We start from the raw sequence: 72,089 nt of genomic DNA on the forward strand, positions 1-72,089 counted from the left end.
TAGAGGAATGTTGCCACATAAGGACCCATACTTGAGAATGGGTCATTACACATGGACAGGCCACATGTTAAATGTTCCTCTATCACCCTTACACCTGCCATGAGGCAGGGTTAAGGTTTTGATGCAATGGCGTCCTAGAAGTGGCACACTGAAATCCTATAGATTTCAATGCGCCACTTCTATGAGTCTTTGTTGCGAGGGAACATTGACACTGCATACATTAGGGCAGATTTACAAGAACTGGCACATCCCTGAAGATCAGCAGGGATGCGCCAGTTATTTTGCATGACGTTAGGAACCCCTTGCACCACCATGGATGCGCCGCATTTACAATGCGGCGCAACTTGGTGCAAGAAGAGACAGATGCGTGACGCATATGTCAGCGTATAGGTGATGCAGTGCTGGAGTCGTGTCGCAAGCGTGACGCAACTCCAGCACTGCTCAGGTGCGGCCCATACCCATAGTGCTGTGTCACTCCTTATGCTTGCTACAAGCAGGTGTAAGGTTTTGACACTACGGGGACGTAAAAGTGATTCAGTGAAATCTTGTAGATTTCACTGCGTCACTTTTACGGGGCTTCCTTGTGACGGAACGCCCACCCTGCATACATTATTCCTGACGCAGGTATAATGTAGCGCAGGGCTTTACAACATGACACCTCCCACTATACGTGTCACGTAGTAAATCTGTCGCATGGTGGCCCATTGTTTAAGACGCCGCTGCGTCACAGACGCAACAGTGTCGGAAAACTGTCGCAAGGGGCTTGTAAATGTACCCCATTATACCTAGTGCAGGTATTATGTGACGCAGGAGTTTACAAAGTGACGCATCTGCCTAGATGAGTCACTTTGTAAATTGGGTGCAATGGGGCGCATTTTGTACACCGCCTGTAAGTCTCAAAAAGTGATACAACGGCGGCGTAAAAGTGTTGCAGGTCTTCATAAATAAGGCCCCCGTGTGTGAATCCTCTTCTAGTCAGGCCCTCCGATACAGGAAGCACCCCTCAGTTTATAGCTTTCGAGTGAAAAAATGCATAATTGAGGGCTAAGTTTAGAATAATTGTCTTTCAGAGCTATCAGGTTTACTCACTCCTGTACAGGATCCGCTCTGAAATGAGGATACAGAGTACCCCATCTGTCTGGCACCGTCCCCCTCCATGGCCACCCACCTGGTCCTTTGACGGAACACAATGTGCAAACCCACTTTATCCACTTTCTTCAAACATTTCTATACATTTTTCTCATGTGGGGTGCATGATGGGGGAGGAAGAGTGACACAGCTCCATGGGTGGACACATCGTAATGTATGTTCTGGAAGTGGTCCAAGCCCCAGCGTTCACACAACTTCTGCCTGTTGCTAAATCTGCTTCGGAAAACAATGGAGTTTGAATGTTCTTCATTCTGTGCTGCTTCTCACGTCGATTCCCTTTTTTAATTGCTTGGCACGGCCCCCCAGGGAAACGTGGCACCGTAATTACTGTAAGCAATACGCATGCTGGCTCAAAGACATCACAATTAACGCTTTGGACCTGCACTTCGAAAAGGTTTCCTTCCCACACTCTCGTGGTGGGAGAAGACTCCTGCGCGGGGCTTCGGTGCCCACCTTTCAGAGGGAATGTGGCGTTAATCATGTTTTAATTATAAGCGCTGCAAAAGCTTCGAAGGTGTCTCCAGGCAGCTTGTTGGCTCAGTTCCAGAAGCCATTAGGAGCTGATCGGGTGGATGCCCAAGGGACGTAATACACCTGGCACAATCTTGGCAAGGTTTGAGGTGGACGTTCACAGCGCCTAGCACCAGAAGAAAGATGCGCTTGGAACCGGAAACGCAGTTATACCGTAGCATTTAATTTACGTAAGGTCCTTGACGTCAGAATTGTTTGCTTTGCTAGTATTTGTCAACATGACGCAGGCGTTATCCTCCGCTAAGGATACCTAACGTTATTGTCGTTTTCGTTTTCCTTCTTGCCTGGGTGCGTCCGGGCTGTCCAGTGCTGGGGGAAGTTGTTGAAGTGGGGGAAAAAAAGTAGGGGAACTGTGGACGGAGAATCAGAGGGCGGGAATAACCCAAGGATTGGATCAGTGGACGGAGCCATATGTGTGGCCAGAATGCGCAAACATCACAATTTTTTGTATTTGTTTGGCATTTCACTGCACAGTTTAATCAACCAATGGATACACATGATTATTTAAATGTGTAATGAGTTATTGACATTAAAACACATTCACAAAGTGGGTTATGCTTCTAATCACAGAATGTCCCAAATACGATAAAATGTGGAAGCACAAGCCATTTGTCGCCGAGCCATGGAGTTTCTGTCATCAGCCCTCCTCCCTTTTTCCACAACAGCAGTTCAAACATGAATGGCAAAATATCCTAGTTAGCAAATGTTTTCTATATAATTATGGCTCTGCCATATTTGCCCCATAATGCAAGATCTGCTGCATGATCTGACCATTCAAACGAATAAATTGCTTATTGCTTATAGCTAAAAAATGTGGCTTGTGTTGCTGCGGAGTGGATGGCCTATTGTAAAGGTTGACTGATCACCTTTCTCACTGCTGCATTTGTATGTTACACTGGTACTAATAAGGCAAAATCTTTCCAGAGGCTGTTCGCATGTGTACACATGTCCAAATAATTAAATATCAGAAAATATACTGCATTACGCTGCAGCGTTTTTTTTTATGCATAATTTAGTCAACACTGCTGCATAATTTTGTCCTCCTTTGCTGCATAATGAATTCCAGTGGCCAGCAGCAAATGTTAAAAGTGCTTGTGAATGACGCAGAGAGACTGTGAAGTTTGCAAACTTAGTTTAGTGTGCGTGCAAATCCTGCATTGCCAATCCCTTGTGAGTTGCAAATACTACTGCTGAAACAAAGCCAATGGAGGTCCCAATGGGTGAGGCAGACTGGCCTCAAGGGCAGGGCCGGCCTTAGCACTGGTGGTGTCCTGTGCATTAATGTTTGGTCTTGCCCCCCAATGACCACCTCTTCCATGGATTCCCTCACTACCACCCTTTAACAGTGCCCCTCAAGTCTCCAAAACCAAACACTCTCAGATGCATTTAATTTGATTTATAGCACCACTCATACCAGCGTAGGGTGTCAGAGCACTTTAAATCACACACATTACTCAGAGACAATCAATATGTGTGTAAATCACTGTATAGAAAATGTTACATAAAACTAAGGACTACAAGGTGTAGGAATCACATGACAACCATACTTGTAGGCCGTATAGTTTAATAGTGATTGGTCTGGAGAAACAGAAGCTCAGAATTTAAAGCGTAATACCATGGTTGGGGGTTCTTTTTAATAATCAACATTGATTTCTGTCCAAAAGAACACTTTTTGCAACATTAGGATAATCAAAGACTGGGGGGGGAAACAAAACTGTCTAAGTTATACCTTGCAGTTTGTCTGCAGCTCTTAGATGAAAGTTAACAGCTCACTGTTCTATGTTAGGATTTTAACTTATAAACTGCAAGTAACAAAAGGATCTCTCTGATAAAAGCAGTAGCCCACTGACCTATTTACATGATGTGCACTTTGTGATCTGCATGTTACATGTTCTTAGCAGCAGGCATATTAACTCTCTGAACTACCTTTCCATGAATCAAAACTTCCATTAGACAAAATGATCTCTCTCTAGGAAGAACATTAAACACCAGAGTCATCATGACATTTTTGTTGTTGCTGAAAATTGCTGGAGGCCAGGAAGGAGGCAGCAAGCACTTTTAAAACCTTAATATACTTGCAAATGTTAATGTTAAGGTTACTGAGACTTCTTTTTTTTTTTTGTTTGTTTTTTTAAAAACTTTTATTTAGCATTAAAGAATTACAATTACAGGCCTACAACCCCCTGGGCCGGCCAGTGACATATCAGAAAAGCAGTATAGCAGTACACAGCTCATCAGCCGACAACCAAGGGCCCGGCAACAATGGTGCACCATAGTGGTCGAATCTATAACGATAAGATACGGAAAGGTTTCATTTTTTAAAAACAAACAAACAAAAACATCTAAGAGAAAGAGGAAAACAAGGCTGCATCCTAAATTGTTGTGTCTGTTCCATACGATACAGGGAGAGGCAATCAAAGACATTATGGGAGGGCAGGAGGGCCTCCAGGAGATAAAGGAGGGGGCGGGGAGAGGGGGATCCAGAGCCAAAAACATATCAATAATATGGTACAGGAGGAAGCCGAAACGTACAGTCAAGGGGAACAAGGAGTGTCAGGGGGATCGCTAAAGGGGGGATCACATATCTCCCCACGATATGAGTTCTATTGGTCCCATATCCTACCCCATTTTTGGGGCCTGCCACGGGAGACATAAACAATCTTCTCTATGAACATGCACCAGTCCATATTTTCTTCCCATTTGGAGACTGATGGTGCCCTCGGAGAACCCCACAACTGTGCAATGTCCCGTTTCGCAACCATGTTCCCCAGCATAACCCACCGAGTCTGGGCAACGGTGCAATCATTCGGTTGCCATATATTCAATAGACAGTGTCTGGCTTCAGGTAGCAGCTCCACATTCGTCACCCCACTCATCACCGCATGCACTCTAGTCCAGAAAGACACAACTTCCGGACATTCCCACACGATGTGGAGGAAGGTAGCAATCATACCACAGCCACGCCGACACAGTCCATCCTCAGAAAAACCCATTCGCATCAGCCGCGGACCCGTGACATAGACACGGTGCAGAATCTTCAGCTGAACGAGTCGCAAACGCGCCGGAATCGCAACCTCTTTGGGAGAGGATATCGCAGCCTGCCAATCCTCATCATCCAGTTCCAGCCCATCGTCAGTCCAGGCACCACGAAGCTGAACAAGCAAGTCCGATCGAGCATTGATATGTTTTTTATAAATAAGGGAGATAGTGCTGTCTGGAATATGGCCGTCTAGCACCCTGTCTTCCAGGGGGGAGCTCTCCGGAATATCAGAACCGGCCGGAAAAACCGACCCAATTGCATGACGAACCTGGAAGTATCGAAAGTATTCCGAGTCATTCAAGCTGTATTCCTGTTTCAATTCAGCAAAGGTCTTGACTCTATCCTTAACCCAGAGGTCACCTACCTTGCTGATTCCGATGAAGTCCCACCTATCGAAACTCTTTGACGTCCACAATTCACCAAGCCTCTCCGCAGCAAAAAGAGGGGTCGCCCTGGTCAGCTTACCTACCCATCCAGTAGCCGGGGTCGCGCTGCCCCACACCCGCACAGCCACTTCAGTGGGTCCCGTCAAATTCTTCCTAGCGCCCCGAGAGTAGAGAGCCCTGTAGTAGTTTCCCCCGGGTAACAGCCACCGGTCCATCTCGAAGGCAGGATTCGGGACTGGACCGTACATGGCATGGTTCACAGCGCTCAGTTGAGATGCCCAGTAGTATCTTCTTATATCAGGTAACGCAATGCCCCCATCGTATCAGGGCAGCGTAAGCTTAGCCAACGCAATACGGGGTCGGCCAGCCCAAACTAGTTTTCTCTGGAGGCACTCGATTTCGCAAACGTAGCTAGCCAGCACTAGATCGAGTGCGTTTTGTACGGCATACAAAAAACGGGGGAGAGACATCATTTTAAACAGGGCCGCTTGTCCCAGGGGGGACAAGGGTAGACCACACCATGCAGTGAAGTCCGACCGAAGCCGGGCGAGTGGAGGCAACAAGTTACGCTCATAGCGCACCACCGGGTCAAGTGAAATATAGATCCCTAAATACTTAAAGCCAGCACTAGAAACCGGGATCGGGCATACTCGGGGCAGAGAAAGAGGATCACCGGTCAGCGGGAAGATACATGACTTGGACCAATTGATAACCAACCCAGAGTTACGTCCAAAGGAACTCAAAACATCAAAGAGTACTCCTAGTGACTTACGGGGGGACGTCAGGTACAATAAAATATCATCTGCATACAATGATATACGATCTTCGAAGTCGGGGGACCACCGAATACCCTTTAATGAAGGCTCCCAACGGAGCCAGGCGGCAAGGGGCTCTAACGCAAGTGCGAACAATAGCGGTGACAAAGGACATCCCTGCCTCGTGCCTCGTCCGAGAACAAAGGGCTCCGAGGCTCTACCATTAACCACAACCTGCGCCAACAGCTGCTCATACAGGAGTTTAACCCAAGCGATAAACTTTGGACCAAAACCAAATTTGGCCAGAGTAGCCCACAAATACGGCCACTCAACCGTATCAAAGGCCATCGAGGCATCGAGAGAAACCAAGATGGCCGGCTCGCTGAGAGACCCCGCCCTCGCGATGACGCTGTGAAGACGACGAAGATTGAGCGCAGTATTGCGTTGGGGGATAAAACCAGACTGATCAGGGTGAACCAACTCACTAATCACCGTGACCAGTCGGTTCGCCAAAAGTTTTGCCAGTATTTTGGGTTCAGCATTCAAAAGTGAGATCGGGCGATACGATGAACAACGCTCGCGGGGTTTGCCATCCTTATGGATAACCACAATAGAGGCCAGCCTCTGGTCCCGTGGAAGAAATCCAAGGTCTCGCGATGCCGCAAACATACGAAGCAGATACGGTGCCATTTTATCAGGGCAGAGCTTGTATAACTCAACCGGTATACCATTGGGACCAGAGGCCTTCCCCGAGCGAAGGGAGCGTATAGCGAGCGCAACCTCATCAATGGAAAAATCAGCCTCCATTAACACCCCATCCGACTCCGAGAGACTAGGCAACTCAAGATCACGAAGCAGCAAGTGCGAGTCCTCCTCCGGCATGTTCGAAACCGGCACGTACACAGCCCGAAAGTGCTGGGCAAACACCTCAACTATCTCAACCGGGTCCACCACTCGCGTTCCATCAACTTTCTCAACCACAGGCACAACACGATTCAGTCTGTCTCGCCTATCTAGCCAAGCGATCAACTTCCCCGCTTTATCAGGCACATCATACAGACGCCCCTGCCGCACACGATTCAGCGCCTCAGCCGAGTCTGTAACCAAGGCCCTATAATCAGATTGCTTAAGAGCCAAGACATGCAACTTCTCGGGCGTAACCCCATCTTCCAACCGTTCCTCCAATACAGCAATCTCAGACTCCAAGTTCACCACCTCCTCATTTTTACGCCACCTCTCGCCAGCAACCAAAGACAGGGTCTGACCACGGATCACAGTTTTATATGCCTCCCATTGGGAGACCGGGGAGGACACCGAACCCTCGTTTTCAGTAAAATAAAAGTTCATACACTTGATCACCTCAGATCTGATGGTGGGGTTCTGAAAATGCCATAGATTGATCGGGGCGAGCCGCCCCCCCGCCCCCAGATGTATATCGATGTGGAGCCATAGCGGGGAGTGATCCGAAATCCCTCTAGCCAAATGCTTGATTTCACGCACCGAGACCAACTGCACCACCGGCACGAGGATATAATCAAGTCTCGAGAGACTTCCATGGGCTCCTGAGTGGAAAGTATACTGAAGCCGGCCAGGGTGCAGTTGTCTCCAACAATCCGCCAACCCAAAGGCATCCAAGAATTTCCCCAACCATAGCTGCGACGTAGGGAGGAACCTGGGGGGGCTACGATCACTCTCCCCATTCACCACAGAATTAAAGTCCCCACCCACCACTAGCAAGCCATCGGGCAAACCCAGAAGCACCTCACCCAAGTCGGTGAAGGTAGTAGATTGCAGGCCAGGCGGAACATAAATAGACAGTATGGAAATCAACTTCCCTTCCCATCTCCCCACAATAGCTGCGTAACGGCCTCTATCGTCCAACACCGTGTCATCTATCTCCAGGGGAAGGGAGTTCCTAACCAAGATACCAACCCCCCTCGATCCAGAGGTGAAGCCGGAATGAGCCACCAGACGGTAACCTCGACTGTTCAGTGCATGACATGTATTGCCCACCAAGTGGGTCTCCTGGAGCAAGACCACATCTGGGGAACATCTCTTCAAGTATTGTAGTACAATCCCATGTTTTATCCTGTCCCCAAGACCATTAACATTCCAGTACCCTGCCCCCCATCCCAGAAGAGAACGGACCACTCTCCCCACCGCGAAACAGCCACATGATAGCAAATGCAAAACAAAGCACAGCCTAGAAACAAACAAAGAGAAAAGAGCCCCCCCACCACCCCCAGTGAACCCATCAAACTCAAACCCCCCTCCCTGAACCCCTGCGGTAGACCTAAAAGCCACCCCAACTTGCAGTGTGCCTGTCGCCCCATTAAACTAACCTACACTAAAGAGAGAAAAGTCCCCAGAGGAGGAAGATCCCCTAAACCCCCCCCACCCCCGGGCATTCACACCATAACAGAACATAGTCTCTGAGCCGCTGCCATAGAATCAGGCTCGCCGATGTAGACTCACTGCTCCTGGTCCTCAAAACCTCCCTCATCGCCTCTCGAGTTCTCCGGGCCCTCATGGCGCATCGATAAAGTGTCCAACCAGTCACTAACCACCTCGGGGCAGTCAAAGAAGAACGCACGCTCTTCATGCTCAATTCTCAGGCGGGCCGGGAAAAGCATAGCATATTTCAGTCCCAGTTCTCTGAGGCGCCTCTTCACGCCTGTGAAGCCCATTCGTTGTTTCTGGACTGCCTGTGTGAAGTCCGGGTAAAAACTGATCGATACGTTCTCAAATTTAGTGGGCCCATTCGTTCGTGAAACTTGCAGGATAGCATCCCTGTCACGGAAATTGAAGAGCCTGGCAATTATGGGCCGCGGAGCGGCTCCCAACTTCGGCTTACCACCCGGGACACGATGAGCTCGCTCCACAGCAAAGAATTTACTTAGGCCTTTTGGCGCCAGATGTTTCAGCACAAGTTCCTCCACCAGGATATCAACAGGCAAATCAGCAGAGTTCTCCGGGACGCCCACGATGCAGACGTTATTGCGTCTGGCCCGGCCCTCGAAATCTTCCAGCCGATTGGCGAACAGATCACAAGTAGTCCGAAGATTGCGGACTGTGGTCTGGAGATCCGAGACATCCGTGGTCAAACTAGCAGTCTTGATATCAAGGGATTTGACACGCTCGTTGGTTTTCCCCAGGTCCGCTCTGATGAGGGTGACATCGATCGCCACCGTATCTATCTTGGCCGCCAAGGTTTCATATTGCTGGCCCATGGTGGATTGGACACTCGCAATAGCGCCCATAATGTCCTTTAGAGTCGGCTCCTCGCTGTCAGGAGTACCATCACCAGTTTCCTCCAGGGCACCACTTGACCCGCCCGGGGAGCCCTTAGGTCGAGTAAATCGATCGATGGTCTGAGATTGGGCGATCCCCCCTCGGGACGGGCCTCTAGCGGCGCGCCTCTCGACGACCGTCCTGCCCGCCATGACGGGCAATGAGCTCCAACAGGATCTGTAGGGTTCAGCCAAAACGATCACCGTCTCGGCAGGCTCGGAACGGCGAGAGGATAGGGACACAGCGCTGGCTGAAGGTTGGCAGCGAAAACAGAGCTGGAGCGCCGAGCAGCGACTGGGCGTTCACAACAGCGACCAAAAACAAAACCGAAAGTACACCAAGGGCAGAGGGCGTGGCTCATCAGCCGTTGTTGTTCAATTGCCACCTTGGTACCTCGTAGACTCAAGCCCCCGGCTGGCATACGATGTAGGCCTCGAATTCCAGAGTGCAGTTAGTCCGGCATCCGGCGGCCAAATCGATTTTTGAAAAAGACGTGGACATCAGCAGGGCATCAACAAAAAGTACCCGTCGTCATAATCAGGATCATTAGCAGAATAATCGCGGGAGGCGGAAAGGGTCTCGGGAGCCCTTAGCTCACGCGTCCATCTTGGAATCGCGCGAAGCTCCTCCCCGTTACTGAGACTTCTAAAGCGCTATGTTACCCTGGGGTGTCCTGGTGCTGTGTGCTACCTACCAAGAGATAAATCGGATGGAAATATTCATGTAAATAGCCATGTTTTTAATTCTTTCCTGAAAGGGAGGAGCTCAGAAGAAAAGGCAGGCTGTTCCAAGCCTTTGTGGGACAGTGACGAATGCTCCTACCACCCCAACTGGCCTTGTTATAGCGAGGAAGGATCACTTGTTTAGCTTGCGAAGAGCGCAGAACTCTTCCATGAACAAACCATTGTATTGCATGTTTCAGGAAGTCAGGACCAACACCATTAAGGGCATTAAAAACAGTGCACAAAGCCTTAAACTGTGCCCGTTGCTTGACGGGGAGCCGGTGAAGAGTTCTAAGTCCCGTCCTCACCGAGACAAACCTGGGTGTACCTGTTAGCAGCCTGGCTGCCCCATTCTGTACGATCTGGAGTCTTACCAAATGTCTCTTCTGGATGTTGATATAGAGACTATTGCAGTAATCCAGATGTGACAGAATGAGCGCTTTGACTGCTATCTTCAGGCTGTCTTCCGGAAGAAGGAATTTGATTTTCCTCAGAATTCTGAGAATGTCAAAACAAGATGAGACAACCCTACTAATTTGGTCACCGAAGGAAGTTTCGAATCATGCATCACTCCCAGATTCTTCGCCTTTTCCACAGAGACTGGAAGCATGCCCATTGCAGTTGGCCACCAGTCAGGTGTCCAGAGGTTAGGGGTGTTCCCAAATTTAATCACCTCTGTTTTACCTGCAATGAGCTTAAGGCAGTTTGATGCCATCCAATCTGCGATCGCCTGCATACAATCATGGCATTTTGAACCGGTCTCAACCTCTGCCCCATTCTGAAGGGACAACACAATTTGCATGTCGTCCACGTAAGAGGTTAACTGGAACCCTAAGGATCTAATCAAGACTGCCAGTGGTGATACAAACACATTAAATAATGTAGGACTAAGAGAAGGCCCCTGCGGCACTCCACACAGGAGGGAGAAGGACCTAGATCTATCTCTACCAAGGTCCACAGTTTATGTTCTACTGGTCAGGAAAGATTTCAAAAGGTCCCAAGCCTTGCCTTGGACCCCGACTGTAGATAAACGGTCCATTAAAACTTCATGGTGGACCATATCAAAAGCGCCCGAAAGGTCCAGAATGATGAGTATAGTGGCACCTCCCTGGTCCAAGGCCTCTCTAATCTCCTCTGTGGATTTAATCAATGGCAACTCAGTGCTGTGTTCGGCACGGAAACCAAACTGTGTAGAATCTAGCAAAGAGTTAGTCTGAAAAAACAAGCTGAGTTGGCCATTCCTGGCCTTCTGAATCGTCTTTCCTGGAAAAGGGAGACGCGAGATGGGTCTGTAATTACTCGGGTCCTTTGGATCCAGATTGGATTTCTTTAATACAGGAAGGATTGATGTTGTTTTCCTAAGTCCGGGAAAATAACTGGTATTAAAAATGGAACCAAACAATGGTGTAAGGGCTTCACCAATGATTTCTGGAACCTGTTTCAGTACAGAGGCTGGACATGGGTCCAAAGGGGAGCCTGACTGAATTTCTGGATTACACACAGTGAGCGACCCAGAATACCCTTGAGGGCTTGGGAGATAATGATAGAAGGGTAGAGATGCCTTCAAGGGAATTTGTTTACAGCAACTTAAGTTATTTCAACCAAACTTGGAGGGATAAGTAAATAAACCCTATATGGATTAAATCTTTGTATGAATACTACAACTCACATAACATTAAACAAATCAAAAACCACATCAAAACACAAGGACTGACAAGGTGTATAGAAAAAAGGTATTTATCACAAAATAATTGAATCAATATATACAGTAAAACAAAGGTCTGAGGGTCTATAGATAATAAAAAAAATATGTAACACAACAGACCCTAAGAACACCTATCCAATACAGTACAATAAATGATACAAAAGGAAGAGGTGAAGGTCACCTCTTCCTTTTGTAGTAATAGTAGTATGTATGTATGTATGAATGTAGTATTCATACAAAGATTTAATCCATATAGGGTTTATTTACTTATCCCTCCAAGTTTGGTTGAAGTGACTGAATTTCTAGCATTAATTTAGTAACTCCATGTAGATCCAGCGATGTAAAATGATCTAGTATGGGAGTAGGCCTATTGTCCTTAAAGAGCCCTGTTATAGAGGCCTCATTGGCGACAGTGGGCATAAGGGTAAAGGATGAAAAGATGTTTTCAACCTTTTGTAGAATAAAAGCTGCCAGAGTCTCACATAGTTCAGGGTTACTTTCTATCTTGGGGCTATAGGGGGTAATAAGAGTGGAGATTGTTTTAAACAAAACTTTGGATGAGGTGCCAGCATTCCTAATTTGTTCTCCGAAATATATCTTTTTGGTTTCAGAGAGCAATTTTTATAGTTTGAAAGGCTTACGTTATAGGCCTCTCTATCTGAGTTTTTGTACCCTCTCCTCCAAGCTCGCTCTAACCTCTTACAGTCAAGTTTGTGTGTTTTTAGATTTCCTGTATATCAAGGGGCAGATGGCGATGCCCGCTTGGGAATGCACAGTTAGCCCGGCACTAATTTCCTACAGGCGGATTCAACCCATTCTGTGTAGGTGGCGGTAGCTTCCTCTACATTAGAGGATGGTGAGTGTAATGAGGCTTTCAAAAGATTTCCTAATATTAGGCTATCAATATTTTTCCAGGCCCTTGTAGTTGAAACGGCCTTAGAGAAAGGTTTATGTTGGTGGTGCTTAGCCTGTTTAAATTCAAATAAAATCGCTGCATGGTCAGTCCAAGTGAGTGGTAATGTTTCCGTATATATAAGATTAGGGTTATTGGAGAAAATACCGTCTAATGTATGCCCTGCAGAATGAGTGGGATCTACCACAAGCTGCTTGAGGTCGCCCCCACAGAAAATGTACTGCAGTCTTCCATTATCAGTATCAGTGAAATCTTCAAGGTGGAAATTAAAATCTCCCTTAACCGTAAAAACTTATCACACAGCCCTTCCTCTAAAAGTGTTCCAATGGAATCTAAAAACACACCCCTAGGACCCGGGGGTCAGTAGAGGAGTATAGCATTGAATGAGTCATGGTCAGATGTTTGAATAGTAATTGACGGTGCCTCACATGCCTGTTTAGAAGCCTTAACAAAAGAGGGCTTCAAAGAGTTATGATAAATAACTGCCAGCCCACCACCTCTCTTGATAGGTCTATCAAGCGTATAGCAAAAGAAGCCAGAGGGAGTGGCTTTAGTGAGGTCAGGTCCCGAAGCTTCATCAGACCAGGATTCTGTTATAAGGGCTAATTTAATATTATGTTCCTCAATATACAAGGCACATTCCCTGCTATGTTTGATCAAAGACCTAGCATTAAGAAGAAGACATTTAAGTGGTTCCTGAACGATTTGACTGGTCCTGTCCCCAGTTGTATTACCCTGCAGATTGATGGAATGTTTCGCAATGTGAGGTAAAGCAAGGTGACACTTAGGACAGCGCTCAGCCTGTGCTTCCATAGTTAATTTAGGGATGACCCTTGGGCAGCAGGCATTACCCCCCTCAGGATCCCAGCCCATAACACACATAGAGGAAAACGGATAGAAAGATCGGGCATTATGCAGAGACTTTAGATTGGACTAAGAACTCGACCCTGACTGACTGACCACTATACTCCAAATCGACCTGAGGAAGCCCCAGGCCGGATGGCCGTGTAAGCGGTGAAACACGTGTTGGCTGTTCACTTATCTCACCCCCTCTGGCCAACAGAGTGCGAATAAATATTCAAACACTTCAAATGAATTATTGGAATTTTTCCGGGAATAATCAAAGAGGAATATATCCTGCCCTAGCAAAAACCAGTTGCCTGATGCTCTCTAGAGTAAGACTGAAAATTTGATGTGAGAGGGCCGGGGATTCATGCCCTGAGACCGGTCCGAGCATGGACGGGCGCAGACCGGATTGCCTTAGGCGTGCCAGCGGCGCGCTGTCTCTTCAGTGTGGGGATTTATGAGATCAGGCTGGAGAAACCTAGAGCACTAACCGCCAAGATGGCGGTGTCCTGCCCCTGATTCCACTACTGGGAGCAGTTACTGTATCACATAACGAGTAAAGTGCCCAGTGCGTCTTAAAAATGAGGATAACACAAAGAAATCAGGTAACAATTTTAAATTAGCTGTTAAAATCCAATGAATGATTAAAAAGTACTACAAATGAAGTTAATCACCTGCCTGGTGAGCATTAAACACAGCTTCATCCCATGAGGTAGCGATGCGCGATCGCGTCAGCGTGGGGATTTATGAGATCAGGCTGGAGAAAACTAGAGCGCTAACCACCAAGGTGGCGGTGTCCTGCCCCTGATTCCACTACTCGGAGCAGTCACAGTATCACATAACGAATAAAGTGCCCAGTGCGTCTTAAAAATGAGGATAACTCAAAGAAATCAGGTAACAATTTTAAAATAGCTGTTAAAATCCAACAAATGATTAAAAAGTACTACAAATGATGTTAATCACCTGCCTGGCGAGCATTAAACACAGCCATCCCAGGAGGTAGCGCAAACATAATGCCTCCACCCAAAGTCGTACAAAAGCAGGTGGTGATGGACGGAGCATCTGAACCAATCAAACACTCACACCCAGTCAACAGATCTGGGTTTAATCCATCACCGTTCTTTAGCCCACTCTGCCACCCCAGTTCAGACATGGCCATATGCAAATCCGTCTGACCCTGTGCCTCATGGGAACAGTCCAGCCCGAACTGCCAAGCCAGGCCTTCCCTGGACCGGAAACAAGCTTCCGAGGACCGGTTTCTGGCATTTCAGCCGTCTTCAGCCCGGCATGCTTGAATCCAGTGGCAAAGTCAGCAAGGGACTCACGTCTGAGCATGCCCTGAAGACATGGCTTGGCAATTAGGGCTGAAATGTTCCCATGAGGCACAGGGTCAGACTGATTTGCATATGGCCATGTCTGAACTGGGGTGGCGGAGTGAGCTAAGGAATGATGATGGATTAAACCCATACCAGTTGACTGGGGTGAGTGCTTGCATTGTTCAACACTCCGTCCATCATCCCATTTGGTTTTGCTTTGTTCGCCCTAAGTTGGCAGGGTATGCCCAGACGTAGGTCCCTTGCTCACTTTGCCACTGGATTCAAGCTAGCCTGGCTGATGACAGCTGATTAGCCAGAAACCGGTCCCAGGATGCTTGTTTCTGGTCCAGGGAAGACATGGCTTGGCAGTTCGGGCTGGACTGTTCCCATGAGGCACAGGGTCAGACTGATTTGCATATGGCCATGTCTGAACTGGGGTGCTGGACTGAGCTAAAGAATGATGATGGATTAAACCCAGATCAGTTGACTGGGAGTGAGTGCTTGCATTGTTCAAGACTCCGTCCATCATCCCCTTTGGTTTTGCTTCCCTCAGGAGAGTGGTCTGGTGGACTGGTCATGAAGACTGACCTGGTTCCAAATATGGCAACTCTGACCACAGTTCCACATCCTCTCCCACACTGAACACCATACTGTCCCACTGAAAGCAACTCGCACTGCCTTCAAATACAACCCAATTGCGCCCGCTATAAACACCTGGATGCGACTCAATTCAAATTATGCACAAGACAAAAGCAATATGCGTCCTACAAAAAAAAAGTAACAATATCTGGAAAAAGCAAACTCTCATAGGGAATGCAAAATTTTGCAAACCATGTGAAATGTAAGCAGGAACAGCATGGTTACCATAACGCTTTTACACTTTGTAACAAGTTGAAGTCTTTAAGTTCAGTATATGAAACAGATTAGGTTTATTGAAGATAAGATTCAGGTCAGGTAGATAAAATAGAATAAAGTAGATCCAATAATAGAAACCCCACCAGGAGCAGATGGACTCCAGCTCAGCCTCAGATGTAACTGTCCCTGCTTTCAAGCATACACAATTGGAACACTAAGTGACATCATAGATGCCTGCTGAGCAAGTTATGACAAACACTAAAGAAGGACAGAGAAGAAATGAAAGCAGGATGCCACACACTCACTATTCAGAAATTAGGGAGTGCTTTTGCCTGAAAAGTTAAGGACATGACTACAGAGCCCAGAATGGATCCATTTAAATGTCCATTGCTTATATCATTACAAAACGTAAGCAGTATGGTAATAAGACCATATCCCTGGACGCAGAGCCGCAGTGCACATTTTGTTTTCCAATCCACACATTGCAGTACCTCCAGGATTGGTGCACTAGTTGCAAGCCCAGGGAAAACAAAGACAAGAAAAAAATAGCGCTTCACTGGCAAACTCTGTAAAAGTGGCGCTAATGTGTTTGGGTGTGAATAAAATCAATCTGGCCAGTGTGCCACCACTCTGTCTTACTTTATTTAGTTATTTTTCATATTTTTAGCCTTTTATTCCCGATGCTGCACTTTGGAATTAAAATGTCAGAAAAATACGGCATTTCCAGCAAAAGTGTTGTTCTTTTTTGGATCTATTTCACAGGGGAGCAAATGAAAGAAAGGAGAGGAAAGAGAGTGAGAACCCTTTCTTGAAGTCACAGTTTTCAGTAAAAGAAAAACTGCTAGACAGAAAGAGAGGGAATAAGGAGAGAGGGGTGGGGGGCAGCAGAAGTGGCAGAGCAGAAGTGAATACTGTATTTTTCTTCTCTGGGCAAGAAGTAAAAAACAGAGTCCCATTACTTCACTGCCGCCCGTCCTTGAACTCCAGGAACGCCGAGCTTTCTTTATAGGCGATGGCGATTTCTTGCGTTCTGGGACGCAATTTGAAAAAAAAAAGTAGGGGAGCGAATCCTTGGAATTGAAGAAGTAGGGGTACGCCGTGCCCTACCGATCCCGCCCACTTCGACCACTGGCTGGGGGCAGGGAATGAGTGTAAAGCACACTCTAAAGTGCGCATGACGGTTTGACCGGCCCGAGGACCTGTCAAACCATCATGAGCACTTTGCTTCTGCCCCTCCAGGATGCATTACACAGTGGTGTTATATTTGTACACCACCAGTCTAGGCCTCTTTTTGTAAATCGTTTGCATGTATGTTATATTGTTTTGTGTCCTGTAGCGAGACTGAGAATGTGCTGAAGGTTTCAAGGAGAACTGAAGAGGCAACTATATTGACATGAAAGTGGAAGAAAATGCAGCTGCTGGGCCTTCCAACTAAATAAAAAAAAATGAATAAAATATTATTATGGACGGAGTGTGGAAGCAGCAGAGGAGTTAGTGTGGAGACAAATCGGAGCAGGGGGACATTGATGGGCAGTGAGGAGGCGGGAGAGCAACAGAAGAGTTTAAGGCAGGCCAAAATAAAAAAAAAGTTTTAAAAAAATTGCTAGACAGGGAGGTGTTGGGGAATGAGCGCATGACCTGTGATAAGGATGAGGCTACAGGAAGTGTGTGTGGGGTGGGTATTTGAGGAGCAACCAAGAAAAAAACACAAACTCATGAAAGCGCTTTTCCCACTAATGTGAGATTTTAAACTCTTCTGAAGGGCAGCGATTATTGATAATCCCCTAAAGATTTTGTTGCTCCTCAAGTGGACCTGAACAACACGTTTCAATGTAAATTGCATTGTAAATCGTAAAGCGCATTACACTTTACAAAGAAAGCGAGATAAATATATATTTTTTAAATGAAGGTTTATAATGTTTTAAATCATTACAGAGATGGCTGGAAGTCAGTCAATTAGTATTTTAAATCCGATACTAGCATGTAGATCAGGATAGAATGCAAATAATAAAATAGTGGCGCAAAATATTGTTCAGCTCAAATAAAGTAAGTCATAAATCCGAGTTTAGACTGACATAGAGTCACAGCCTAAAGATCAGGGGAGAGTGAGCCCATCACCCTCAGGAAAGGGCTCCTTTCATAATACAAAATACAATTAGAAATAAACTTTCAATATATTTGTGTAAGCGTCCCATGATTTGAACAAATCAGGTTAAAGGAAGAACGATACAGTTTCTGATATCAAATTATTCAGCACTATCCTACAGAGTTAATAATGCAGTTTCCCTCCCTAAGGTCTTTCAGACTCCTCAATAGTTAGCACAAATGTCGCTACTTAATATACAAGGACACGTTCTCATTAAAAACCACCATGGTCCCAATAGGTGAGGCCTTGGGAACAATCATTCTCAATGAAACGACAGGACTCCAAAAGGAAAGAAACATAAGTCTATCCATGGGAAGGTGACTTTACATCTCTGATCAGTGTTTACAAAGTTGCTAATATATGAATCATCTGTGCAGAAGGTGAGGCAGAAACAAAAGAATTATATGCCGAAAGGTTGGCTGCATAGAGCACCAAACATTTTGAAATCAAGGCCTATATTAGTTGATGTTAGAATAAGGGCGGTTTGGCTCAATGTACTGTCTTTTTTAATGTTTCTTTATCCTGTTTATGCCATTGTGCATAAAATTAAAACTCTACTCCACTCACAAGGTGTACTAGAATAAAAAAGTGGTTTATTCAATGTGAGTAGTGGAAGGTTACAAGTCATCCAGATTAAACTGATGCTATACTATGTTCCAAAGGAGGGACAAACACCAACACCGAAAGACTTATTTTATGTTAATTAATTTATTTATTTAAGGAGTTTTATATAGTGCTAGCCAGACCCAGGGGTATCGGAGCTTTTTTACAACAGATTGCCACTGAATAAGAAGCAGGCAAATGGGAACGATAATGAGCCCAACGAATGGTAAGCAATGCAGCCCACTGAAAGTCTTCGTATTAGCCACAAAAGGGCTCTCATTTATGGGGATTTGGCGTAGGGCAGTGCAGCAGATCACCTTGCTGTGCTGCCCTACATCAAAGTGAAAGTGCAGGAATGCACCGTATTTATCCAGTATGATGCATTCCTGTCTTTTTGCCCTGCACTGTCGCAGTTTCAGCGGCCTAGAGCCAATGTAGACACCCATGCACCATGGTTAAATAGTGCCTATGTTGTCGGCAGGATTGTTTTCGTGCAGGAAAACAATCCTTAGTCGTGTTTTCCTCCTTTTATGTGTACTGTAAGGAGAGGAAAAAATGAGGACAAATAAAGATATTTCTCCTTATTACCGCTGCCCTGAGGAGGCATACGATGTTGATGCATTCCCAGGTTTACAAGTCCTTGTAAATCTGGGAATGTATAAAAAACCATGGGAGTTGCGTGGAAACACCCACTGCAACACCCAAGGAATGCCTCCCTTGCGCATAGTGAGGTGAAGCAGCGGTTTGCGCTGTATTGCTTTATTCAAGATGTATGAGACCACTCAAAGCAGCACAATTGGTGGCTTCATAAAACTGAGTGCATGGTAAAAATGTGATACAAAGCTCTCATAAATATGCCCCTAGGTCTTTAACTACTAACAGCTAAAAGGTGTCTATAAGTAAGACCAAAACAACAGTCTTAGACATTATGTTTACTAATCCCGTAAATGCACCTTAGGCTTAGGCAGTAGCCATGTCTAATACTGAAGTTTGGAGCCAGGACATAAAAAAAAGGGCCAGATATACCATCTACTATACTATACTATGTACTGATTGCAAAATACTGGTCTCTTTTTGCAAACAGAATTTTGAGAATCAATCTATGGACTAATAGGTCAAGTCTTAAAATTTACAAAAATAGTGGGTCTCAATCTGACTTACATCATGAATATTATTGAGAAAGGTGACAAATTCACACCACAGGGATGTGGGCTTGTTAAAATCAGCAGACCATCATGTTTGACAGAGCATTCTTAGACCTGGCCTTTGAGACAGCTTTAAGGGTCTCACTGGACTTTTGCTTAAAAAAAAAAAAATTATATATATATATATATATATATATATATATATATATATATATATATATATATATATATATATATATGTATATATATATATATATATATATATATATGAACAACCAATCCTGCTTCCTCAGAACCAACCAACAAAGTAGGCACGGACACGAGGCTGTAAGAATATGGCTTCTTTAATGGATCAGGTCACCCTCTACCCGGAGACACGAGAGACGCGTTTCACCTGCATAGCAGGCTTTGTCAATCTGATTAGCGCCCTCTAGCAGTAAGTATATATAGTGTGTTTCCCTCTAAGGACCATAGTAAATACTGAAAAAATACTTTCAAATTTAAATACATGAATGTATGCAAATGTACACAGTGTGCTGGTTTCGCGGCTAATATGGCAGGTAAAACAACATCTAACTGTATATGCTGGGCACAATGCTCAAATCACATAATGTGGTTCACCTCGACATTCAAAGCATAAGTGCAGACAAATGCAAAATTAAACTGCATGACATCGGCCTTTAAGGGAACATTCAACTATAGAAACCTGCGGCGCTAATCTCTTGTGATATAATGCCATTATATTCAATAGTCAATATGTAGTAAAAATTAAAAATGAACGACGCTGCTGCAAGACATAGCATTACTTTGGCTCGAATATTTCTTTTGCTCAGTTCATGAATGTGTCCCCGGTAATTGAACTCTGACCTCAGCTCCAAATAAAAGTTCGTGACTGCTTGCTTAAGATATCTGGAAATGCCTTGAAGCTACAGGAAACAGAACAATGGTGAAAGCGCCACCGAGACTGCATCATAGTTAATTGCCTTGAAATGCAAACCTCCCAGCGCATGCCTGTCTTCTGATCAGGACTGCCAATCCCATAATGCATCTTGGCCAAAATACATTTTGAGAAACAATTTTGAGAATCAATCTATGGACTAATAGGTCAAGTCTTAAAATTTACAAAAATTGGGTCTCAATCTGACTTATATCATGAATATTATTGAGAAAGGTGGCAAATTCACACCACAGGGATGGGGGCTTGTTAAAATCAGCAGACCATCATGTTTGACAGAGCATTCTTAGACTTGGCCTTTGAGACAGCTTTAAGGGTCTCACTGGACTTTTGCTTAAAAAAAAAAAATATATATATATATATATTATATATTACCTACTGGCGGTCGCCAGTAATTAGTTATAGTTAGGATCGTTTTCCATAGGAAATCCGCAACATTCTATTGGGAATAACTTTGGCGCCGAATGAGGGATCTGCCTGTAACTTCCCTTAACTTTGCCTCGCTGCGATCCGCTCCTTCCCTGAAAGTTTCGGGGGGATCCGTCGAGCGGGGGCCGAGATAAAAGGGGGTCCCAAAACGTGTTTTCCCCATCTTAATTTCCATTGGGCGGTTGGACTCACTTTTAGCCCGAACGGCTGAATGGATTTCCACCAAACTTGGCAAAATTGTAGGGACTGGTACCCCGATGTGCCTTTGCTATGTCTCAAGATATATGCTCCAGGGGTTTTTATGAAAATTAACTTTGAAAAAATATATATTGGGCTACATTGGGCTATATATATGTTAGAGCTCAAATGTAGCCCAATGTAGCCCAATGTAGCCCAAAGATGGCCACCAGAGACAAAAAAAAACAAATGTAGCCCAAATATCAGCCAGATGTAGCCCAACTGTAGCCCAATGACAGAATGTCCCAGAGTGTTCTAAAGAACAACTAGAGCGCTAACAGTCTTACTTATGACAAAAGTATGGCACACCTGAAGTCATCTTGATTGGAATAAAGTGTTAACACTTAAAACATTTAATTTGCAAAGGAACAAAATGAGGGGGTTCATTTTGCCATAGAAATTATGATTAGTGCTGAAGAAAGAAAAGAAAAATTAGGGCACATTTTGAGTGACTTCTCAAATCCTCTAATATTTCATTAAAAAAATTCTGATATGCAGTCTCCCAAGATGGCCACCAGAGACAAAAGAGCCCAAATGTAGCCCAAATATCAGCCAGATGTAGCCCAACTATAGCCCAATGACAGAATGTCCCAGAGTGTTCTAAAGAACAACTAGAACGCTAACAGGCTTACTTATGACAAAAGTATGGCACACCTGAAGTCATCTTGATTGGAATAAAGTGGTAACACTTAATACATTTAATTTGAAAAGGAACAAAATGAGGGGTTTCATTTTGCCATAGAAATTTTATATATATATATATATATATATATATATATATATATATATATATATATATATATATATTACCTACTGGCGGTCGGCAGTAGGTATATATAGTTAGGCTTTTTTCTCTATGGGATTTTTGAAAATTCTATGTCGAATAACTTTGGCGTTTGAGGACGGAATTGGCTGAAATTTTCAGGAAAATGGAACATTTTGTTTCTGAGCAGCCCCTGAAAATTTGGGGGGGGGTTTCGTCAAGGGGGGGCTGAGAAAAAAGGGGGGTCCCAAAACGTGTTTTTCCCATGCAATTTTCCATAGGGCGGTTGGCCTCACTTTTAGCTCGAACGGCTGAATGGATTTCCACGAAACTTGGCAAAATTGTAGGGACTGGTAGCCCGATGTGCCTTTGCTAGGTCTCAATATATGTGTTCCAGTGGATTTTGAGAAATTAACGTTAAAAAAAATATATATATCTGTAAGCGCGCTCCGGGCAGCGCCCCGGTTCGCGTACCTGACGCGTAACGGAACTTCGCGAAGCGAAGCTGATTGGCTCTCCGGTGTCTGTCAACATTCTAAACAGTCCGGAGCGGCCGCCATCTTGTCTCTTGGTAGGATCGAGAGACAAGCGGAGGCCAAAACAAAGGGGTAAATGACTATAAGGGGGCATAGCAGATCCTCCCTGACCCCCTAGGTTTGATGTGGAGGCTTTAAAAGGGCCCCGTGGGCGAAAAGAAAAAAAAAATCTTTTTTTTGCGTGGGGAGCGCCCGGTACGCGCACCGGGAAGCGGTCCGGGGAGCGTATTATAAGGAAAAAAGAATGATAGACTTTTTAAATATTGTATGTTTATTGATTGTTCATTTTGTTGCTTTTTTTTGTTTTTTTTTTATTTAAGTAGCAATATGTAGGTACCAATGCAGAGTCAAAAAATTAATATACACCGTCTCCTTTGTAGATATCTTGCATGTTGTTTCAGAAGTTATTGTGGAATATGCAATTCATACCATAGTGTGTCAGGAAAGCAGAAACAATATGGAGGCAGGAGATGATAAAGAGATGTTAAATGCACATTGGAGATAATATAAAGTTGCACAGTATACTATAAGTCTGACTTTACATTATAATCAATTTGGTACTAGTTTATGAATTAGATATAAAAATGATTAAAGACTCGAACAATTTTTGATTATTAAATATAAATTTCTTTTTCTGATTCTTTTTCAAAATTTAATAGAACGTCTAACATTTGACTGTCTGATATGTCTTCTTTTTGACTGAACATAACTTCCCACATTTGACCGTCCTGATAATGAAGTAAGAAATCCACAGATTCTACACATTGTAGAAGTTCATGGTCCCGTGATTCATCCATGAATTCCAAGTCAATGGGTTCAATGATTTCCTCATTGTTCATCTCTAGGACAATTTCAAAGGAAACGTTCTGTTCTCCTTCCATTTTTGTGCTGAAATTTGCATAAAAAATAAATATATCAGTAGAGATAGGGCACTGTTGGGTTTAAGTTCAGACAGGTACTTGTGAGTTTATAACAGAGAAGTCATCAATGGGCACTGTATGGTTTCAGGCGTGAAGTAGTACTATTAAAAAGTGCCTGTGAAAAAGCCTAAGTAAATTCATAATTATACCACAGAAACCTAAATCAATCCATAATTATAATGAACAAGCCTTTCTCAATGTCTAACTCTTACAGAGGGATAGTATATAACCATCTGAGAATGTTTTCCCAAATTAATTTAAAGTGCATAACATAGTTCTCCTGTCAAATTTATAAAATAACATCTTACCTTTTAAAAACAAGTTTAAGTTGACAGTGAAAATGCTCTTGCAATGTACTTCAGGAAGTAGTAGTCAAAATGGCTGTGTTTCTCTCTCTTTCTTTATATATATTCAGGTACATAACCAATCAAATGTCAGGTAAAAAAAGTAGAAAATGAAAGTAACATTTTAATTGGTTGTCAATTCCAACACTTCAGATGTGTTTTGTGAAGTAATTTACCTCAGGGTATTTAGAGAGGTCTACAGGCTAAATGGCTAAATGGAATTCCAACCAAATTTGTGAAAATGGTAGGGATTGGTATGTAGTATGAGCTAATCTATATTTGGTGAAAGTGTCTCCAGTGGTTTTTCTGTGAATTACTTTCCCACCTTTTTTGAGCGAGCGCTTCCCGGTGCGCGCCCCTGTACGCGAACCGGCAGCGTTACGGGAGTCCTCCATTTTGTGTTTCGGTAGAATTGAGATACAAGATGGAGGGCAAATAATGTTGAGAATGGGTAGAAGGGGGCACGGTAGACGTATCCTGACCCCCTAGGTTTTCTGAGGGTGGCTGAGGAGGCCCATATGTGCGAGAAAAAACCCATTTTTTTTCAAATTTTCGCGCGGATAGAGTCCGGTGCGCGTACCGGGTAGCGCTCTGGGGAGCGTACTTTGGTGAAAATTAGTGAAAAAAGTTAGAGTAAAATAATAATTGTGAGTGATCACATGTAGGGTAGCTCTGAAAAGAGCTTTTGGGTCCTGTGACTGATGTAGGTACCTACAAGTAGGTACCAATGCACAGTCTTAAATTGAGGATGAAAATTCTGTTCCCCTCATCTGAGAAGTGAACTCCATCTGCTCTGTAGATATCTTGCATGTAGTAACGCAAGTTATTGTTGTAGATGGAGCCCATTCCATGGTCTCTCATGTAAGCTAAAACAGACTTATTTACATGCTTCCTCGATTTCTCAATTTGTGGACAAAATTGGTTGGACCACCTCCATTTTTGTCTTTGGCATATATTTGAATATACCAAGGCAGTTTGAGGAAATAGTGCCATAAATTGCTCAAAGGTGTCCTTTAAAAGCATTTCCAGACCTACCCCAGTCAAAGTGCCCAAGTCATTTCCTCCACAGTGCACAATTAACAGGTCAGGTTTTGGCAAATGCAAAAAGGTTTTCACCAATGGTATCAATTGGTGACATCTTAATCCTCTGTGGCCAATCCAGTTTGATTTCCACATTTTAAAAATTGAGGTTGTGTACATTTCTGTTATTAGCATACCTTTGAGCCCAGTGGATATAACTATGTCCAACAATCCAGACAGAAAACATGGTGAGAGGAGGTTCTGCTGCAGTCAGATGAAGTGTGGTAATGAAATGGCAGTTGAAACAGTAGGAGTATGTAATGAAAAAAACGGTGGAGTTTCTGTAGTAATTAATCAGTAGCAGTGATTGGTGGATTTTGATTGCTGAAAACAGAAAGTTAGGGTGCATGGATGAGTTCTTTGAAAGATGTAATTTGAATGGTCAAGAAAAAATCATTTTATGAAAGATTGCACTGGATACGCAGGTGTACTGAGAGTTCAGAGTTCAATTGAAACATTGTTGTGTGAACTTGCAAACATGAGAGGTCTTTCAGGAGGTGGTTGCTATGGAAAAAAGGCAGAAAGAGCAGAGGGGGGAAGGGTGTTGATTTGAAAAAAGTGAGGGAAGAGTTTTGATTGGGTGACATGAGAGATATGTGTGATGAATTACAGCATTTCTGTGCCATTGTTGGTTGCAGCCTCTGGAGTGCATACCTTTTGCTCTGCTGAAGACAAATTGGTGTGTGTCTGAGACTGTTTTGAAACTCAAAAAGTATTTGCTAAGGTGAGAAAAGATTCATTTAATTTAAATAGAGAATAGTATGCTTTAAGGAGAAAATTATGAAGAAAGTTGTGTATTTAAAATGTTGCTTTATGTCAAGTGTTTTACAAATAGGTTTTGTTTCTTTGAGTTACATAGCCATGTTACATAGGCATGTTAAAAGTGACGCAAAAATGGTGCAAGGGCCTTAAAAAAATGCTTTCATGTGTCTTAGGGCATTTTAAGTCACTTCCCCATGAATGTAGGTATATAATTACTTTACATGATGTGTTTAAAAACGTTTTTTGAAATCAATTAGGTTTGTTGATATGTACTGCTAGAGTTTCATAGGTTGCTTGGGGCATATTTACAAGGCCTTTGAGTTCCTTTGATGTTATTTTTCCCATTTTAATTTAAGACATTTCCTTGTGGTGCAAGGTCCTTGTAAATACGCCCCCATGTGTGCTTGGCAAATTTAGATTTTGATTCTTTGAGTTACATAGCCATGTTAAAAGTGACGCAAAAATGGTGCAAGGGCCTTAAAAAACGCTTTCATGTGTCTTAGGGCATTTTAAGTCACTTCCCCATGAATGTAGGTATATAATTGCTTTACATGATGTGTTTAAAAACGTTTTTTGAAATCAATTAGGTTTCTTGATATGTACTGCTAGAGTTTCATAGGTTGCTTGGGGCATATTTACAAGGCCTTTGAGTCTCTCTGATGTTATTTTTCCCATTTTAATTTAAGACATTTCCCCGTGGTGCAAGGTCCTTGTAAATACGCCCCCATCTGTGCTTGGCAAATTTAGATTTTGATTCTTTGAGTTACATAGCCATGTTAAAAGTGACGCAAAAATGGTGCAAGGGCCTTAAAAAAACGCTTTCATGTGTCTTAGGGCATTTTAAGTCACTTCCCCTTGAATGTAGGTATATAATTGATTTACATGATGTGTTTAAAAACGTTTTTTGAAATCAATTAGGTTTCTTGATATATACTGCTAGAGTTTCATAGGTTGCTTGGGGTATATTTACAAGGCCTTTGAGTCCCTTTGATGTTATTTTTCCCATTTTAATTTAAGACATTTCCCCGTGGTGGAAGGTCCTTGTAAATACGCCCCCATGTGTGCTTGGCAAATTTAGATTTTGATTCTTTGAGTTACATAGCCATGTTCCATACAGTGCTCACCTTCTGCGTAGTCTTTGATATGCTAGACTCCATCTGCACAATGAGATATCTAAGCAAAGGAAACACAGGTGATGTGATTGTGAAATGAGCAAAAGAAATTCCACATTTTTCAATTACATCACCTGTGTTTTCTAACATTACGAATCACATTGGCGCAGATGAGGTTTAGGCCTGTCCAGGGACACAGAAGAGGTCTGGCCTTTGTTCAAGAGTGCAGTGGACATGACTCACTTCATTGGTAGGCCTGCACATGTATTATCTCCTCTGTACTCTTCAATAAGCCTAAATTTCATCTGCAACCCTGAGTAGGCCTCACCTCAAACAAATCTCTGGATAGGCCTCACCTTATCGTCATCCTGAATCAATCATTTAAAATGTTAGGGGCAGATTTATGATGGCCGTGCGCCTCTTTTGCGCCGCTGTTGCGTCACTTTTGTGATGCAGCAGTGATGCAAAAGATTTGCTATGTTGGGACATATTTACAACTTGATGCATCTAGGCAGATGTGTCATGCTGTAAAGTCCTGTGCCACAAGAAACCGATGCAGCAGTGATGCAAAAGATGCACCATGTTGCAAGACAGGCCTCACTTCATCTTCAACAAGATACCGTCAGTTTAAACTGTAAACATTTAGGACTGTGTAGGGGGCATGGAGAAGCTGAATCTTCTGTAAATGTCAAAATTGTTGTATACAGTGTTCAACTTCTGTGTACTCTTTGATATGCTAGACTCCATCTGCACAATGAGATACCTAAGCAAAGGAAACACAGGTGATGTGATTGTGAAATGAGGAAAAGAAATTCCACATTTTTCAATTACATCAACTGTGTTTTCTAACTTTACGAATCACATTGTGCAGATGAGGTTTAGGCCTGTCCACGGACACAGAAGAGGTCTGGCCTTTGTTCAAGAGTGAAGTGGACATGACTCACTTCATTGGTAGGCCTGCACATGTATTATCTCCTCTGTACTCTTCAACAAGCCTAAATTTCATCTGCAACCCTGAGTAGGCCTCACCTCAAACAAACCTCTGGATAGGCCACACCTTATCGTCATCCTGAATCAATCATTTAAAATGTTAGGGACAGATTTATGATAGCCGTGTGCCTCTTTTGCGCCGCTGTGCGTCACTTTTGTGACGCAGTGGTGGTGCAAAAGATTTGCTATGTTGCGACATATTTACAACTTGATGCATCTAGGCAGATGTGTCATCCTGTAAAGTCCTGTGCCACATGAAACCTGCGTCAGATTTCATGTGAGCGTTTTGTTGTAGGGTGGCCAGTCATTTGCATGAAAGCCCTGTAAAACTAACACAGTAAAATTAAGAAGATTTCACTGAGTCACATTTATGGCATTGCTGAATCAAATCCTTACGCCAGTTTGAAACAGCATCGCTGGACATGGTTAAATAATATCTGCAAAATGTTACTCTTGTTAAACAATTTTACAATTATAGTCTCTGAGATTTGTCTCTTACTCTGCAACATCTCATTGTTGTTCTCTTTCTTTAAAGATAACGACAACATCAAGCATGAGTGATAATGAGCAATCTGTTGATCTCGATATTATCATTGAAATTGTGATTGAAACATCAGTGGAAGTAGATCCCTTGGATGATTTAAATCCTGAGGATGATGAAGAACATGATGAGGATGCCGATTTGTCAGAATTGTATGACATAGGGTGGGAAGCTGACCTGCTTGAGCCTATGGAACTATAAACATTTATTTTTAAAAGTTACTGGAAATGAAAAGTAAACATGTAAACCGTTTCATTTAAAATTAAACACAACTTCAAAAACAGCTTGTGTGTAGTGTCTTTAATAAAATAGTCAAATATGCTCATAAAATTAGTTCAGATTCACATATAAAACAGCACAGGTCAAATGTAGAAGCATTCCATTTATTTGCTACTATTTGTGACTACTAAATTTGCCAATGCACAAAAAATTATTGTATGTAAAAATGACAAGTAGTGTGTTAAATTTTTGACGACTGTTATTGATTTACTGTTTGGTAATAGTGGTTAATAACATTTTTAATTATATTTTACCACAGATTCAACTGCAGATCATTTCAAAAGTACATTATGCCATCTAAAGAACGAAACCGAAAGGCTACAAAACGTCAAAGACAGCAGCTTACTAAATGCTTGCAGCAGTCCTCTACAATAAAAACTCGTCAAGTCACCAAGAAAGCTCCGGGTAAGACAACGAAATCATTCCTAAGAAACATTTGTAGAAAAAAAGTAGTACTACAGAAAATGTTTTAGTCCAGAAAAAGAGAACCAATTTAAACGGAAAGGAAAGGCCAATCAAAAATGTTACTGCTAAAGCAGGAGATAACTCTGTGCATGGTAGTAGAAGGAAAAATCAGTTTAGGGACATTCGTAGACGAATGTTCCGCAACAGGATAATTGGCAATTTGTTAAAAAATATTAAGAAAGGTCAACAGAAAGTGGTTTTTTATAAGAGAAAAAAAAGTTGAGAAAATTATTGATCAGGCATTTGAAATTAAGCGAAAGTTATTTATTTTGATAATCAATAGAATTAGGAAGCTAAACATGGCAATTTATGATTTCAAAAGAAATAGTAGATGGAAGAGAACAGTTAATCGTAGTAATTTTTGTGAAGTTTTTTCAGGAGAATGGATGCATAGTTCAAGTTGTGAGGCATTTTTTAATGAGGAGAGTTATTTCCAGGATAATGATTTGGTGCATGCAGTTGACACCAGTGGTCGAGCTTATGAGGTGAAAGATGGTTGTCCAGTTGAAAAAGAAAAACTTGTGACAACAGAGGCAGAAGAGGTGTTAGGTAATGAGGTTTTAGGAAGACGTCCTAAGGGACCAGTGTATATCTGGAAGTGTAGTAGTATTTGCAGTGTGCGACAGGATTCCATCAATTTGCTTTGTGATTTTGTACGGACATTTAATAAGAAAACTTTAAAACAGAAAATTAAGTTGTTGCAAGAATTAGATCCTTGCAGAGTGAGAGAAGTGACAGGTTTGCATGGTCATTCACTGGCTTGTCTTTCCAGTAGAGTATGCCAGAGTGTTTTTCATCATTTCAGGATGCTAGCAGTGCATCATAATAAAGTGAGGAAATTAGTTAGAATGTTGTATTATGCTAAGAGTCCAGCAATTATGCTTAAACAATTATGCACTGCTCTTTTGCATGGTTCTGAAGTAGATGTGAAGAATATTTGTGAAGAAATTGAGTTTTGTTACTTTGCAAGTAAAGAGGAGAATGTTGAAATTGACCCAGAAGAAGAAGGTAATGTGGAAGATAGTGTAGAGGTTTCCAGTACAGATAATTTTCAGAAAGAAATTGCCACGTTTCAGGTGAAATCAAGTGAGAGGCCTAATTTTACTTGTGTGTGTTGTCGACGCACTTATTATAAGAATCAGACTAAGTTAGTGGATTTATATGCGAAAAGTGAAAGTGAAAATAATAGTGAATGGAAGGATTTTGCAACATACTTGATGGTAGAAAATTGTTTTGATTTGGGATTGGATCAACGTGTGTGTACTTATTGTTGTAACAAATTAAATCAAAACCGGATGCCTGCTAGGCGGTTCATAATAATCTGGAATTGGTTGAGATTCCTTCTGAATTGAAAGATTTAAATACTTATGAATCTATTTTGATTCAAAGTATCCATCCCTTTCAGGCTATTGTACGAATGGAGCCAAAGACAGGGAAATTGCCTCCATCAGATTTACAGAGAGGATTAAAGGGAAGAGTTGTTTATTTGCCTCTAGATTTGAAGAAAAACATTAATACAATTGGAGTAGAGAAAGTGGAAGAGGAAACTCTGGTTATCTTAGTTAATGGGGTTCCGACAAAGAGTAAGAAAATCTGGCAAGATTTAGTGGATGTTAGGAAAGTCAAAAAGGCAACATTGTATTTGAAGAAAAACAATAAGTACTACAAGAATGTATATGTTGCAGAAGAGGAAGTAAGTGAAGAAGAGGATAGCGATTTGTGTGCTGGTCAAATTGAGAAAGTAGAAGCCTCTAAAAATGAAGAAATATATGAACATTATAGTGTTCATCCTTTGCATTCCAAGGAAGTCATGGGGAATGCTATTGAGTTGTTTCAAATGAAACAAGCCAAAGGAAGTCCCATTAGTGTTTGGGAGGAAAGTTTGGAAGCTCGGTGTTTCCCACAGCTATTTCCAACAGGTCAAGGAGGAAGATATGATGAGCGACCTGATCAAATTCCTGCTTCTGAATACCGGACTTTACGATTGTAAGCAGAAGATCCTAGGTTTCGTCAATGCATTCCCTATTTGTTTCATCTACTGTTTGAAAGCGATCTGTCTGGACTGTCATATGCAGTGAACCACATCTTGAAAAGTGGTGTACAGATGCAAAATATCTCGGCAAGTGACTTTATGGATAAAGTCAATGTGCAAGACAGTATTTTGGATTCTCACCTGATTAATCTCATGGCGTGTCAGCGTGGTACTAATGAGTACTGGTACCGTCGTCATGGTGATTTAAAATGTATGCTGAGGAACTTAGGAACTCCCACATGGTTCCTCACTCTCAGCTGTGCCGAGTATGGCTGGGAAGATTTACTTGAATTTCTACGAGAGGCAAATGGAAACATTGAAAATATCGAATTCAAGACACCCGGAGAACTGTGCTCCTTGGATCCAGTGAATGTATGCAGGTACTTCAATCATAGATTTGAAGCTATGATGTCTTTCATCATGAACAAGAAAAATCCACCTCTTGGAGAGGTGTTGGATTTCTTCTGGAGAAAGGAGTACCAAGCAAGAGGTGCTCCTCATATACATATGCTGCTGTGGATCAAAGATGCACCCAATTTTGGAACAGATCCGGATGACTTAGTGATGAGTTTCATAGAACAGTATTCTACATGTGCTGTTCCAAAGGCAAAGGAAGACAAAAGCCTAAGAGAACAAGTTTTACGCTTCCAAAGCCATCGTTGTGGAAAGTACTGTCGTCGTAAATTTAGAAACAAGAACAAGTTCTACACAAAATGTCGTTTCGCCTTTCCACGACCGGTGATTTCTAAAGGAAGAGTGAACAGTTTGATGTCTTCACTGCGACATAATGTGATGAAGAAATCACCCAAAAATACGTACAATTTGAAAAGGAACGAAGAGTCCAAGTACATCAACGACTACAACCCAGTGATTTTGTCCATGTGGAATGCTAACATGGATATACAGTTTGTGGCTGATAACTGTATGCCTGTGGCTCGGTATGTGACATCTTACATCACCAAAAAAGAAAAGACAGAATTGAAGGATATGTGGGAGGACATTTCCCATGAAAAGAGCCTCAGTAAGAAGTTGTACAGTTTCAGTCTGAAGATGTTGTCGCATCGAGAAATCGGAGCTTACGAATGTTCTGACCGGTTGTCTTCAGCAAGTCTCTATGCCAAATCCAGGAGTATCATTTGGGCGAGTCTTGGTCTTGCTGCAACGCGTAATCGAGTTCTGAAACCTGTACGGTAAATTGAGTATTTGGCGGAAAAGGAGCCAAACAGTACAGATATTTTGAAGACCAACATATTGGATACATATTATCCAAATAGAAGCAGTCACCTCGAGAATGTTTGTCTGTATGAGGTTCTACAAAATTACATATTCAAGAGGAACATCAAAGAAGATATTGATAAAGGAGTGTATGCTGTAATTGGAAGTGAGGGATGTCTGGTCAAGCAAAGAAAATGCCACTTGGTAAACCATCGAAAATTGAGTGGCGAATCTCCTGAAAGAAAAGAGTTTTTCTATTTAGCACTTTTGCAACTTTTCAAGCCTTGGCGTGCAGAAGAGGAACTGCTTGGAGATTTCCTCTGTTACGAAGACTCTTTCAATGCCGCCAAGGAGACCATAGAATGTCCTGTTTTTCCCAAATATCTAGAAATGTTGAATGCGGAAATCGAGCAGGAAGCAACGATTGCAGCCGAGATTGCTAGAGACAGTTCTCAGGACAGTCAGAGTTCTGTTTCATTGAGTCAGGATCCACTAGGAGGACCAGTTATCGAAAATGAAGCTGCCACTGCCATGATTGAAGTGGAAAGAGCCATGGCACATGCTCAGGAGGATGCGGTTAACTTAGAAGACTTGGAAAGACAACTCAACGTTGAGCAGAGGAAAATATATGACGAAGTTACCAACCAAATAGATCATGGATTAAGTCATGAGAAGAAAGAGTGCTCATGTACGTCGTTGAAGCCTGTCCGACTGTACGTGAGTGGAGAAGCGGGAACTGGAAAAAGTTTCCTCATTAAAGCAATTTCATGTTATTTGCAGAAAAGGACTGAGTCATCGCTGTCTTGTGTTGTCACCGCTCCAACTGGACTGGCAGCACATAACATTAAAGGTATTACTTTGCATCGTCTACTGATGCTGCCAGTGGAGCATGATAACAAATTACAATACCACAAGTTATCTGGAGATGCTTGTTGTGAAGTTTCAAGAGTCTTGAGGAAAATGAAACTTCTTATCATTGACGAAGTAAGCATGGTTTCCAATGTCATGCTTGCCTTTGTGCATTTGAGAATGCAAGAAGTTCTCAAAACAGAGTATGATGTGTTATTTGGTGGCAAACACATCATTGTTTTCGGTGATCTTCTGCAGCTGACACCAGTGAAAGGACAACCTGTGTTCAAAATGCTCACGCATGAAGATACCAGGAAGTGCCTAGGGAGTATTGGCAACGTCAATATATGGTTAAACTTCAATTATGCTGAACTGCGTGAAAATATGCGTCAAGCGAAGGATGAAGATTATAAGAATATTCTACAAGATGTTAGAATCGGAAAAGTGACCGAGCATGGGAAAGAAGCTTTACATGCACGATTACTGTCAAATTTGTATCCAGAAGAAGACGTTGTGCCTGAGAATATTTTTCAGAAAATTACTGAGAAGAAATCTGGAATATGTTTGATGCCAACTCTTGCAGAATGTGCCATCTTCAACAACAAAATGTTGCATTTAGAAAACCAAGAGACTGTGAAACTGGAAGCTATTGACAGAGTAGAGCATATGGGAGCAACAATTATTTTGTCTGAGAATTTGAAATCAAAATTGGATTCATTAGAGAAGACTATATCTAAAACTGCTGGTTTTGAAAAGACTCTGAATGTGTGCTTAAATTGCAGTATAATTTTAAAAAGGAATTTACATGTTGAAAGAGGTCTGGTAAATGGATCAATGGGTAATGTTGTTGATTTTGAGAAATACAGAAATAGAGATGGAATTGAATTTTTAAAAATTAAATTTGATGGCATTGAGGAAGTACAGCTAATTGGTCGTTGCTCTGCTAGGTTTTTGCTTGTAAAAGACTTATATGTTCGCCGTAAGCAGTTTCCTGTTTGCTTGGCATATGCGGTGACAATCCATAAATCGCAAGGTTTAAGTGTAGACAGTGCATTGGTGAATATTGGCAGTTCTGTGTTCAAGGAGGGTATGGCATATGTGGCATTGTCACAAGTCAGAACTTTATCGGGATTGTACTTGATTGAGTGTGATGTCACAAACATTTGCGCGGATCTAGATTGTGTTAAGGAATACAATAGGTTAAGAAGAGAGTATGCGCCACATTTGCCTCAATATCCTTTGTTTGAGAAACGTGTGGTAGGCCGGAAACGAAGAAATGTGACCAATAGTAGAGAGGTTGTAGCAAAAAGACGAAAAGTCGATGAACCAGAAATTATAAGCAGAAAGAAAAAGGATTTTGTTGAAGATGTTGTTGGTTTTCAATTTGAAAACAGTTCTGGTGTCAACTGCTATGCTAATGTAGTGGTTAATGTTTTGTTTTCTCTAGAAAATTTAAAAGAAGAGATTGTGGTCAATTCGGATCAAAGATTTTGCAGTTTGTTGAATTCTGTGTTAGAGAAATGTAGCACTGATAGAACAAAAATAGAAAGTGTGTCTGAAATTCGAAATCTGTTAGACAAATGTTCAGGTCAAACGCAATTCTCTCAAAATATTCAGCAAGATTGTCAGGAGTTTTTAATGTATATGCTTGATGTATTGCAAGATGAAGGTGTAGATGTAGATCACCTGTTTGGCCTTTCTTATCAATGGCAGCATGACTGCGAGAACTGTAGGGTATCAAGTACTACTAGTATAGACTCGGAAAAATGTATATTTTTAACTTTGCCAGACAGTAAATCAGTGTCCTTTAATAAGCTAGTAAAAGCAGCCGATCACAACATGGAGTGTAGCCAATGTAAGTCTGAAATGTTGTCCACATTATTTATACGAACATATGGCCAGTATGTCATTTTAATGTTCCAACGATATAGGCCTGATGGAACAAAATTGACAACTTTAATTTAAAATTTTGTGGCTTCGCAGTTGTCAATATCAGGAAGGACTTTTGTAACTGCAGCAATTATATATCATGACGGTCCTTCAACAACATCAGGACATTACACAGCTTATTTGAAGTCTAGAAACGGCTGGTCATTCTGCAATGATTCTGTTTTAACTTTAAAAAAAAAATTGCCTTTTGACCTTAAAAATTCTTACCTGGTGTTTTTACAACCAAAATTTTAGGGAAAGAATCTCGGGATTTGCTCTGAGGAATTTCAAGAGGTTCTAATGGCTCCTACACTATTTGGCCTTGAGGATAAGTATAGTACAGAGTCAAAAGTTATTTTTCAGTTTTAAGTAGTTCCTGAAAAAAAAGAAGGTTTTTTTACAGAAAGTGGTGGGCACGGATTAGTTAAAGGACAACAGAGTATTTCCCAAAGCAAACGGTGTTCATACCATAACACTTGACGTCATGGAAAAATAACTGCACTTTGAATGAGTTCAGAAAAACTGTTTCTTTTAATAAGCTAATTCAAGCAGCCAATCAAAACATGGAGTAGAGGTAATGTAAGTCTGCAATGCTGTCGACATATTTTGAACAAACTTTTGGTTATAATGTCATTTAAAAATTCCAACTATATAAACCTGATGAAAATAAGTTTTCAACTTTAATTACAAATGTTATGGCTACACAGTCGTTGATTTTAGGAAGAACATTTCTAACTGCAGCTATTATATGACATAATGGTCCTTTGACAACATCCATTTATTACACATCTTATTCAAAATGTAAAAAAAAATGATGTTCCGGAAATAATTCACATTGCACTATGAAACAATGTTGCCTTTTTATTTAAAAATATTCTTACTTTCTGTTTTCAGAAGAAAGAATTTAGGGTAGGTAACTGGCCCATAATGATTTTAGGAGTTGATATAATTTTATGTACTGTTTTAAATTGCTTTGTGATTAAAAGTGATGTAGAGAATTAAATAATTGTAGTAGTCATAGAGGTAGTGTAAGTCTGCTTCATAGTAAGCAGTATCAGTGTCATAGGAAATGTGGAACATGAGTGAGCAAGAAGGGTGAGATATTACTAGTACAGGATTGTGAAAGTGATCTTGAACGTTTTCTTTCTGAAAGTTGCGGAAAAAGAAAATGACGGGATTTGCTTAGAAGAATTCCGAGAGTTATAAATGGCTCTTACACGATTTGGCCTTGAGGAGAAGTGCGGTAGAGAGCGAGAAGTCATTTATTGTATGTAACATATTTGTCAAAACGATTGAGCTTTTCTTTCAGAAAGTGGCGGGCTGAAAGTAATAACAGCACAACAGAGAATAAGCTGTTCATAGGACATCCTTCGACGTCATGGAAAGTAAGTTACTTTTGAGAAGTTCTGATTTCTGATTGGTTATGTTATATGGGTTTTTTAAATACAATCATTTTGATTGTGTTTTTTTTCCCCGCTGTTATATGATGAATACCTTCAAGTCACTGTTTTTAGTGAAATTTGATATATTCTGAGAACAGCAAAAATAAACCATTTAACATGTATAATTAATTCTGTACTTTTTGTATTTATGATATACATTTAGAACTGTGTAGGAGGCATGGAGAAACTGAGGCTTCTGTAAGTGTCAAGGGAGGTGAGTAATGTACATTGCTCTGTTGCATACAGTCCTCACCTTCTGCGTACTCTTGGATATGCTAGACTACATCTGTACAATGAGATACCTAAGCTGAGGAAATACAGGTGATGTGATTGATAAAATGAGCAAAAATATTTGCACGTTTTTCAATTATATCAGCTGTGTTTCCTAACATTACGAATCACATTGTGCAGATGAGGTTTAGGCCTGTCCAGGGAGACAGAGGAGGTCTGGCCTTTGTTCAAGAGTGCAGTGGACATGACTCACTTCGTTGGTAGGCTTCCACATGTATTATCTCCTCTGTACTCTTCAACAAGCCTAAATTTAATCTGTAACTCTGAGTAGACCTCACCTCAAACAAATCTCTGGATAGGCCACACCTTATCGGCATCCTGAAACAATCATTTAAAATGTTAGGGGCAGTTTTATGATGACCGTGCACCTCTTTTGCGCTGCCGTTGTGTCACTTTTGTGACACAGCAGCAGTGCAAAAGATGCACCATGTTGCAAGATAGGCCTCATTTCATCTGCAACAAGATACTGTTAGTTTAAAATGTATATATTTAGGACTGTGTAGGGGGCATGAAGAAGCAGAGGCTTCTGTAAGTGTCAAAGTTGTTGCATACAGTGGTCACCTTCTGCGTAGTCTTTCATATGCTAGACTACATCTGCACAATGAGATACCTAAGCAAAGGAAACACAAGTGATGTGATTGTGGAATAAACAAAAAAAAATTGAACGTTTTTCAATTACATTACCTGTGTTTCCTAACATTATGAATCACATTGTGTAGATGCCTCACTCAGTCTGTATCTGACACTCTTTCCTTCACTTCCTCTGTCTCCTCTCTCCCTCACTCTCTTTTCCTTATTCACCCTTTCCTTATATAGTTTACCTTACTCAGTTTCTTTTAGTAGCTTTCACAACTTCAATTTAGTTTTCTCTTCTATCCTTCTTTTCTGTCACTGAAAGTATCTTCTTTTTTTTTCTCTTAGTAATTTACTCTATTTCAATTTCTTTTTGTGTCTGACTGTCTATCACCGTTTCTTTCTCTTTTTTTCTGCATGTTTATCTCTAACTTTATTTCTTTGTAAAATTGGATGATTGTCAATCTTTTCCCTTGTCTTTTCTAATTTTTAAATACATGTTTTAATATTTTTCAAATTTTTGTTCTTTCACAGATTGAAAGTATAAAAATAACAAGTGACTAAGTTAACGACAATTATAAGGTAAATGTTTTGTACTCTTTTCGTTACATTTCTATCACATTTAACTTCAATTAGTTCCACTGCTTCATTTCTTTAACCCTCAGTTTCCTGCCTTTGCTATTTCCCTCATTCCTTTCTCTATTACTTACTTACTCTACTCCTTCTACTCCTTTTCTCAGTCCCTCTGTTCTCATAGTTCCTCACTCCTGTTCTATTACTCTCACTGTCTCTGACTGATCACTCTTTCACTACTTGTTCATTATGCTTTCTCCCTGTAGTTCAAGCACACTAAGGGGCATATTATCAACACAGGCAATAAAATTATCGCTGCTTTTATTGGCAGAAAACTGCTGCAAAAGCGGCTTTAGCGGCAGTTTTCTGCCGCAAAAGCGGCTTTAGCGGCAGTTTTCTGCCGATAAAAGCAGAGAAAATTTTATCGTCTGTGTTGATAATATGACCCTATGTTATTTACATTTCTTTGCTGTTTCAATCATTCCTTTTCTGTCACTTCTTCTTTTCTGCTTTCTGTTTTTTCTCTCTGTTATTCCACATGTTTTAACCTTAGTCACTATCATACATCTTGTTTTATTCCTATTTACTTTTGCTCACTGTTTTCTTAACACTTTCCCTCAGGATTGTTCTTTTAGTCCGGTTCTATCCCTACCTCTCATTCCACATCCTTTACTATTTTTCTTCTTATTTTGCTCTCCTTCTCTTGTTTTTTTTTTGGGGGTTTTTTTTTATTGCGCTAACGGGGCGCTCTCCGGTGCGCGCACCGGGAAGCGCACCAATGAGAAAAATGAAGTCAAGAGTGCTTAAAATTTTAGTAATTTTTAAAAAATGGGAGGTAGTTCTGAAAAGAACTTTTTTTTTAATGTTTTTGTTGTTATATATTTTTTTTTTATTTTTCTGAACATTTTTTTATTTTTTTTATTTTTTGAACAATTTTATGTTTTTTTTGGTTTTTTGGGGGGGAAACAACGAAAAACAGCCATTATAAAGGGCTCAACAAAAAACAAGAAACAAAAAACTGGGAATTAACAGTGGCTCGAGAGGAGAAAAAAAAAAAAAAACTACTGCTTTCTTCTCTTGCTGCAGTTGTGGTTGTCGATGGAAGCATTAATAAGGTGAATGCTTAGTTCCCCGTAGCAGAGGGTCTTTCCGCAAAAAATGCAGACCATTTTTATTACACCAAATTTTTCTTGTATATTTGGTACTGTTTCGCGCCCTTCTGGTGCTGCAAATGAAGATTCACCTGAGGAGGTGCTGGCCTGATGGTCTATTTTTTTCTGAGCCAGATCCCGTACCTCAGCTTGTGCCAGATTGTTAGGGTGCCACCTCTGCATGTGGCGGATCATTGTGTAGTTCCCAAATTAATATTTTTTATTTGGGTTGCCCCTGGACATGACCTCTTTGCAAATTAAGCATGTCACCTTCGGGGCATTCACTTTTTTTTGCCCAGCAGGAATGGAAAAATACTGCCATATATAATGAACTTTGACATGGCTTTGTCTTGGTTCTTCAGGCAAGTATGTTATGGTTTGTTGGTCCTCATCATCTTCTTCCTCCTCTTCTTCAACTCCTGGAAGGATCTGTGGTGGTGGACCTTCCTTTCTGGGTGGTGGTGGTGGTGGTGGGGGTGCACTAGCTGCAGCTACTACTGAAGCCATGTCTCACAGATAGCTCTTGCTTTCTCAAAGAAAAAAGTAAGAATGAGGAAAAGAGGAGGGGGCTTTCATCATTTGTAGAAAAAAAAAGTTGAGAACCAATGAAAAGTGTTATTTTCAGGTCACATGTCCCGACGCGCTTACGCTACGCGCCCCGGCGCGCTTATGTTTCGCACTCTGGGTCGCGCCACAGAGCGCTTCCGGGTACGTTTACGGAGCGCGCCAAAGAAACGCATCACGTGGTTACGCGATGCGTCACGTTTACGCGGCGCATCACGCGACTACGCGAAACGTCATCATGTTGTTTTCGTTCGCGGGAGCAGCGCTCACGGAACGCTCCCCGGTACGTTCACCGGTACGTGCCCCGGGAGCGCCCCGGGGCGCGTACCCGGGCACATAATAAAAAAAAATATTTACACATTTTAAAATTTCTAATAAAAATTATTACTTTCATACATATAGATATTTGCTATTAAAAAACCTATGAAATTCACTGAAAAAACCATAGGTTATAGACCATATATAGTTAGGAATTAGCATTTACAAAACCTTGAAAATTCACTGAAAAAACCATAGGTTATAGACCATATATAGTTAGGAATTAGCATTTACAAAACCTTGAAAATTCACTGAAAAAACCATAGGTTATAGTCCATATATAGTTAGGAATTAGCATTTACAAAACCATTGAAATTCACTGAAAAAAACATAGGTTATAGACCATATATAGTTAGGAATTAGCATTTACAAAACCTTGAAAATTCACTGAAAAAACCATAGGTTATAGACCATATATAGTTAGGAATTAGCATTTACAAAACCTTATTTTACTCACACAAAACCATTGAAATTCCATATATAGTTAGTTGCACTAACTATATATCGCGCACCCGCAATCCACTGCTGATCATGTCACATATTACATCATTCATGACATGGTCAGTGACATCACTGATGACATCACTGATGACATCTCAAATGACATCACTGATGACATCACTGATGACATCTCAAATGACATCACTGATGACATCTCATTTGACATTACTGATCACATCACTGATGACATCATTCATGTGATAATACGATGAACCTCTTCAGACTCTAATATAACCTTAGATATACTCAGTGTAAACAGACACTCACAGACTGTCACTCATCCATGAAGTTACACACACACCTAGTCAGTCATGCAAAGAATCAATCACACCTCCATTTTCTCAACTATACAGTTATACACACCTTACTTATTCAAACACATACTAACACATATTTACTCTCTTATACAATCCCGGATACAAGTTCACAATGATCCATACAGCCACTCACACATTCACTGGCTCTTATGCACAGTTATTTATATATGTTAACTCTCACATGTACTGTGTTTTACATATGTACTTACTTTGACATGTAGCACTGAGATTTCCATTCACTCACCAATACACTCATGCACACAGTCAACCGCCCATACAGCTGTTTCCACATGCCCTTTTGAACCCATACATCTAGTGAATCAACTGCTCACACATCTATGCACAGAGTCATACACCTCCCAGACACCCACACACACACTCAGTCTCCCATACAAATACATGGGCAACCAATCAATAACCCATATAGTTACTCATATAGCTACTGATCAACACATGCAGCAGTTTACAGAACAACAGATATAATGATGCACAAATTAAGACAGTTTAGTCACTAACCCATGCACTCAGTGAGACACATTTAATCACTCACTCATACAGTCAGTCATGCACCTACTAAATCCTTCATCCAGACACTTATAAATCCACTCATTCTTCAATATGTAAGACATATTTTAACTTTACAGAAACATACATTCACTGGATGTTGTCATCAGTGATGTCATCAGTGATGTCATTTGAGATGTCATCAGTGATGTCATCAGTGATGTCATTTGAGATGTCATCAGTGATGTCATCAGTGATGTCACTGACCATGTCATGAATGATGTAATATGTGACATGATCAGCAGTGGATTGCGGGTGCGCGATATATAGTTAGTGCAACTAACTATATATGGAATTTCAATGGTTTTGTGTGAGTAAAATAAGGTTTTGTAAATGCTAATTCCTAACTATATATGGTCTATAACCTATGGTTTTTTCAGTGACTTTTCAAGGTTTTGTAAATGCTAATTCCTAACTATATATGGTCTATAACCTATGTTTTTTTCAGTGAATATATATATATATGTATATATATATATATTCACTGGAAAAAACATAGGTTTCACACCAGTTGTAGTTAGGAATTAGCATTTAAAAAACCTATTAAATTCACTGAAAAAACCATAGGTTTCACACCAGTTATAGTTAGGAATTAGCATTTAAAAAACGTATTAAATTCACTGAAAAAACCATAGGTTTCACACCAGTTATAGTTAGGCGGAAATTTTACTCGCATAAAACCATTGAAATTCCCACGTTATAGTTAGTTGGACTCACTATAACTTGCGCGTGCAATGCACTGCTGATGACGTCACATATTACATCACTCATGACATGGTCAGTGACATCACTCATGACATCACTGATGACATCTCAAATGACATCACTGATGACATCATCCAGTGAATGTGTATCTTTCTGAAAAATAAATATTTTTTATATATGTATATCTAAAGGTTGATGGAAGAATAAATGGGTAAATAAATGTCTAAATGGATGTTTTTTTTGTGTAAAATTGATTGGTTAACTGACTTATTAAATGTATCTTAGTGAATACATATATTAGCGAGTAATGTTTAAATATTTAAATATCTGTATCTGTGTCTCACTTTGTGTATAAGTGGCTGCATGGGTTGGTGAGTAGCTACATGAGTGTGTATATGGGTTATTAGTTGTTTTTTTGAGTATCAGTATCAGTGTCTGTATGGTTCGGTGGGGGATATTACTTAGAGCACAGATGAATGAATGAGTGACTCACTATTTGTATGTATTTTGAAGACAGCATGTGTGCAAGACTGTATGGGTGGATGATTGTGTGTATGGGTGGGTTAGTGAGTATGTGTTTTTATAATTGATTGTTTAAGAGAGTAAATATGTTTCCGTTTCTGTAGAAGTATGTGTAGTGGTGTGTATATAGCAGTATAATCAAGTAAATGTTTTTTTGATAGTCTATTTGCATGTGTGAATTTGTGTGTGAGTAACTATATGGATGAGTATTAGTGTGTAACAGGATGTATAGGTGTATGAGTACATATGATGAGTAAGTACATGCATGAGTGACTATATAGAACTGTTGGTGAATGAGTGGATGTGTATGTAGATGTTGGAATTACCTAATAAGTTGTTGTAATTGGTATTGTTTTCTCCTTTTTTAAGAAAATGTTAGTTTCTATTTTTGAATGTGTGTGTCAAAGGTTATTTTATGCTGATAGGAGGTCTGCCACTTTGTCACAAGGATGTTGTCATCAGTGATGTCATTTGAGATGTCATCAGTGATGTCATGAGTGATGTCACTGACCATGTCATGAGTGATGTAATATGTGACGTCATCAGCAGTGCATTGCACGCGCAAGTTATAGTGAGTCCAACTAACTATAACGTGGGAATTTCAATGGTTTTATGCGAGTAAAAGTTCCGCCTAACTATAACTGGTGTGAAACCTATGGTTTTTTCAGTGAATATATATATATATATATATATATATATATATATATATATATATATATATATATATATATATATATATATATTATAATACGTATCTGGGCTTTTTATTAGTGGCCTTCATTAATTAGTCTGTTAATCTGTCACTCCCACTTTGCTTCCGCTCACCAGAGCACAGAGCATGGGTCAACAATCCAGCCCCTTTCCGGCATTGGCTGCCCTCATTGTGAGTGATGGCATTGGACAATATGAACTGCAGCCAGAAAAATAGACACCCGACAATTCCATGGTTGGTAGTACAATATGTGTGTTGTTTTATCAAGCATGTCATAAAATGCTTTCTAAAATGTATTCAGTACTTTTGCTAGTACGCTGTAGCTCCTCAGACACTTGCACTGGGTCCTCTGTGGCACACTGAAACAGCCACACTGAGAAACCTACAGGAGATGATATTTTTCACACTTATTTTTCCACCGACCTGCATGTCTGGTGGACTGGACACCACTAATTCGAATCCAACAGTTTGACTTCAATAATCTTTTCACTCCCTTTTTTTCACCAACACTAACTTCTGTGCTTTTATGGCAATGTGTGTGTGTGTTTTTTTTCTTTCTAAAAATGACATTTGGTTTCATTATTATTCCTTCGAGTGCCAGGCAGCTCCCCGGTCACTGCTACGAGGCATCACTGGCAATTGAAATAAACAGCATACATTTGGGGCACTGCTGTTTCTTTTTTTTTATTGCAGCTTGAATATCTTCTGCTTATACAGTAAGTGGTTCAATCCAAAACAACAACTGCTGACCTCATTACGATGTTGGTCGGAAAAGCTCAGACCGGCATTCTGTGTGCCCGAATCCGTGTCGGAACCCATGTTTTCAACTGACTCGGAAACATTTCCGGCTGACTGATTATGATGCAATTTAACCATTTGGTCTTTCCGACTAGGTTCCGCTCTGCATTTAGAGAAACTAAGTCGGTCGGAGCTGAATTGAACAGGTCTATGCACTGCGTTTCCGACTGACGTATTACGATGTTGGATTCGGACAGCCATTCCGACTCGGTTTGCCTGACATGGAATGGATGTGGAAAACAACTTTGGGGGCCCGTAGCAGGCCCTCCTTCACACAGAGATCTCCGGTTGGGGCTCATGGGGATTTCCAAAGGTCCCCTCTTTCCAACCATGCATGGTGTGGCAGGCACTATGGGGTGCCTGCTACAGGATGCAAGGTATTCTGCAACCACCCTATTTTCAATGTGAGCCTCTGTTGTCGGTAGGAACACAGGCTCCCATTGAAGTCTGACCGAACGGTGTTCAGAAACATCGTAATCGGTCAGTTGACCTCCCTGAATCCGAGGTGGTCAGAATGCTTTTCCGACCAACATCGTACTGAGGCCCGTCATGTTTTCCATTTTCGCTCCGTAATTTGTTCAAAAACCATTTCTCTATAGCTTAAAGATAGACCCACAATCAGTGCTACTTCCTCCTCTGTATATCCTTTAATCTAGGAGCAAAATACCGTCTTTGAGCTTAGTTGCAGCCTCTACATTTTCAGGCTAGAAGGGGCCCTAATTAATCCCTGATGCATATTTTTTCAAAGATATTTCTAAAAATCATTGCAATCAGTGGCCTTTATTAATTAGAATAACAAAGGCAAGTTTCAGCAACTAAGGATACGTTTTTTTATTAGTGCTTCCTACCACAGGTTTTCACATTTTGCACAGCTGTAAATGATGGTTGCGTGTTATACTGCACTTTTGTGTTAGCTCAAAATTGTAAATGTGTTGCAGATATTTACTGCCAAGTGTTCTACATAAATATCAAAGTGTATTTCAGAACATTCATATATACACAGTAATCATATTTGAGATTTTGTTTGTTCCATTTTGTAGCATTTAAAAAAAACACAAATGCTTTACATTCATTGTTTCTATATCCCAGAAATGCAGAGCAAATTAAATGAAGGCAGTTGGACTCTTCGTAGCCCAAACACAAACCACATTTTAGACAGAACTCATGAGCACAAGCAATGACATCTAGATTACAGTGCCATAGAAGCAGGAGACTGTAATATTGATTCCATTTGATATTTGAGGCACACTAACCTCGGTCACACCCATTGGCTTTGCTAATGTTTGTTTTAATGGGTCTGCATTCAAAAAAAGGCTTGTTTAATAGTTGGCAGGGGTCCATTGTACCAATGCCTACTCTTCAACATTTTTTTTACTGTCATAAAGGTTATGTTGGTAAAATGTCATTGTTTTGCCACAAGATTTCGGTTGCAAAATGTTGATACATACAGTTCCAATTTAGTACTTGGAAAATACACCTCTTCCAGATACAGAATCGGTATCCATTCAGTCTCATTTTAGGAAGAACTCTTCCTTCTCCTAAAATGTCACAGAAAAAAAAACATTTTTACAGCTACAAATTCTGATTTGGAACGTATGCAACTGTGAAAATAGTACATTTGGCCCATTGTATATTACAACATAGCAGATGATACAAATACATTTCATTTTTTTCTGCCATATTTCATCCACATGAAAAAGAGAACTATTGCCATGATCACCCATAAAAAACATTAGCAATATTAGGCAATGTTTTGTTTTGAAAATATTGATACCTGACCCAACGGATTGGTCTAGGATTTCAAATTATATTAATGTTACCTTCAAATTATGAAAACAAAAACTGCTTCAATTTACTGTTTTCTTTCACTCTTTAATGAACGTGAAGTTGGCAAAGTTGTCAAGTGTTATAGAGGTTGATTGATGCTTGTAGTCTACTCCTGTGACTACAATATTGATTTATGAAAATTTCAGTGACGGATGGTAATTTTGGCAACGAGTGAGGTGAGCTAGCCACACACATATACACTCGTTCGTTCATTCATAAACATTAGTCGGTTGAAGACAAATACAACCATAAAAGTGTATGTAAGAACATATACAAATGTAAAAATACAAACGGTAAAAACCCTTAATCCATCATCCAATCTCGAGATTATTTAGTACAAAATAAGCAATAAAATATGCAACCCTAATTCTATTACAACGATATTGTGAAAAAGGTACAATAAATAAAAAAACATAAAAATTATGTATGCAAATAATTTAGATATTCTATGCAATATGGTCAGGTTGATCAACAGACAATAAAAATGCATAGTACTCAATATATTAGCTATTTTAATATGCTTTCCAACTTTTCATAGCATTCAATATAAACAGTGTAACATTCATATTTACATAGGGATCACCTAGTAGCATCAGATAATTTATTGCAGCTTTGTGGGTTCGAATATTCTGAGCGACAAACATAGGTTTCAAATACCAGGTCCTCACATTCTGGTACAATTTACAGAACAGTAAAAAGTGCAGAGTGCTTTGTTTGCTATGACCATCACAGGGGCAGGGGGTCACATCAGAGGGTCAGGACCTCATGTGAGGAAAGGCAACTAGACGATGCCCAATAACACGCCTTGTCAGCACAAAACGGTGCTTCATAATGGTTACCTATACCAAATAATGGTTATCCCCCTTCTTCTTATCCAAGGACTTGTAGAATATTATAGAAACATTTTTCCGATCTTGTAGCTCACATTTATCAAGCCTTTTTTTGAAAAGGATATTTTTTTCCTATTCTTGGTAAGTGATGTAAACTGAGTATTGTCGGACCAGATAGACAAATTAAACAATTTACCAAGATTAGAGTTATTATAGGATAGCCAAAGTATATTTAAGGCTTTATCCAGGGCTAGACAATAAAGGATAATGGTTCTAGTAAAGCTAGTTTCTTCCTTGCCTCAAATCATTGTCCATGATAACAGGTATCTCACCAAAAGGAGATCTTCTAGAAACGGCAAGTCAATTTCACTACGCACTATGGTATTTGCTGTACTGGGTGGCTAACAAAGAAGCTGTTAAAAAAAATATTTTCCTCTATTTGCAAGACATAGCTGTTAGCATGGCCTCAGAGTTCAGCCCCATATGTAGCGGTAGTCACACCCTTAGCTTTATATATAACTACAATTTCCTTAACCCCTTCGCTGCGGGGGTAATTCCCCCCACGGTGCGGGGGGGGGTCCACGGCGCCGCTGTGCTCGTGACGAGCCCAGCTCGTCATGACTCACAGTGGAGCTGTGCACATGACGAGCTGGGCTCATCACAGACCCGCCCACTGATTAAATCTCCTGTCCAGGCGGGGAATTAACTGCGCATGGGCGGGCCGCGGACGTTATGACGAGCTCAGCTCGTCATGAGCACAGCTCCACTGTGACTCATGAAGAGCTGAGCTCGTCATGAGCATGGACGGGGTTATTCGGTCGGCTACCCAATTTAGAGGTGAACTTAAAAATCCCTTGGGAAACCCTGCTCATTTTTCATCTGGTTTTTAATAAGTGCTGTGTCCATGAGCCTTTGCTCACAAACAGAATCCCCAAATAGCAAAAAGAGTTCACTGAAACTCTTGGGTATTATCAACAAAAAAGGTTCTGCAGGGATTCTGAGTTTGGCCAGACCATAGGAAAAGTTTTGGTTTTATTAATAACAATTTTCTTAGAGGCCATATATTCACTAAATGAATTCATCAGTCTCTGCAGGCCTACCTGTGTTCTAGCTAAAAGTACTGTGTCATCTGCATAAAGCAGCACTGGTATTGAATATCATGCAGCCTTAGGGACATCGGCCTGCAGAGACTATAGATGGTTATCTACCCCATTATTTAAAAGTAAAAATAATAGAGGGGCATGTACACAGCCCTGGTGAATACCATGCCCTACTTAAAACTTTGCTATGACTTTACCTTGAGGGCCGAACCGTACTTGGCTAAATAGCTTCTCATAAACGTGTGAAAGGAACCTCACAATCGGTCTTGGTGCACTTAAGAAAATCAGCAATGTCCATAATAAATTATGGTCAACAAGGTCGGAGGCGCTACTCAGATCTGCAAAACATAAGTATAAAAGGTCCATCTTGGCCCTTGTATATTTTCCAATTAGGTGCTCAAGATTAATGCATTACTCAACAGTCCCCAGCTGTTTCCGGAACGCATACCATGCTGGGTCAGAATTGATTGCTTGTATTCCTATTCCTCCAACCTTAACAGTAATAGTCTACTCATTACCTTCATTAAGGAGTCTGAAAGGGAAATTGTGTGATCATTTTTGGAATCTGCTTTATCCCCCTTTTTGTATATAGGTATAATGGTCAATGTCTACCAGGAGGTTTGAATACTATTTGTTGATGCAACATTAAAAAACCCTAGTCAAGATAGGGCCCAGGAGGTCGGGCAGATTTAAATATGTCAACTGATACCACATCTGGTCCAGGACCCCATCCCCCTGCACTAGTTTGAATTGCCAGCTTGAGTTCCTCAAGGGTACATTCTAAATTTGCATATCCCCATACCCCTTCCGACCTCCATGAATGCCGTGCTGCATCCTTGGTGTTCTCTCTAAAGATATTAGAGAAGTGTGCCACCCAGCTATCACAGGGAACATAATACCTAAACTCAGGAATGACATCATTTTTTAAAAATGGTGCATTAACTGTATCCCAGAATAGCTTAGAGTTCTTGTTCACTGCCGCAAGGGCGAGGTTATCCCATGCTTCACTCAGGAGTATTTTTATCCTTGTGACCCAAGCCTGTTTGTATTGGATACGCAGGATCTTAATGGACAAGGAATCATGTGAGGTACTACTCAAGGCATGTTTTAGAGACTGAATTGCAGGCGGTATCAAACCATCCTCTTTTATTGTTCCCTGCTCTGACAGGATAGCGGTTCAAGAGTAGTTTAATAGAAATAGTAATGTGGTAAAAATGTTTTACTAACAGATGAGGTACAACAGCATCTTAGAGGCAATAATCAATTTCCCTATGGTTTTTATCAACTATTTTTTGTAACAAAATGGAGGGGTTAATGCCTTCCCATTTAATTCCTATCCCATTTGGCCTACTTGTGATAATATTATATACTATGGAGAATAGTTTGTGTCTCCTGCCCCAAAAATAAAAATACAATGAAATCAGATTATGAGCACTTAAGGTTGCCCATTACTATGATGGGTGTGCTGCACAAGGCATTGGCTGATGCAGATATTAATATATGGTCGATATTAGCGATCGTATTCCCACCAAGAAATGTTGGGACTGCTTCTCTGTTAATATCACAATCACCCCTCAACAGCTGTAAATTGTATTTGACAATAATGAAATTCAAGGCTTCACCATACTCGTTGTGGCAAAAGTGGTCTTTTCTCACCTGTTCCTGATTAATGCAACTACATGACTGTGGGCCATATGTATCAAGCAAAATTGCGATCGCAAACGCCGAAATTCTGCGAATTTCGGCGTTTGTGATCTCAGTTTTTCTAAATGCTATGTATGTAGGCAATTCGGCGTGCAAAATAAGGAATCACAAAATTTGCAATTCCTTAAGTGCAATGTAAGAAGCACCAAAAAAGTGCAATTTGGCCTTAAGCAATCGCAAATTACCACCAACTTCAAGTTTGTGGCAATTTGCAATGTCTTTGAAAAATTCACTTTTTTGCATTTTTAAAGTGCAATGTGAAGCACATACATGCCCTGAGGGCATGTATGTGCGCCACATGTGCACCCATGCTTATTTCAGGGGTGCAACAGGGTGTCCTTTTGACACCCTTGCACCCTTGAAATTGCATTCTGAATTTGCGATTTTCTAATTGCTAATCGCAAATTGAGAATGTCTTCCCATTCATTCCTATGGGCCTCTAGGCCCATAGGAATGAATGGGGAGGTATTCCTTAATTGCGAATTGCAATTTGAGATCCGCAATTAAGGAATATGTAGGATTCGCAAAATTTATTGCATATCCTACATACATAGCATTTTGCGATTCTCAAATAGCAATTTGCAAAAAAACGAGATTTAAGAATCGAAAAAGAGGATTTTGATACATATGGCCCGTAGTATCTAATAGAGCACATACCAGGATATTAAAATCTCCTGCCTATAATACAATTTAATTTGTATATAAAGAGTTTAAAAAGGATTCCAAACAATGATCAAGTGCCGTTTCCACCTTACTACGTGTTAAGTCGCAAACAATGCAATTTGGCCTTAAGGAATCGCAAATTACCACCAACTTCAAGTTGGTGGTAATTTGAAATTTCTTTGAAAAATTCACTTTTTTGCATTTTTAAAGTGCAATGTGAAACACATACATGCCCTGAGGGCATGTATGTGCGCCACATGTGCACCCATGCTTATTTCAGGGGTGCAACAGGGTGTCCTTTTGACACCCTTGAAGTTGCATTCTGAATTTGCGATTCTCTAATTGCTAATCTCAAATTGAGAATGTCTTCCCATTCATTCCTATGGGCCTCTAGGCCCATAGGAATGAATGGGGAGGTATTCCTTAATTGCGAATTGCAATTTGAGATTCGCAATTAAGGAATATGTAGGATTCGCAAAATTTATTGCAAATCCTACATACATAGCATTTTGCGATTCTCAAATAGCAATTCACAAAAAATCGATATTTGAGAATCGCAAAAGAGGATTTTGATACATATGGACTGTAGTATCTAATAGAGCACATACCAGGACATTAAAATCTCCTGCCTATAATACAATGTAATTTGTATATAAAGAGTTTAAAAAGGATTCCAAACAATGATCAAGTGCCGTTTCCACCTTACTACGTGTTAAGTCGAAAACAATATTATAATAAATTAGTATAACCAAATCTGTTTCCCCCTTTTTCTTCAGCAATAGTAATTGGAAGTGAAGGTCTGGGTTTAAAATATTTTTGACATTTACTGAGATTTTCTTTGAAATAAGTGTCAGAAGCCCCCCTTTTGCCAGCCCAGCATGTGATGCTGTTTCTTCTAAAGAGTATGAGGAAAACCCTTCGACGTATACTGGTTTTGTGCACCATGCTTCTTGCATGCATATTATATTCAGATATAAAATGTGTTATGAAGCCACACACTGGTAAGTTTCAAAGAGGTTTATTTCTTGTAAACGTAGCACCACTAACTCCTGCTGCTAGCATGTCAGCTTTTCTCCTCCTAACTGTCTCACACGAGACACTACCAAGGAGATAGAACTGTCAGGCTCGAGCAGCACATTGAATCATTACAACACATCCCGTTTACTAAAAATACAAAAGAAGAAAGAGAAGGAAGAACTAGAAGGAAAGGGAAAAAACAAAAGGAAAAGAAAAGAAGGCAGGGGCAATGAGATAAATGTGAATGTCATGACAGGGCACTCCCAATGGTTCAATACATTGCATAGTCATTATAATGTTTAGGAGGACAGCAAGACCTTGCAGGAAGACCCACTGTATGGAAATTCGGAGAAGAACCACACATGGGCAAAGCAGGACCTGGCGGAAACCAGGATTTGTCACCTCGGAATTTCACTAGGCGGGACATGCTCTACTTACCACCATTGTGAACAGTGACAACATTCCTGTACACAGAAGTTATGACAAAAGGGCCCATAAATTCAGTGACACCCTTCCGGTACCACCATGGTTTATTTATGAGCACCCACCCACCAACCTTCCATGTCGTGGTTCTAGTTGATTTCTTAAAATGAAACCTTTCTTTGTACTTCTCTTGGTAGGACTTGATTTTGGCACTCACCTCCTCCTTATCCAAAACAGGACCTTCAATGAGAGGTAACCAACCAGGATTAAGAGGTCCATTAGGATGGCAGATGGGTGCATGACCGCAGTGTTGGAGGCGGCGGAAAATGCACCTCACCATCCGCCAGCAGTTGGCCTTCCGTCCGCCATATTAGGAAGGCGAACTGGGCACATTTACCGTCCGCCGCGGAAAAACGTGATCCACCGCGCGAACACACCAGACACCACGGCGGACGGAGCCAATCCAGCCTCACCGCCGTGCGGAATGACATCCCGACCGTACGCAATATTACATAGTCGCAAACAAACCAGAACACCGCAGCGGAAAAACCACCATCTCATAGACGGCGGAAGCACCACAACGGAGAGGGAAAGCAGTGCCTCGAGACCCATGGCACGGACTCGACCGCCATGGACCCAGCCCTACACGCCTTCCCGGCCCTGTTCGTACTTCACTTCCAGCAAGTCATGCACCGTTGTGGACGCCGCCACAGGTACGCAAGTATGCAATACACACATTCCACGCCACAGCATACATGAACACTGTTACCTGTTCACACCAGCAGCGTAGGATTAGCAACGAGGGCACTAGGGTACTGCCCGAGGGGCCGGTGTCCAGTCCCAGCTGAGGGCTGCTGTTGTGGGCAGCCGTGGTGGACCAATCTGGGCGGTCCCTGCATTTGTAAATGACCGCCAGCGGCCCAGTGTGTGCCTTAGATGCCTTCCTGTAAGTAAATGTGCATTCATTGCCACCCTCCCATCAATGGCAGAGGTGTCACTCCCTTACTCTTGCTGGGCCGGACCAGTAATATATGTATAATGAGCGGTGCAGAGGCCATGATCAAAACTTGCCTCACTAGTTGTCAGGTGCGTCACCATTGTGAACTAATCCGTGGTAGACAGGGCATGTTGTAAACACAAGAAATCCACAATGCAAGTACACAACAAGCACGGACACTGACAAAGTACACAACATGAGTAACTGCCTTTATTAAACATCACAAAGATAGCACTCTGATGTACCCAGGAGCCAGCCCAGTGGCCAGTACACATTGCAGAGCATGTCCATGAGAAGCAGCACAACCAAGGGGCAAGAAGCAGCACAGTTCCAGGCAGGCCAATGAGAGAGTGCAAAGCATGTCCATGAGAAGCTGCACAACCAAGGGGCAAGAAGCAGCACAGTTACCATAGAGCCAGTGGCCAGAACAGAGCAGTTACATCTGAGGCAGCACAAGTGAGGGGCACATGGCATCAGAACTCAAACAGGGCCAGTGGCCAGTATAGAGCAGGTACAGCTGAGGCAGCACAAGTGAGGGGCAAAGTGCATCAACAGTCTATGGTACAGAACAGAGCAGGTCCATCTGAGTCAGCACATGGGAGGGCACAATGCAGCAGCAGAACAGCAACAGGGCAGTGTCCACAACAGAGCAGGCACAACTTAGGCAGCACATGAGAGGGGCAAAGTGCATCAACCGTCCATGGTACAGAACAGAGCAGGTCCATCTGAGGCAGCACATGGGAGGGCACAATGCAGCAGCAGAACAGCAACAGGGCAGTGTCCACAACAGAGCAGGCACAACTGAGGCAGCACATGAGAGGGGCAAAGTGCATCAACAGTCCATGGTACAGAACAGATCAGGTCCATCTGAGGCAGCACAAGTGAGGGGCACATGGCATCAGAACTCAAACAGGGCCAGTGGCCAGAATAGAGCAGGCACAGCTGAGGCAGCACATGTGAGGGGCACCTTGCATCACATTACTAACAGGGCCAGTGGCCAGAACAGAGCAGTTACATCTGAGGCAGCACAAGTGAGGGGCACATGGCATCAGAACTCAAACAGGGCCAGTGGCCAGAGTAGAGCAGGTACAGCTGAGGCAGTACAAGTGAGGGGCAAAGTGCATCAACAGTCCATGGTACAGAACAGAGCAGGTCCATCTGAGGCAGCACATGGGAGGGCACAATGCAGCAGCAGAACAGCAAAAGGGCAGTGTCCACAACAGAGCAGGCACAACTGAGGCAGCACATGAGAGGGGCAAAGTGCATCAAAGGTCCATGGTACAGAACAGAGCAGGTCCATCTGAGGCAGCACATGGGAGGGCACAATGCAGCAGCAGAACAGCAACAGGGCAGTGTCGACAACAGAGCAGGCACAACTGCGGCAGCACATGAGAGGGGCAAAGTGCATCAACAGTCCATGGTACAGAACAGATCAGGTCCATCTGAGGCAGCACAAGTGAGGGGCACATGGCATCAGACCTCAAACAGGGCCAGTGGCCAGAATAGAGCAGGTACAGCTGAGGCAGCACAAGTGAGGGGCACATTGCATCACATTACTAACAGGGCCAGTGGCCAGAACAGAGCAGGTACAGCTGAGGCAGCAGAAGGACGTGTGTCATACGGACAGTCCCATGGACAAGAATATTGCAAGGGTGGTTACAATGAACAGTCCAGACATCAAGTACAATGAGATTTGAGTGATGGGAACTGCACCTCACAGCACAGAAACAGGTGGACTGTGGGACCTCGTTGCTTCGGACATAGTGGCAGGACCTGATACAGGAGTGTGAGAAACAGCCACAGCTCTAGTGACTGACACATGAGCGATAGACCCTGACACACTGCCAGGACATGATACAGGAGTGTGAGAAACAGCCACAGCTCTAGTGACTGACACATGAGCGATAGACCCTGACACACTGCCAGGACCTGATACAGGAGTGTGAGAAACAACCACAGCTGAAGTGACTGACACATGAGCGACAGACCCTGACACACTGACAGGACCTGATACAGGAGTGTGAGAAACAGCCACAGCTGTAGTGACTGACACATGAGCGACAGACACTGACACACTGCCAGGACCTGATACAGGAGTGTGAGAAACAGCCACAGCTCTAGTGACTGACACATGAGCGACAGACCCTGACACACTGCCAGGACCTGTCCCTGGACACTGACCAACAAATAGCATGCCAGCATCTGAGACATGAGATTGGCGGACACCCACAGTGGCAGTACCTAAAACAGGAGAGGGCACAACTGACACAGTGCTACTACATGAGGCATGACAGCGAACAACAGACACACTGCCACTATCTGACACATGAGAGTGAACTGCAGCTGACCCACTAGGACCACTGAAATGATGAGCTACAGGCCTGTATGGGCCAGGAGGCAGGGTGGCTCTGGGAGCTGGGAACAGCTGTACTTGTTCGACATTGGGGTGGTCAGGTGTTACCGGTGTGTGTTTCCATTTCTTGGGGATTCGGAAGGGCACCCTGGACATGACTGGACTAGTACGTGGTGCAGGCTCATCTGAAACATCACCCATCAAGGTTGGATCATGTGCATGTGTGGGTCTGCTCTCTGGGGACGTGCTGGAACCTGCTTGACGCTTGCTCTGGCCCTGCATTCTGCCGTCTGCATCATGTGTAATGGGGGATGCAACAACAGTATACTCCTTCCTCTGCTTCACTGGGGTGTGGATGGGAGTAGAGGTATGGGGGGCCTCCACCTCTGACACATGTGGTTTACGTTCCTTCACCAACACCAGCTTCAGGGGACGCATGGGTGATGGATGTCTGTCCTTGGTGGATGTCCTGTCCAAGGGAGACGCCTTGGCCCTGGGAGGTGCCTGCTCCCTGGAAGTAGCCTTGGCCGTGGGAGACGCCTTGGCCTTAGGAGGTGTCCTGTCTTTGCACTGTGCCTTATCCGTGGGCGGTGCTCTGTCCCTGGGAGGTGCCCTGTCCATTGAAGGTGCCCTGTCCTTGTGAGTGACCCTGTCCTTGGGAGGTGCCCTGTCCATTGAAGGTTCCCTGTCCTTGGGAGGTGCCCTGTCCTTGGGAGGTGCCCTGTCCTTTGTAGGGGCCTGGTCCTTGGGAGGTGCCCTGTCCTTGCGAGATGCCCTGTCCTTGGGAGGTGCCCTGTCCATTGTAGGGGCCTGGTCCTTGGGAGCTGCCCTGTCCTTGGGAGGTGCCCTGTCCTTGGGAGATGCCCTGTCCTTTGTAGGGGCCTGGTCCTTGGGAGGAGCTGTGTCCGTGGGTGGTGTCCTGTCCTTTGCAGATGCCCTGTCCTTGGTCTGTGCCTTGTCCATGAGATGTGCCTTGCCCTTGTGAGTACCTTTTGAGGGGGATGCCTGTGTGTCCAGTGAATCTGTGCTCCCCCATCACCCCTTGAGAGTCCTGTGTGTCATCTCCAGGGTAGCTGATGTCCTGTTCTGTGAAAGATTTCCTTTTCCCAGGGGATGGTGTCTGTGGCCTCCGTTGCCTGCCTTGCTGCCTGTGGCTACTTCTAGTGCAATACCCTAAAAAAGATGCATGTTCAGAAGTGTCACTCTCCCCTGAGCCAGTAAGTGGTGTGGATGGGGGAACTGAAGTAGAACCATGTCCATGTGACAGTTGAATGGCTGCAGACACTGTGTTGGATAAGGACTGTACTGTCCTGTGGAGACCAGCAACATTACCATGCATCCCCTCCATGAATGCTACCACCTGCCCCAACTTCCTATCGTGGTCCAGGAATGCATTTATCATGTTTGTTTGTCCTACACACAGCTGTCGCAGCAGATCAACTGCCTCAGCACTAAGGCCAGTTTGTGTCACAGGGGCAGGGGCAGCGGTGCGTGCACCAAAGGCCACTCTGCTCCCCCTACTCTTGCGAGCACGAGCAATACTTTTTGCAGTTGGTGGCAGTGTGGGCCCAGTGTGCTGTGTACTGACTGAAGGTGTAGATTGTCCACTCCCTGTGTCTAACAACAGTGCTGACTCACCACCGCTGTCTGAAGATGATGACGATGATGTCTCCACATGTGAGTCCTCACGGATAGTTCTGCCCCCTCTCCGGGGCTGCTCTGTTCCATCTCAGTCTGTGTTTGTGTGGTCTCTGATCCGGATGAATTGCCACCACTTCCCTCCGTCGTTTGTCTGTCAGTGCCTTTGTCCAAAGCTGAAAGAGAGAGATTAGAGGTATACCTAAGTGCCACACTCACTAACTGCAAATTACAAAATCCAAACTTCATTGACTGCTGGACAACATGTCGAACCCATCCTGCACATGAACCACCCCTCCCAGACATCCTCATGTCAAAGAATTAGTGTGCCCTGCTACACATGTACATGAAACAAACAGGGCAAGTGCATGCAGACCACCACACATGTGATGCCATGGGACGACAGAAATGAATGACATGTCCTGGGCCCCTGCACTACAATGCAACTGGTATGTCCAGCTGACTGACATGGATGCTGACTCTCACTCCGCTAATCCACCAACATGCAATAGCAGCACACCATATACACCATGGATGTCACTACTGTGTCTGACCAGCAATACATGCATGCACTCCCAAGTCACAAACCCATGTCAGTGTGCTCACCGCTAGTTTGCTGCTGCTCCCCTCTCAGCCGTGCGGACAGGTCAGGATGTGCCACAGCTATGTTACGTAGCATTAGAGGGGTCATGGTACGTCGAGCAAGGCAGCCTGATCTTGGAATCAGCCCCAGTGTCATCTCTGCCACAGTCTTGCTGAGCCTGGAGATGTCGCCCCACCACTTGTGGCAGTGTGTGTGTCGCCTGTTGCACACCCCCATTGCCCGTACATCACGTGCTATAGCCCTCCACACGGCCTTGCGATGATGCAGCTTGACCTACCATAATGGGAGACAAGAGGGGGCAAGTCAGTGAACAGTTGGCCGTTCACACAGATAGAAGGTACAGGTATCTGTCAGCAGCCATGCACAGTACAACATATGTGACTGACAGGACAATATGGCATTAGTCCATCATGGATAGCAGGTGAGGCACACACATACCAGATAGCTGTGATCGGTCGTGACCCAGCACAGCCACAGGACTACACATGTCATGTTTGTTACCCCTCAAAGATAACACTGCGCAGCATAGAGGTCAATCAGTCAGTGACAGAACCAGGATCACATCACAGTGTTCCTGGCCTGCTGGGGCATACCCACACTGCCTCCCACAGAATACCGCCCAGATTGCAGACACCAGGAGTCAGGGACTACCTCATGCACACCAACATATCCCCCACTGCACTTACCACCTGTCCTGGGGCACCGTAGAGCCGTTCATAGTGGCTGAGCACACCGTCCACAAGGACCTCCAGCTCCTCTGCACTGAAGGGACGGGACCGGATCTGTCCAACTCCCGGCATGGCAACGTCCAGGTCACTGGCACAACAGCAGCAGTTGGTGGAGTGGGCAGCAGCAGCAGTTAGAGGTGATGGGTGCAAGTAGCAGTTGGTGGAGTGGGTAGCAGCAGCAGTTCGAGGTGATGGGTGCAGGCAGCAGTCGCTGGAAGCAGTGGATGTGTGGTGCTCAGACACATTTATAGGGCCCTGAGCTGATATCAGTGGCACACGTCTGCAGCAATTGGTGTTCCCGGGCTGCCTCATTCAAAATTAGCCCATGACTGGCCCCACTGTGGCGGTGCACGGCTTCCGCATTTTTGAAAATCGCTTACCCGTCCCGCTGTACCTGTTTCCATTGGCTGCATGTGCAAGGACCATCACAGTCACACACCGCCAACCGCATCTGCGTGCTACCGCTATGGTGCATCATTTGAAATACATCACTTGCTGGCATCGCAATGGCGGAGCACGCAGTCCGCGGGTGTGGGTCAGGCTAACAGATACATATGAATGTGCAAGTGGCAATGCTGGTTGTTATCCCCCCATTCAGTCACATAGCGGCACCCACCGCCACCGGACCCGGCGGTGGGTAACCGCCCATGCCCATTCAGTCCAGGGGCCCGCCTTGCAGATAGCGGTACCCACCGCCGTTCCCCGGCGGTGACTCACCACCCATGCCCATTCAGTCCAGGGGCCCGCCATACAGATAGCGGTACCCACTGCCGTTCGCCGGTGGTGACTCACCGTCCATGCCCATTCAGTCCAGGGGTACCCACCGCCGTTCCACGGTGGTGACTCACCACCCATGCCCATTCAGTCCAGGGGCCTGCTATGCAGATAGCAGTACCCACCGCCGTGGAATGGGCATGGTCGGTGAGTCAACGCCGGGGAACGGCGGTGGGTACCGCTATCTGCCTGGAGGAACATACCAACTGCCATTTCACAATGTAGATTTAAATGTTGTGGAAAGCCTGCCCCGCCCATGCGGCATGCGTGAACCTCAATGGCGGTGCCGGAAACTGGATGCATTTGAAAGATGCACCCTAGAGGCAGTGCACGCATGACCGCGCCGGTGTGTCCCCGCCATGGCACCATATTCAACAGCAAATGGGAAACGCATTTGTGGAGGCTGAATGCAAGTTTGGAAATTGCGGCAGGCATGCACTGCCAGCGCGAGGCCAATTACTGCATGGTCAGGCACACATTCCGTGTGGGCAATGGGACATGGGTGGCTGAGCAGGTACATGGTACCTGCCATCACATCATGCTGTGGCACGGGCGCTGTCCATTGGCCACCATGATTATGCAACAGGGCAGTACTAACATTGCAAGTTACACACCCAGACCAGTGCTGAGTGCACATGCCAGGCCAGTGCACATCTATGACAATGTAGTGATGTGGTGGCTCACATGTGACATGGGTTGTTGGTTTACATTTACACAGTTCATTGTTACCATGGACCTGCAGATTGTGTTACATGTGTGTCTGTGCATGGTATGTGCAACGACATGTGATGATGTGATGGATGCACTATGAATTAGTTGCTCTGTGATGTATGCCTGATGGATTGCCCTCTCATGTGTCCTTGTCCAGCCTATGCAAGTCTAGTCAGAGGTGCATGACCTCATGGACTGTGTATCTATGTATTGGCATGATGCAGCACAAAGATTGGGGCCTGTGTGGATGCAGATCCACACATGAGGTGTATGTTGCACAATCAAGGCTGCCTGTGCTACATGTGGGAACGTGCCTTTGTGCATACACATGTCTGTGACGTCATTGTGGGGATGTCAATGTGTGGCAAGTCTACAGGTGTGCCATTGTTGTGTGCCAGGGCCAACCCACATGTAGTCTGTGGTACCATCACTGGTGATGTCAGTCATTGTTATTGCTGTGTCTGTCATGATCACAAATGTGATACAGCTGTGTTGTGTTTACAATTGACATGTGCTACCTTCCTAGGAGGGCTCCGAATGAGCACCGTCCATAAACTGTGCTGGATGACATTGTGGACGACGAGGTGATACACAGATTCCGCTTGGACCGTCCCACATTGCAGATCCTGGTTGCCCAACTGGAGCCCCACCTGCAGCCATGCAGGGAATATCCCGGGGCAATCACACCGGCGGCCAAGGGGTGGCAGCACTTCACTTCTTCGCTACTGGTACTTTCCAGCACACAATTGGTACAGCAGGGGGATGTCCCAACCCATGTTTAGTGTGGTACTGCATGATGTCCTGGCAGCCATGATGCTGTTTACGGATGGATATATACATTTTCCTGGGGCCGCGGAATTGCCCGCTGTGAAGGCTGATTTCTACGCTCCAGGTCGGATTCCACATGTGGTGGGTGCCATTGATGGCACACATATTGGTCTGGTTCCACCACAGGCACGTGAATACATTTATCGTAATAGGAAGCATTATCACTCCATCAACGTCCAAGTGGTGTGCCAGGCCAGTCAGATCATCTCGCATGTGTGTGCCAGATTTCCAGGCTCTGCACATGACTCCCACATCCTGCGGAGCAGCATTATGCCCCGACTGATGGCGAATATGCATCTGGAACGTGGCTGGCTTGTTGGTGAGTTGTAAGTGTCAAACACTGTGTTGTATGTGTGCCCTGCTGACCCACACCACAGTGGTAATGTTGGATGTGCCTTTCCACCTCTCCCATAGGTGACTCTGAGTATCCGAACTGCCCATGGTTGTTGAGCCCAGTACGGAATCCCACTACCCCAGGTGAACAGCGATATAATGTTGCACATGGCAAGACACGTCGGGTGGTGGAGCGCACATTCAGGCTGCTGAAGTCAAGGTTCCGCTGCCTGGACAAGACTCACCCGCAAAGGTCTGCAAAATCGTGGTTGCCTGCTGCACACTCCACAAACTGGCCCTGCGCGAGGGGATCCCCCTGATCCTGGACCCTGCAGACCAACAAGTGGCTCTGCATGCTATCCCGCCCGTGCCAGTGATGATGATAGTGGAGAGGAGGAAGGTGTGGACCAGAGACGTCAGCTCATTGAGCGCTAATTCCCCTGAAGGTGGGTGTCAACATACGGTGTTGACATGAAATGCGGGAGGGATGGTTGGTGGTGATGTCTGGATGTGTGTTGTGACTGCTGCCTGTGTTTGGCTCTGGGCTGCTTGCAAATGTGTGTGGGACATGGTAGTCATGCACAGCTCACGAATGGGTATGTTGTGACTGGGAAAATTGTGGAGTGGATAGATAGCACAGTCGTGAAATGCGGTGTGGTGTGAAGGCTGTGATGCAGTTTCCTGAAATGTGTATGTTGTGCTCTTGTTCTCCCTAGATCGCTTCATTTCCAACATGAGTACAGACAAGCATTGCTCCTTGGACATGGTAACGTTTACATCATTGTACACCCTGTGATTAAAACATGGCACACAGACATGAGTGTTTCAAGAGTGTTTATTTACAATGGTGGCAGTGTTGGTGGAGTGTATATTTACAAGATGGGGGTGTGGGGATCATCAAGTTGAAAGTCATGGAGGATGAGAACATCGCGTAGAACCCACATTGTCGTGGGAACCCAGTACAACACATAAAAGCGATGGCCTGGCGGTGTGGGGGAGGATAGTCAGCAGAGTGAATTGCAGGCTCAGGGCACGGTGAAGTCAGCGCTGGCTCCTCGTCTGGTAGCTGGCTGGTGCTTTGCCACTGGTTTCAGCTGCCTGTTTCCTCGGACGTCCCCTCTGTATTTTGGACGGAGGAGGGACTGCTGTGGGCGCAGCTTGCTCGGGGGACACATCTCTCTCTGGGGCCTCAGGGGATGTTTGTGTAATGACATCCTGCAGGCCACTGGGGGTAGGGGTAGGTGGTATATGGGCTACAGGCTGCTCCCTCCGAGACGCTGCTTGCTGCCCCATGATGTCCACCAGTTATGCCAGCCTGTTGTCGATGGACCTCAGCAGCTGCAGGTGCTCCAGTGTGTCTTGGCGTGCCTGTGCCTGTGCATGCTCATAAACGTCCACAACCCTGTTGATGGCATCCAGGACCTCGGCACCACAATTGGGTGGGTGTTGCTGGCCACCTGCCCTTCCACCTGCCCTCCTGTCTGGAACCTGTTGCCTCACCTGGGTCCTAGCCCCGAGACTCTCCCTGCTCTCCTGGGATGTGGTGGGTGTTTCGTTGTCCAATGGATCTGGGAGGATGGGACAGGGTAGACTTGTTGCAGTGGTGGTGGTGGTGGTAGTGGCAGTACAGGTCCCGACGGCAGGGGCCACTGTTGGTGTTGTGGTCAAGGTGGTGGTGACAGCAATGTCCTGGGACCGTGAAGGCACTGGCGACACTGGTGTACTAGCCACTTCCACGGCATCCGAGGCGTCAAGGTCATCACCTCCAGAGAGTCCATGGTCTGAGGGGGGTGCCTGGTGTTGCCGGTTGCTGACATTTCCTGCCAGTTCACGATCACCTGTTGTATAAAGGATAGACAGTCATTGATGTGTACTGCACAGGTTGGTTGTTGTGGCAATTGGGATGTCATGTCATGCAGCACAAAATTGACAAACTCATCACATTGTTGTGGTACACAGTACTGGGCATCATGACGGGTTTGGGTGGCATACGCCACTTGGCTAGCTATCATACTGTGCTGGCCGATCACCCAGGTACACCCCTCCTTGTGAAGATGGCTACCTACCTGTTACTTTGGTGAGAGGGGTTGCATTGCTAGCACATGGTGGAGGGACTCCATCTTGCTGGGCTGTGGGTGAAGGGGGCCTGTTGTGAGTTGTAGTGCTGCTCCCTCACCCAGGTACACCCCTCCCTGTGAAGATGGCTACCTACATGTTACTTTGGTGAGAGGGGTTGCATTGCTAGCACATGGTGGAGGGACTCCTTCTTGCTGGGCTGTGGGTGAAGGGGGCCTGTTGGGAGTTGTAGTGCTGGCCCCTTACCCAGGTACACCCCTCCCTGTGAAGATGGCTACCTACCTGTTACTTTGGTGAGAGGGGTTGCATTGCTAGCACATGGTGGAGGGACTCCATCTTGCTGGGCCGTGGGTGAAGGGGGCCTGTTGGGAGTTGTAGTGCTGCCCCCTCACCCAGGTACACCCCTCCCTGGGAAGATGGCTACCTACCTGTTACTTTGGTGAGGATAGCACATGGGAGGGACTCCATCTTGCTGGACTGTGGGCGAAGGGGGCCTGTTGGGAGTTGTAGTGCTGGCCCCTCACCCAGGTACACCCCTCCCTGTGAAGATGGCTACCTACATGTTACTTTGGTGAGAGGGGTTGCATTGCTAGCACATGGTGGAGGGACTCCTTCTTGCTGGGCTGTGGGTGAAGGGGGCCTGTTGGCAGTTGTAGTGCTGGCCCCTTACCCAGGTACACCCCTCCCTGTGAAGATGGCTACCTACCTGTTACTTTGGTGAGGATAGCACATGGGAGGGACTCCATCTTGTTGGACTGTGGGCGAAGGGGGCCTGTTGGGAGTTGTAGTGCTGGCCCCTCACCCAGGTATACCCCTCCCTGTGAAGATGGCTACCTACCTGTTACTTTGGTGAGCGGGGTTGCATTGCTACCACAAGGGGGAGGGACTCCTTCTTGCTGGGCTGTGGGTGGAGGGGGTCTGTTGGGAGTTGTAGTGCTGGCCCCTCACCCAGGTACACCCCTCCCTGTGAAGATGGCTACCTACCTGTTACTTTGGTGAGAGGGGTTGCATTGCTAGCACATGGTGGAGGGACTCCATCTTGCTGGACTGTGGGTGAAGGGGGCCTGTTGGGAGTTGTAGTGCTGGCCCCTCACCCAGGTACACCCCTCCCTGTGAAGGTGGCTACCTACCTGTTACTTTGGTGAGAGGGGTTGCATTGCTAGCACATGGTGGAGGGACTCCATCTTGCTGGACTGTGGGTGAAGGGGGCCTGTTGGGAGTTGTAGTGCTGGCCCCTCACCCCGGTACACCCCTCCCTGTGAAGGTGGCTACCTACCTGTTACTTTGGTGAGAGGGGTTGCATTGCTAGCACATGGTGGAGGGACTCCATCTTGCTGGGCTGTGGGTGAAGTGGGCCTGTTGGGAGTTGTAGTGCTGGCCCCTCACCCAGGTACACCCCTCCCTGTGAAGATGGCTACCTACCTGTTACTTTGGTGAGAGGGGTTGCATTGCTAGCACTTGGTGGAGGACCTCCATCTTGCTGGGCTGTGGGTGTAGGGGGCCTGTTGGGAGTTGTAGTGCTGGCTGCTTAGCCACATGTGACCCAGGAAATGGGGCTTGCTCTGTGTGTGGGTGGTCATGGTGGATGCATTTTGGTCCTGACATTCACACTTTTGGATGTATGTGTGCTTAACATGCATGGTGTGGGGCCTAGGCGGAGTATCTTAGCAGTTGTGCACGGCAGTACTTGACATTGTGATTGTGGTCATTAGGTTGTACTTACCAGCCTCCATTCCCTCAGCTATTCCTTCCAGGCTCTCCGGGTGCAGTATTCCAAGCACCTTCTCCTCCCATTCAGTGTATGGTATTGGCTGGATGGGACTTCCGGCGCCAGTACGCTCGGCCCACTCGCGGTTCCTGGCTCTCATTGACTTCACTTTTGCCTTGAGGTCATGCCACCGCCTCTGGATGTCTCTTTTGTTGCGTGGTGCGGTCCCTGATGTGTTCACTCTGGTGACTATCCTTTCCCACATTCTGGTTTTGTTGGCCAGTGTGGTCGGTTGTACAAGGTTTCCAAACAGGTTGGGTTCTATGTGTATGACCTCATCCACCATGACTTTCAGCTCACTCTCTGTGAATTTGGGCTGTTTCTTGTGGGCCATGGTGTGTGCTGTGCAGGGTGTTGGGGGAGCAGGTGTGTGGTTCATTGTGATGGTGTTGTGATGGATGGTGAGGTGTGTGTGTTGATGTGCAGGTTGTTGAGTGGCTATGGGTGTATGTGGTGCTGTGCTCTGCTGTGTATGTGGTGTTATGCTCTGCTGTGTGCCTCTTTCTCTCAGTTCTGCTGTGAGCCTCTTTCTCTTGGTTCTGCTGTGATGCAAAGGATTGTGGGGATGGGAGGGGCTCCTTTTATTTTCGTCTTTGTGGCTGTGTCCCAAAGGGATCTTGCAGTCAGGTATGTTGTGGGTGTGGACCCTTGCCTGTCAGGTGTTCCACCATGGGGGTGTGTTTTGATGTGGGTTATTGGGGGAGGGGTGTGTTCATGGTAGGTATGTGTCCAGATTTGCTGGATTGCATAGTGCCTTGCAGCCGCCATTTTTTTTGCGGTCAGACCGCCGCAGGGGATTATCTTTGCCCCTCCGCTGTTACTTACATTTGTCTATGTTATTTTCCGCGACGGTCATGGAGGGGGATTCTTTACATTGTCCTGGCGGTGTTATCCTAATCGTGCGGCCGGTCACTCCGCTGCACTGTCGGCAGTTGGGTCTGTTTCCGCGGCCACTCCGTCCGTGGCGGTCGTTTTTTTCAATGGTTCCGTCCGCGGTCGGCGGTCTTTGTCGTCATCCCTCCACCGCGGACTGGTTTTCTATGCTTCCGTCCGCGGTCCGGGGTCTTTGATGACATCCGCCCGCCGCGGTCGAGTTTTGCTGGAGGTGAATCATAATTGCACCGCCGGTTTCACCACGATGCGGTCGAACGGTCAATTCCCGCGGGACTGGCGGTCAGGACGCTTTCCGTCCGCAATCCTAATCGGCCCCTAAGTTTGGACAGGGCAACTCTACCTCTCAATATTTGAAAAGGAGATTTTGCAAAACAGCATTGGGGGCAGTACGATGTGCCCACCAAGTATCCCTCAGGACACCCTTGAAAGGAACCTTCATTTCAATTACCCTCTACACACATGCCTTTACCACACTAATCATGTGCCCTGCAAGCCTATTGGACTGTGGCGCATAAAGTGCAGTTTTCTGATGGATAATGCTAAAATTCTTCAAAAAGTCTTGCATTTCCAGTAAGACGAATTATACCCCATTGTCTGTGATGAGGAAATGGGGAACACCCTCACCGGCAAACTCATCTCTAAATAAGTCAATAACTACTCTGGTGCTGACAGAACTCACACATTTGGTAGAAGCCCACTTGGATGAGTGATCCACCAAACAAATTACATATTTTCTGTGGGTCCTAATAGCTCAAAGGGACCCATGAGATCCAAACCAAGCTTAAGCCAAGGCTCTCATGGAATCTCAACGGGTGACGAAGGAGCAGTATTGGTGACCTGGGATTTATCACTGGTGGCACAATGGCAGCACTCTTTAACCACCTTCTCAACTTGACTATCCATCTTAGGCCACCAATACCTCTCATGGAGTCGGGACTTGGTGAGATTTCTACCCAAGTGTCCTTAATGTGCAAGGTTTACAAGCTTGGATCTCAAAATATCAGGGGGTACAACCCTCTCACCACGCATGAGTTGGCCTTGACAAAGGGTAAGCTCATTCCTTTTTTTTTTATTACATTTTTATTAAAATTAATCAAATAAACAAATTAACAAAACTCACAAGGCAAGAATATAGTGAGGCATGATCATGAGTCCATGTAGGCCGCACACCAGCGTACAGTACATATAGTACAATCAATATTCATGGGGGGGGGGAGCAGCGAGGAAACAAGTAGTAACACAGTAAATGATAGAAATCGGAATGCCAGTTAGGGGGACAAGAAGGCATCTGGAGATGAATCATGTGGGGGAGTACATACATTTCCACGATATGCGTTCCATTGTGACCAGATCCTGCCCCATTTCTTGGGCCTGCCCCGTGACAAATACACAGTTCTCTCACGAAACATGCACCAATCCATGTTCTCCTTCCATTTCGATACAGTGGGTGGCCTGTGGGAGCCTCAGAGCTGAGCGATATCTCTCTTCGCAACCATATTACCAAGGGTCGCCCAATTAATCTGCGCCGTGTTGTAATCGTTAGGTTCCCAGACATTCAGCAGACAACGCCTGGCTTCGGGCAGCAGCGACACACCAGTAACCCTTTCCATCACCACATGTATTCGGGACCAAAACTCAACCTCCTCCGGACATTCCCATAGAATGTGGAGGAAGGTGCCAGTCATACCGCAACCACGCTTACACAACCCGTCTAAAGAATAACCCATACGAACCAGACTCGGACCAGTAACATACACACGATGGAGGATCATAAGCTGGACAAGCCTAAGGCGAGCAGGTATGGCAACTTCCTTAGGCGAGGACAGAGCAGATTGCCAGTCCTCGTCATCCAATTCTAGTCCGTCAGCACTCCACGAAGCCCTGAGGCGCACAAGCAAATCAGCTCTATTATTGATCAGTTTCTTATAGATCAGTGAAATTGTGCTGTCGGGCACATGGCCATCTAGGATGCGGTCCTCAAGGGGGGAGGACTCAGGAATATCATCACCCACAGCAAAAACTGACAATAGAGCATGACGGACCTGAGCATACCTAAAGAATTCCGTGTCACCAAGCTCGTAATCCGCCTTGAGCATATCGAAGGACTTGACGTTACCCTTAGACCATAGATCACCTACCTTGCTTATACCAATCATATCCCATTTATCAAAGCCTTTCGTTCTCCACAAATGTCCCAAACCTTCAGAATCATACAAAGGGGTCGCGCAGGAAAATCTACCACTCCACCCCAATGCCGCATTCGTGTCCTGCCACACCCATACAGCAATTTTAGTGGGACCAGTCAGTGTTCTACAGAGCCCCTTGGAATACAGCGCCCTATTGAAATTCCCTCCTGGCAGAAGATATTTATCCATAGCGAAAGCCGGGGCAGGGCCTGGAGCGTAAGTCGCATGGTTGACCGCACTCAACTGAGAAGCCCAATAATAACGCTTGATGTCTGGGAGGGCAATGCCACCGTCATACCACGGAAGCGTGAGTTTGGAAAGAGCAATGCACGCGTGCCCGTCCCAGACTAGTCGTCTCTGTAGGCTCTCCACTTCACGAAAATAACCCGAAGGAACTGGGTCAAATGAATTCTGAAGTGCATACAAAAATCGAGGCAGCGACATCATCTTGAAAAGAGCCGCACGACCGAGTGGTGACAGTGGCAACTTACGCCAGCGTGCAACATCAAGCTTGAGCCGCTGAAGGGGGGTAACAAATTACGCTCGTAGCGCACAGAGGGATCCAAGGAGACATAAATCCCTAAGTACTTAAAGCCGGTCTCAACTACTTGAATTGGAAATCTACGAGGCAATGGAGGGAGATCTCCTGCCAAAACGTAGACGCAGGATTTAGACCAATAAATAATGAGACCGAGTTCTTTCCAAAAGAGGTCAAAACATCAAAAAGTACATTCAACGACTTCCGAGGGGAGGTGAGGTAGAAAAGGATGTCATCCGCATATAGCGAGATACGATCCTCAAAGTCGGGAGTCCACCGAATGCCCCGCATTGAAGGCTCCCAATGGAGCCACTCCGCCAAAGGTTCTAAAGTAAAGGCAAAAAGCAGCGGAGACAACGGGCAGCCCTGCCAAGTACCACGCCCAAGTGTAAAAACACCGGACACCTTCCCGTTAACTACCACCTGAGCCAAAGGCCTCTCGTAAAGAAGTTTCACCCAGGCGATGAACACCGGGCCAAATCCAAACTTCGAGAGGGCCGCCCAAAGGTAGGGCCACTCGATGGTATGGAAGGCCATGGTAGCGTCAAGGGAAGCCAAAATGGCCGATTCAGTGAGTGTCCCAGCCCTCGCGAGAACTCCATGGAGTCTCCGAAGATTAAGGGCGGTGTTGCGATGTGGGATGAAACCGGACTGATCCGAATGGATCAAGTCTCCTATCACCTTAATCATGCGATTAGCCAACAATTTAGCTAGAATTTTAGGTTCGGCATTAAGTAAAGAAATAGGTCTCTACGAAGTACAAAGATCCCGCGGCTTACCCTCCTTATGGATAACTACAATGGTAGCAAGTCGTTGATCAGCAGGAAGGGAACCAGACTCCAAAGCCTCAAGGAACATCCCCCTTAAGTAGGGTGCCATTTTGTCGGTTCGCAGCTTGTACAGTTCAATGGGCAAACCATTGGGGCCCATTGCCTTGCCAGAACGAAGGGAACGTATGGTCACCGCGACTTCATCCACCGTTAGAGGTGCCTCCATGAGGTCTCTATCGGCGTCAGAAAGGCAGGGCAATGCAATGTCCCACAGCAGCAAACTAGAGTCTTCCTCATCTTTATCACAGACCGAGGCATACACAGTCTTGAAGTGGTCTACAAAACACGGAACGGTCCCGACTGGGTCCGTAACACACTCACCATCAGGCCTCTCAATCACCGGAATAACACTATTCACTCTCTCTTTCTTGTCCAACCACGCGAGCAATTTACCAGCCTTGTCTCCCACATCATACAACCTGCCCTGTTGCTCTCTATACATCCCTTTCACCGCATTAGTAACAAGAGCTCTATAATCGGCTTGTTTCAAACTGAGGGAGTGCAGCTTTGCGCGAGAGACTCCTGATTCAAGATTACACCTCAAGTGCAGATATTTCGGTTTCCAGGCGTACAAGTTCCACATTGTTAGCCTTCTTGGCGGCGGCAATCAGCGACAGGGATTGCCCACGAATAACCGTCTTAAAGGCTCCCCCCAATGAAACAGAAGAAGAAACAGACCCCACATTGTCATTAAAGTAATGGTCAATAGCTTTCACAAGTTCGGAGCGGGTTTTGGGATTGCGGAAGTACCAGGGATTAATAGGGGCAACTCTACCCTCACTGCCCACCCGACCTCAAAGCAAAGCCACAGAGGGGAATGGTCAGAAATACCCTTGGGAAGCTGGCGAACTTCTCTAATGGAGGATGATTGAACCGATGGCATTAAAAAGTAATCCAGCCTGCAGAGACTGCCATGGGCCCCCGAATGGAAGGTGTATTGTAACTGCGTGGGGTGCATCAACCTTCAACTGTCTATCAGCCCAAAGGTTTCGAGCAAGTCACTCAGCCTAGCCAAATCCCTAGGGAGACAACGATGAGAGGTGCCAGAAACCACAGAATTAAAATCCCCACCAAGGATCAGGAGGCCCTCAGGAAGCCCTAATATAACCCTGCCGAGGTCAGCGTAAGTTGAGGCCTGTAGACCCGGAGGGATATACACCGAAAGTATGGACAGTGTCTTCCCCTCCCATCTACCAGTGAGCGCCGCGTAGCGCCCCCTGTCATCAAGCGTCACTTCATCGATTTCAAAAGGGAGAGAAGGCCGAACAAGAATGCCCGCCCCCCTGGAACCAGAAGTAAACCCAGAGTGAGCCACCAGCCGATATCCACGTCTATTCATGGCCTGACACGCATTACCTATTAGATGCGTTTTCTGAAAAAGAACAATATCGGGGGAATGGCGTCTAAGGAACTGTAACACAACCCCTCGCTTTATCCTGTCTCCCAACCCATTGACATTCCAGGATAGCAGTCTCAACTCGCCACCCCCCATCCCCAAGAAGAAGGCAGAGCAGCACCCACACAAGACCCAATGACCAGAGCAGATGAAAAAAACAATACGATGCCTCGTGAATAGAAAGAATCACACACACACCGCCCACAACCCCCCAACTTAAGCCCGATACAACACCCCCCACCCTGCACCCCTGCGTACGACTCATACGCCACCCCAACTTGCAGTGTGCCTGTCGCCCCGTCATAAAACTAATCTACACAAAGAACCCAGGAGGAGGAAGTGTCCCCATTCACCCCCCGCCACCCTCAGGCCGATCTAAAATAAGAACAAGAGAACCAATGTCCAGACTCAGCTGAAATAGTAGAAAAGTTCAGACGCCAGGATCCACAGTGTCACTCTCACTCTGGCACGCCACCGTCGGCGCCACCGGGGTGCCCGGATCGATCGTCTCTCTTGGGCAAAGAGTCGAGCCAGTCACTAACATTGTCCGGGCGATCAAAGAAAAATGTACGCTCCTCATATTCGATCCGAAGTCTGGTCGGGAACAACATGGCGTACTTAAGGCCCAAGTCCCGCAGCCGTCTCTTTACTCCCTGAAATCCCAGCCTCTGCCTCTGAACGAGCGGTGTAAAGTCGGGATAGAAGGTCACGGAGGCATTTTCGAATTTCACAGGGCCTTTGTCCCGCGAGGCTTGAAGAATAGCGTCTCTATCCCTAAAGTGGAACAGTCTTTTAATAATGGGTCTCGGGGGGGGGGGCACCCAGCTTCGCCTTTCCGCCTGGGACTCGATAGGCCCGTTCAACAGCAAAGAATTTGCTAATTCCGGCTGGAGCGAGATAATTTGTGACCAGATCTTCCACAAGAAGGTTGGTTGCAGGAGTCTCGGGACTCTCAGGGACACCGATAAGGCGTACATTGTTACGACGGGCCCTATTTTCATAATCCTCGAGGCAACGAGCCATCATGTCGTGAGAGGAACGCAAGTTACCGATCTCAGTCTGAGCGTCCGTGACATCCGTAATCAAACTGGAAGTCTTCAAATCCAACGACTTGACCCTCTTGTTAGTCTTCGCCAAATCCGCTCTAATCAGCGTGACGTCGACGGCCACCGTGTCAATCTTAGAGGCAAGGGCCTCGTACTGCTGTCCCATGGAGGCCTTCATGCTGGTGATGGCTCTCATGACGTCTTGCAACGATACTTCTGAGGTCGCAGCAGAATCGGACTTAGGATCATCAGAAGTGCGGCCAGCACCGCTGGGGGACCCCTTTAAATGGGAATAATGGTCCATAATGTTCGTCTGGGTCTGTCCCCCATGGAGAGGTGTCTTGATCTTGCGTCTCTCAGTATCAGGTCTGGTGGCCATATTGGAGAGGGGACCCCGAAGGGGCCCGCGCAACCTGGTGAAAATGGCCGGGTGTAGAGTGGCCAAGAAGACAACGAAACTGAATCAGAATAGCGTAGACGCCAAGAAAGCTGGAAATGGGGCACTCAGCAGGGACAGCACACAGCAGTGTTGAAACACCAGGCCGGCCAAGGGTCGATCAGGGCAGCGCTTTAAGCAATCTGAGCCGGGAGTAGAAAACGAAACTGAAAGTTAAACTGGGGTCGGTCGGAAGGAGACCCCTTCAGCAGTTGTTGTTAAACTACTACTCGGCCTGCCAAGCAACCGAACCCCGGGTCCGTCTCGGGGCGGCCCGCAAAAGTTCGAGGCGGTGTAAAAGTGGACCCCAACGTCCAAATTCAATTCTTCAAAGAATGTTAAGATCAGCGAGAGGTTGCGAACAAAAGCCCATCTTCAAAATCAGGATGTAGTCAGGATATTTGCGAAGGGCGGCGCGGGTCCGGGGAGCTCTGTGCTCATGCGACCATCTTGGATGCCCGCGAAGCTCCTCCGGTAAGCTCATTCCTGATGGACCAGAAGGCAATAAATCAGAGTC

Source organism: Lissotriton helveticus, chromosome 3_1 (assembly GCF_964261635.1).
Source record: "Lissotriton helveticus chromosome 3_1, aLisHel1.1, whole genome shotgun sequence".
Classification (NCBI taxonomy): Eukaryota; Metazoa; Chordata; class Amphibia; order Caudata; family Salamandridae; genus Lissotriton; species Lissotriton helveticus.